This window comes from Pseudophryne corroboree, chromosome 5 (assembly GCF_028390025.1).
Source record: "Pseudophryne corroboree isolate aPseCor3 chromosome 5, aPseCor3.hap2, whole genome shotgun sequence".
NCBI lineage: Eukaryota > Metazoa > Chordata > Amphibia > Anura > Myobatrachidae > Pseudophryne > Pseudophryne corroboree.
In genome coordinates, this window is record NC_086448.1 from 689,058,690 (window position 1) to 689,130,778 (window position 72,089).

The window sequence follows — 72,089 nt, forward strand, 5'->3', positions numbered from 1 at the left end:
GTTAAGCGAATTAAGGGCTGCATCCACAAGTCCCACATGCCTAGCGGAATCGCTCCGTGTTAGCTCCTTCTTCAATGCCTCCAGCTTCTTCTGCAAAAGCCTGATGAGGGGAATGACCTGACTCAGGCTGGCAGTGTCTGAACTGACTTCACGTGTGGCAAGTTCAAAGGGCATCAGAACCTTGCACAACGTTGAAATCATTCTCCACTGCACTTGAGACAGGTGCATTCCATCTCCTATATCGTGCTCAATTGTATAGGCTTGAATGGCCTTTTGCTGCTCCTCCAACCTCTGAAGCATATAGAGGGTTGAATTCCACCGCGTTACCACTTCTTGCTTCAGATGATGGCAGGGCAGGTTCAGTAGTTTTTGGTGGTGCTCCAGTCTTCTGTACGTGGTGCCTGTACGCCGAAAGTGTCCCGCAATTTTTCTGGCCACCGACAGCATCTCTTGCACGCCCCTGTCGTTTTTTAAAAAATTCTGCACCACCAAATTCAAGGTATGTGCAAAACATGGGACGTGCTGGAATTTGCCCATATTTAATGCACACACAATATTGCTGGCGTTGTCCGATGCCACAAATCCACAGGAGAGTCCAATTGGGGTAAGCCATTCCGCGATGATCTTCCTCAGTTGCCGTAAGAGGTTTTCAGCTGTGTGCGTATTCTGGAAAGCGGTGATACAAAGCGTAGCCTGCCTAGGAAAGAGTTGGCGTTTGCGAGATGCTGCTACTGGTGCCGCCGCTGCTGTTCTTGCGGCGGGAGTCCATACATCTACCCAGTGGGCTGTCACAGTCATATAGTCCTGACCCTGCCCTGCTCCACTTGTCCACATGTCCGTGGTTAAGTGGACATTGGGTACAACTGCATTTTTTAGGACACTGGTGAGTCTTTTTCTGACGTCCGTGTACATTCTCGGTATCGCCTGCCTAGAGAAGTGGAACCTAGATGGTATTTGGTAACGGGGGCACACTGCCTCAATAAATTGTCTAGTTCCCTGTGAACTAACGGCGGATACCGGACGCACGTCTAACACCAACATAGTTGTCAAGGCCTCAGTTATCCGCTTTGCAGTAGGATGACTGCTGTGATATTTCATCTTCCTCGCAAAGGACTGTTGAACAGTCAATTGCTTACTGGAAGTAGTACAAGTGGGCTTACGACTTCCCCTCTGGGATGACCATCGACTCCCAGCGGCAACAACAGCAGCGCCAGCAGCAGTAGGCGTTACACGCAAGGATGCATCGGAGGAATCCCAGGCAGGAAAGGACTCGTCAGACTTGCCAGTGACATGGCCTGCAGGACTATTGGCATTCCTGGGGAAGGAGGAAATTGACACTGAGGGAGTTGGTGGGGTGGTTTGCGTGAGCTTGGTTACAAGAGGAAGGGATTTACTGGTCAGTGGACTGCTTCCGCTGTCACCCAAAGTTTTTGAACTTGTCACTGACTTATTATGAATGCGCTGCAGGTGACGTATAAGGGAGGATGTTCCGAGGTGGTTAACGTCCTTACCCCTACTTATTACAGCTTGACAAAGGGAACACACGGCTTGACACCTGTTGTCCGCATTTCTGGTGAAATACCTCCACACCGAAGAGCTGATTTTTTTGGTATTTTCACCTGGCATGTCAACGGCCATATTCCTCCCACGGACAACAGGTGTCTCCCCGGGTGCCTGACTTAAACAAACCACCTCACCATCAGAATCCTCCTTGTCAATTTCCTCCCCAGCGCCAGCAACACCCATATCCTCCTCATCCTGGTGTACTTCAACACTGACATCTTCAATCTGACTATCAGGAACTGGACTGCGGGTGCTCCTTCCAGCACTTGCAGGGGGCATGCAAATAGTGGAAGGCGCATGCTCTTCACGTCCAGTGTTGGGAAGGTCAGGCATCGCAAACGACACAATTGGACTCTCCTTGTGGATTTGGGATTTCAAAGAACGCACAGTTCTTTGCGGTGCTTTTGCCAGCTTGAGTCTTTTCAGTTTTCTAGCGAGAGGCTGAGTGCTTCCATCCTCATGTGAAGCTGAACCACTAGCCATGAACATAGGCCAGGGCCTCAGCCGTTCCTTGCCACTCCGTGTGGTAAATGGCATATTGGCAAGTTTACGCTTCTCCTCCGACAATTTTATTTTAGGTTTTGGAGTCCTTTTTTTTCTGATATTTGGTGTTTTGGATTTGACATGCTCTGTACTATGACATTGGGCATCGGCCTTGGCAGACGACGTTGCTGGCATTTCATCGTCTCGGCCATGACTAGTGGCAGCAGCTTCAGCACGAGGTGGAAGTGGATCTTGATCTTTCCCTAATTTTGGAACCTCAACTTTTTTGTTCTCCATATTTTATAGGCAGAACTAAAAGGCACCTCAGGTAAACAATGGAGATGGATGGATTGGATAGTTTACTAGTATACAATTATGGACGGACTGCCACGGTTAGGTGGTATAAAAAAACCACGGTTAGGTGGTATATATTATAATAATAATACAATTATGGATGGACGGACTGCCTGCCGACTGCCGACACAGAGGTAGCCACAGCCGTGAACTACCGCACTGTACACTGGTTGATAAAGAGATAGTAGTATACTCGTAACAACTAGTATGACACTATGACGACGGTATAAAGAATGGAAAAAAAACCGCGGTTAGGTGGTATATATTATAATAATAATACAATTATGGATGGACGGACTGCCTGCCGACTGCCGACACAGAGGTAGCCACAGCCGTGAACTACCGCACTGTACACTGGTTGATAAAGAGATAGTAGTATACTCGTAACAACTAGTATGACACTATGACGACGGTATAAAGAATGGAAAAAAAACCACGGTTAGGTGGTATATATTATAATAATAATACAATTATGGATGGACGGACTGCCTGCCGACTGCCGACACAGAGGTAGCCACAGCCGTGAACTACCGCACTGTACACTGGTTGATAAAGAGATAGTAGTATACTCGTAACAACTAGTATGACACTATGACGACGGTATAAAGAATGGAAAAAAAACCACGGTTAGGTGGTATATATTATAATAATAATACAATTATGGATGGACGGACTGCCTGCCGACTGCCGACACAGAGGTAGCCACAGCCGTGAACTACCGCACTGTACACTGGTTGATAAAGAGATAGTAGTATACTCGTAACAACTAGTATGACACTATGACGACGGTATAAAGAATGGAAAAAAAACCACGGTTAGGTGGTATATATTATAATAATAATACAATTATGGATGGACGGACTGCCTGCCGACTGCCGACACAGAGGTAGCCACAGCCGTGAACTACCGCACTGTACACTGGTTGATAAAGAGATAGTAGTATACTCGTAACAACTAGTATGACACTATGACGACGGTATAAAGAATGGAAAAAAAACCACGGTTAGGTGGTATATATTATAATAATAATACAATTATGGATGGACGGACTGCCTGCCGACTGCCGACACAGAGGTAGCCACAGCCGTGAACTACCGCACTGTACACTGGTTGATAAAGAGATAGTAGTATACTCGTAACAACTAGTATGACACTATGACGACGGTATAAAGAATGGAAAAAAAACCACGGTTAGGTGGTATATATTATAATAATAATACAATTATGGATGGACGGACTGCCTGCCGACTGCCGACACAGAGGTAGCCACAGCCGTGAACTACCGCACTGTACACTGGTTGATAAAGAGATAGTAGTATACTCGTAACAACTAGTATGACACTATGACGACGGTATAAAGAATGGAAAAAAAACCACGGTTAGGTGGTATATATTATAATAATAATACAATTATGGATGGACGGACTGCCTGCCGACTGCCGACACAGAGGTAGCCACAGCCGTGAACTACCGCACTGTACACTGGTTGATAAAGAGATAGTAGTATACTCGTAACAACTAGTATGACACTATGACGACGGTATAAAGAATGGAAAAAAAACCACGGTTAGGTGGTATATATTATAATAATAATACAATTATGGATGGACGGACTGCCTGCCGACTGCCGACACAGAGGTAGCCACAGCCGTGAACTACCGCACTGTACACTGGTTGATAAAGAGATAGTAGTATACTCGTAACAACTAGTATGACACTATGACGACGGTATAAAGAATGGAAAAAAAACCACGGTTAGGTGGTATATATTATAATAATAATACAATTATGGATGGACGGACTGCCTGCCGACTGCCGACACAGAGGTAGCCACAGCCGTGAACTACCGCACTGTACACTGGTTGATAAAGAGATAGTAGTATACTCGTAACAACTAGTATGACACTATGACGACGGTATAAAGAAAGAAAAAAAAATACCACGGTTAGGTGGTATATATTGTAATACAATTATGGATGGACGGACTGCCTGCCGAGTTCCGACTGCCGACACAGAGGTAGCCACAGCCGTGAACTACCGCACTGTACTGTGTCTGCTGCTAATATAGACTGGTTGATAAAGAGATAGTATACAATACATACAACAATGAATATACTACTATACTGGTGGTCAGGCACTGGTCACCACTAGTCACACTGGCAGTGGCACTCCTGCAGCAAAAGTGTGCACTGTTTAATTTTAAATTAATATAATATTATGTACTCCTGGGGGCTCCTGCTATAACAACCTGCAGTGCTCCCCAGTCTCCCCCACAATTATTATAAGCTTTGCCTTTTATACATTGATGTGCAGCACACTGGGCTGAGCTGAGTGCACACAGACTGAGTCACACTGTGTGACTGGCTGCTGCTGTGTATCGTTTTTTTTCAGGCAGAGAACGGATATAGCAGAGAACGGATATATATTAAAATAAATAAAAGTTAACTAACAACAACTGCACTGGTCACTGTGGTAAACTCTGTCTGACTCTGCACAATCTCTCTCTCTCTTCTAATCTAATTTCTAATGGAGAGGACGCCAGCCACGTCCTCTCCCTATCAATCTCAATGCACGTGTGAAAATGGCGGCGACGCGCGGCTCCTTATATAGAATCCGAGTCTCGCGAGAATCCGACAGCGTCATGATGACGTTCGGGCGCGCTCGGGTTAACCGAGCAAGGCGGGAGGATCCGAGTCTGCTCGGACCCGTGAAAAAAACATGAAGTTCGTGCGGGTTCGGTTTCAGAGAAACCGAACCCGCTCATCTCTAGTGCCGCACACTTGTGTCGCTTAGCTTAGTCATACAGCCACCTCGGCGCAACTTTTAGGCCTAAAAACAATATTGTGAGGTGTTCAGAATAGACTGGAAATGAGTAGAAATTAATGTTATTGAGGTTAATAATACCGTAGGATCAAAATTACCCCCAAATTCTGTGATTTTAGCCAAAACCAAAAACACGAAAGGGTAGTTTTGGCAAAACCAAGCCAAAACCAAAACACAAAAGTGGAATTAGAACCAAAACACAAAACACGAAAAGTGCCAGCTGCACATCTCTAAGAAATTAATGATAGTGAGCGTAATAATACTGTAGGAACAAAAAAGCCCCAAATTATGTTATTTTAGCTGTTTTATCAATCTTTGAAAAAAAAAAAACAAATACAGATACGAAACCAAAACACGTGAGAGCAGTTTTGGTAAACGCAAAACACATAGTTAATACAGATCCAAAACCAAAAACACCGGGGTCGGCACACATCGCTAATCAGGGGCGGATTGGGAGCCTGGAAGACCATGCCATAACCTGGTTGGCCGGTCTGCTACCTCCTCAGTGGGCTGCATTCCCCCTCCTCCGAGCCGGCTGCCCCGATCGGAGTTCAGCTTCAATTGGACAACATTTGGAAACAACCCCCTGCGCCCAACCTGTGCAGCTGCTGAGTCCGTGTATCTCCGTGAGCTAAGCACCGAGTGAGCAGCACTTCCTTGAACTACAAGCCCTGCCCCCTGCATGACGTCATGCAAGGGGTAATGCCAGCACTTGGCACTGCTGCATGATGTGAATGACAGGCTACAGAGGCAGGAAGAGAGCCGGGGGTTCTGTAATAGAGAAATAAGAGTAAGACAATGCAAGAAACATGCAGTACAGTAAGGTATGAGGATGAGGGAGAGTAAAGAGAGGAATGTGGGTCAAGAATGAGAAGAAAAGGTAAGGCAGAGACAGCATAGAAAAGTAAGTGATTGAGAGAGGAAAAGTGAGTAAGAAACTCTATATGAGAGATTAGAAAGGACATTTACAGTATGTTTTGAGAGAAATAAGAAAGGAAAATGTGAGATATGATGGAGAAAAAAAGGAAGACTTAAGAAATGGGACTAAAGGGAAAGGTGAAGCTTTAAAGAGTGTGCAGTGTAATATGGAGGGATGAGGACCTGCGTGCAGTGTGATATGGAGGGATGGGGACCTGCGTGCTGTGTGATATGGAAGAGGCGACGGGGACCTGCGTGCTGTGTGATCAGTGGCGTCATGAGGTGGGTGCGGGGGGTGCGGCCCGCACCCTGGTGTCACCCTTCAATAGGGTGACACCAAAACGAGCCACACACTCACATGCAGGCACCCCTATCCCCTGACGTGACAAAGCCTGGTCCACTTCCCGGCTGCGACCACAGCCCCTCCTCGAACACACCCCCTCCTCCTAGGCCACGCCTCCTAAAGCCCGACACTCTCACCTGTCAGTGAGATAGATCAGCAGGCAGCAGCCACAGAGCCGTGCAGGCAGTGCACTGGCCGCCCCTCCCCTCTCCTGTAGATTCCACTCTCTCCTCACTCGGGGCCTGACACTCACAACTCCGCCCCCCCAGACTATACTACATGAGGAAGGAGCTGCTGCATGATGCCAGGTAATTTCTATAAATGCTCCACGATGAGCAGAATCGATTTATGGTGTGTGTGTGTGTGTGTGTGTGTGTGTGTGTGTGTGTGTGTGTGTGTGTGTCTGTGTGTGTCTGTATGGGGTGAATGTGTTAATGGGCATTGGATATACAAGTTGTTGGGTTACTGAGTGCTGGGGGGGGAGCAAATTGGGGATGTGTGAGTGTAGTATGGGTGCCACTGTGTGACTGTAGTATGGGTGCTGTTTAGTATGGGTACTGCTGTGTGACATAGTATGGGTGCTGTGTAGTATGGTTGCTACTGTGTGAGCGTAGTATAGGTGCTACTGTGTGACTGTAGTATGGGTGCTGTGTAGTATGGGTGCTGCTGTGTGAGCATAGTATGGGTGCTGCTGTGTGACGTAGAATGGGTGCTGTGTAGTGTGGGTGCTGCTGTGTGACGTAGTATGGGTGCTGCTGTGTGAGCGTAGTATGGGTGCTGTGTGAGCGTAGTATGGGTGCTGTGTGACGTAGTATGGTTGCTGCTGTGTGACGTAGTATGGGTGCTACTGTGTGAGTGTAGTATGGGTGCTGTGTGACGTAGTATGGGTGCTACTGTGTGAGCGTAGTATGGGTGCTGTGTGACGTAGTATGGGTGCTGCTGTGTGAGCATAGTGTGGGTGCTGTGTAGTATGGGTGCTGTTTAGTATGGGTGCTGTGTGACGTAGTATGGGTGCTGCTGTGTGACATAGTATGGGTGCTGTGTAGTATGGGTGCTGCTGTGTGACGTAGTATGGGTGCTGTGTAGTATGGGTGCTACTGTGTGAGCATAGTATGGGTGTTGTGTGACGTAGTATGGGTGCTGCTGTGTGAGCGTAGTATGGGTGCTACTGTGTGAGTGTAGTATGGGTGCTGTGTGATGTAGTATGGGTGCTGCTGTGTGAGCGTAGTATGGGTGCTGTGTAGTATGGGTGCTGTGTGAGCGTAGTATGGGTGCTGTGTAGTATGGGTGCTGCTGTGTGAGCGTAGTATGGGTGCTGTGTAGTATGGGTGCTGTGTGAGCGTAGTATGGGTCCTGCTGTGTGAGCGTAGTATGGGTGCTGCTGTGTGAGCGTAGTATGGGTGGTACTGTGTGAGTGTAGTATGGGTGCTACTGTGTGAGCATAGTATGGGTGCTGTGTGACGTAGTATGGGTGCTGCTGTGTGACATAGTATGGGTGCTGTGTGAGCGTAGTATGGGTGCTGTGTGACGTATGGGTGATGCTGTTTGAGCGTATTAAAGGTGCTGTGTGACGTAGTAGGGGTGTTGCAGTGTGACATAGTATGGGTGCTGTGTGAGCGTAGTATGAGTGCTGTGTGAGCGTAGTATGGGTGCTGCTGTGTGACATAGTATGGGTGCTGTGTAGCATGGGTGCTGTGTGAGCGTAGTATGGGTGCTGCTGTGTGAGCGTAGTATGGGTGCTACGTTGTGAGGGTAGTATGGGTGCTGTGTGACGTAGTATGGGTGCTGCTGTGTGACATAGTATGGGTGCTGTGTGACGTATGGGTGCTGCTGTGTGAGCGTAGTATGGGTGCTGTGTGACGTAGTAGGTGTGCTGCTGTGTGACATAGTATGGGTGCTGTGTGAGCGTAGTATGAGTGCTGTGTGAGCATAGTATGGGTGCTGCTGTGTGACACAGTATGGGTGCTGTGTAGCATGGGTGCTGTGTGAGCGTAGTATGGGTGCTGCTGTGTGAGCGTAGTATGGGTGCTACGTTGTGAGGGTAGTATGGGTGCTGTGTGATGTAGTATGGGTGCTGCTGTGTGGCATAGTATGGGTGCTGTGTGACGTATGGGTGCTGCTGTGTGAGCGTAGTATGGGTGCTGTGTGACGTAGTAGGTGTGCTGCTGTGTGACATAGTATGGGTGCTGTGTGAGCGTAGTATGAGTGCTGTGTGAGCGTAGTATGAGTGCTATGTGAGCGTAGTATGGGTGGCTGCGTGACATAGTATGGGTGCTGTGTCAGCGTAGTATGGGTGTTGCTTTCTCTATCAGGACGGGGGCCTCCCATCACAGGGCAAGGCCGTCCGCATGCCGGGTCCGCCTTCCCCGCTGATATGCGAGCGCATTGCTATACAGAGATGCGCTCGCATTTTGAGGTTAGCCCTCTGCCTCCACAGCCTAAATGTGAATGCAGTCGCCGGGCCGCCATCTTTTGGATCGCAGTGGCTGTGTGTGCCGTCATCCAGCTGCCGCAGTCCGCCCCACAAATGGTCCGGAAACGTCTTCGTTGTCCGGACCACACCCCTCAAAAGGTGCGTCGACGCCCCATCACCACCCCCTGCCAGGATTCCGTGTGGTGTGATAAGGGAGGAGGTCCATGGGGGGGACACCATGGGATAAATTTACTAAGGTGGGAGATTTTTTAGAACTGGTGATGTTGCCCATAGCAACCAATCAGATTATATCTACTATCTGCTAGAAGCAGCTAGATAAATGGTAAGTAGAATCTGATTGGTTGCCATGGGCAACATCACCAGTTCTAAAAATCTCCCACCTTAGTAAATTTACCCCCATGAGTTACTACACCGGGTGACACCAACCCTAGTGAAGCCTCTGGGTGTGATATGGAGGGACAGGGACATGCGTGCAGTGTGATATGGAGGAGGATTGGGGACCTGCGTGCGGTGTGATATGAAGGAGGATTGGGGACCTAAGTGCAGTGTGATATAAAGGAGGAATGGGGACCAGCATGTGGTGTGATATGGAGGGATGGGGACCTAAGTGCAGTGAGATATGGAGTAGAGATGAGCGGGTTCGGTTCCTCGGAATCCGAACCCGCCCAAACTTCATTTTTTTTTACACGGGTCCGAGCGACTCGGATCTTCCCGCCTTGCTCGGTTAACCCGAGCGCGCCCGAACGTCATCATCACGCTGTCGGATTCTCGCGAGGCTCGGATTCTATCGCGAGACTCGGATTCTATATAAGGAGCCGCGCGTCGCCGCCATTTTCACACGTGCATTGAGATTCATAGGGAGAGGACGTGGCTGGCGTCCTCTCCGTTTATAGAGATTCGAGAAGAGAGTGAGACAGAGAGAGACACAGTAGTAATTTTGGGGAGCATTAGGAGGAGTACTACTACTACTAGTACTTGCTGAAGTGATAGAGATAGTGTGACTGTATTATCTGACTTGTGGGGGAGACACTGACAGTGGGGAGCAGTTAGAGTCTGAGAGCAGGACTCAGGACTCAGGAGTACATATAACGTACAGTGCACACTTTTGCTGCCAGAGTGCCACACTGCCATTGTTTGTGACCACACTGACCACCAGTATAATATATATTGTGATTGTCTGCTTAGGACTCAGGAGTACTACTTGCAAGTTGCTGATAGTGTGACCAGTGACCTGACCACCAGTTTAATAATCACCACCAGTTTATGAGTTTAATATATATATATATATATATATATAATTGTATATAATATATATATAATATTGTATACCACCTAGCACCTACCCGTGTTTTTTTTTTTTTTCTTTCTTCTTTATACATACTACTATAGTAGCTTACTGTAGCAGTCTGCGGTGCTGCTGAGCTGACAGTGTCCAGCAGGTCCGTCATCAGTCATTACATAATAAATATATATACCTGTCCGGCTGCAGTACTAGTGATATTATATAATTATATATATATATATATATATATATATATATATATATTGATTTCATCTCATTATCATCCAGTCTATATTATCAGCAGACACAGTACGTTAGTCCACGGCTGTAGCTACCTCTGTGTCGGCACTCGGCAGTCCATCCATAATTGTATACCACCTACCCGTGGTTTTTTTTTTTCTTTCTTCTTTATACATACTACTATAGTAGCTTACTGTAGCAGTCTGCGGTGCTGCTGAGCTGACAGTGTCCAGCAGGTCCGTCATCAGTCATTACATAATAAATATATATACCTGTCCGGCTGCAGTACTAGTGATATTATATATACATATATATTGATTTCATCTCATTATCATCCAGTCTATATTATCAGCAGACACAGTACGTTAGTCCACGGCTGTAGCTACCTCTGTGTCGGCACTCGGCAGTCCATCCATAATTGTATACCACCTACCCGTGGTTTTTTTTTTTCTTTCTTCTTTATACATACTACTATAGTAGCTTACTGTAGCAGTCTGCGGTGCTGCTGAGCTGACAGTGTCCAGCAGGTCCGTCATCAGTCATTACATAATAAATATATATACCTGTCCGGCTGCAGTACTAGTGATATTATATATACATATATATTGATTTCATCTCATTATCATCCAGTCTATATTATCAGCAGACACAGTACGTTAGTCCACGGCTGTAGCTACCTCTGTGTCGGCACTCGGCAGTCCATCCATAATTGTATAACACCTACCCGTGGTTTTTTTTTTTTCTTTCTTCTTTATACATACTACTATAGTAGCTTACTGTAGCAGTCTGCGGTGCTGCTGAGCTGACAGTGTCCAGCAGGTCCGTCATCAGTCATTACATAATAAATATATATACCTGTCCGGCTGCAGTACTAGTGATATTATATATACATATATATTGATTTCATCTCATTATCATCCAGTCTATATTATCAGCAGACACAGTACGGTAGTCCACGGCTGTAGCTACCTCTGTCTCGGCAGTCGCTCGTCCATCCATAATTGTATACCACCTACCCGTGGTTTTTTTTTTTCTTTCTTCCTTATACATACTACTATAGTAGCTTACTGTAGCAGTCTGCGGTGCTGCTGAGCTGACAGTGTCCAGCAGGTCCGTCATCAGTCATTACATAATAAATATATATACCTGTCCGGCTGCAGTACTAGTGATATTATATATATATATATATATATATTGATTTCATCTCATTATCATCCAGTCTATATTAGCAGCAGACACAGTACGGTAGTCCACGGCTGTAGCTACCTCTGTGTCGGCAGTCGCTCGTCCATCCATAATTGTATACCACCTACCCGTGGTTTTTTCTTTTCTTTCTTCTTTATACATACTACTATAGTAGCTTACTGTAGCAGTCTGCTGTGCTGCTGAGCTGACAGTGTCCAGCAGGTCTGTCATCAGTCATTACATAATAAATATATCTACCTGTCCGGCTGCAGTACTAGTGTGATATTATATATATATATATATATTGATTTCATCTCATTATCATCCAGTCTATATTAGCAGCAGACACAGTACGGTAGTCCACGGCTGTAGCTACCTCTGTGTCGGCAGTCGCTCGTCCATCCATAATTGTATACCACCTACCCGTGGTTTTTTTTTTTCTTTCTTCTTTATACATACTACTATAGTAGCTTACTGTAGCAGTCTGCGGTGCTGCTGAGCTGACAGTGTCCAGCAGGTCCGTCATCAGTCATTACATAATAAATATATCTACCTGTCCGGCTGCAGTACTAGTGTGATATTATATATATATATATATATATATATATTGATTTCATCTCATTATCATCCAGTCTATATTAGCAGCAGACACAGTACGGTAGTCCACGGCTGTAGCTACCTCTGTGTCGGCAGTCGCTCGTCCATCCATAATTGTATACCACCTACCCGTGGTTTTTTTTTTTTTTTCTTCTTTATACATACTACTATAGTAGCTTACTGTAGCAGTCTGCGGTGCTGCTGAGTTGACAGTGTCCAGCAGGTCCGTCATCAGTCATTACATAATAAATATATCTACCTGTCCGGCTGCAGTACTAGTGTGATATTATATATATATATATATATTGATTTCATCTAATTATCATCCAGTCTATATTAGCAGCAGACACAGTACGGTAGTCCACGGCTGTAGCTACCTCTGTGTCGGCAGTCGCTCGTCCATCCATAATTGTATACCACCTACCCGTGGTTTTTTTTTTTTCTTTCTTCTTTATACATACTACTATAGTAGCTTACTGTAGCAGTCTGCGGTGCTGCTGAGCTGACAGTGTCCAGCAGGTCCGTCATCAGTCATTACATAATAAATATATCTACCTGTCCGGCTGCAGTACTAGTGTGATATTATATATATATATATATATTGATTTCATCTCATTATCATCCAGTCTATATTAGCAGCAGACACAGTACGGTAGTCCACGGCTGTAGCTACCTCTGTGTCGGCAGTCGCTCGTCCATCCATAAGTATACTAGTATCCATCCATCTCCATTGTTTACCTGAGGTGCCTTTTAGTTGTGCCTATTAAAATATGGAGAACAAAAATGTTGAGGTTCCAAAATTAGGGAAATATCAAGATCCACTTCCACCTCGTGCTGAAGCTGCTGCCACTAGTCATGGCCGAGACGATGAAATGCCAGCAACGTCGTCTGCCAAGGCCGATGCCCAATGTCATAGTACAGAGCATGTAAAATCCAAAACACCAAATATCAGTAAAAAAAGGACTCCAAAATCTAAAATAAAATTGTCGGAGGAGAAGCGTAAACTTGCCAATATGCCATTTACCACACGGAGTGGCAAGGAACGGCTGAGGCCCTGGCCTATGTTCATGGCTAGTGGTTCAGCTTCACATGAGGATGGAAGCACTCAGCCTCTCGCTAGAAAAATGAAAAGACTCAAGCTGGCAAAAGCACCGCAAAGAACTGTGCGTTCTTCGAAATCCCAAATCCACAAGGAGAGTCCAATTGTGTCGGTTGCGATGCCTGACCTTCCCAACACTGGACGTGAAGAGCATGCGCCTTCCACCATTTGCACGCCCCCTGCAAGTGCTGGAAGGAGCACCCGCAGTCCAGTTCCTGATAGTCAGATTGAAGATGTCAGTGTTGAAGTACACCAGGATGAGGAGGATATGGGTGTTGCTGGCGCTGGGGAGGAAATTGACAAGGAGGATTCTGATGGTGAGGTGGTTTGTTTAAGTCAGGCACCCGGGGAGACACCTGTTGTCCGTGGGAGGAATATGGCCGTTGACATGCCTGGTGAAAATACCAAAAAAATCAGCTCTTCGGTGTGGAAGTATTTCAACAGAAATGCGGACAACATTTGTCAAGCCGTGTGTTGCCTTTGTCAAGCTGTAATAAGTAGGGGTAAGGACGTTAACCACCTCGGAACATCCTCCCCTATACGTCACCTGCAGCGCATTCATAATAAGTCAGTGACAAGTTCAAAAACTTTGGGTGACAGCGGAAGCAGTCCACTGACCAGTAAATCCCTTCCTCTTGTAACCAAGCTCACGCAAACCACCCCACCAACTCCCTCAGTGTCAATTTCCTCCTTCCCCAGGAATGCCAATAGTCCTGCAGGCCATGTCACTGGCAATTCTGACGATTCCTCTCCTGCCTGGGATTCCTCCGATGCATCCTTGCGTGTAACGCCTACTGCTGCTGGCGCTGCTGTTGTTGCTGCTGGGAGTCGATGGTCATCCCAAAGGGGAAATCGTAAGACCACTTTCACTACTTCCACCAAGCAATTGACTGTCCAACAGTCCTTTGCGAGGAAGATGAAATATCACAGCAGTCATCCTGCTGCAAAGCGGATAACTGAGGCCTTGGCATCCTGGGTGGTGAGAAACGTGGTTCCGGTATCCATCATTACTGCAGAGCCAACTAGAGACTTGTTGGAGGTACTGTGTCCCCGGTACCAAATACCATCTAGGTTCCATTTCTCTAGGCAGGCGATACCGAAAATGTACACAGACCTCAGAAAAAGAGTCACCAGTGTCCTAAAAAATGCAGCTGTACCCAATGTCCACTTAACCACGGACATGTGGACAAGTGGAGCAGGGCAGGGTCAGGACTATATGACTGTGACAGCCCACTGGGTAGATGTATGGACTCCCGCCGCAAGAACAGCAGCGGCGGCACCAGTAGCAGCATCTCGCAAACGCCAACTCTTTCCTAGGCAGGCTACGCTTTGTATCACCGGTTTCCAGAATACGCACACAGCTGAAAACCTCTTACGGCAACTGAGGAAGATCATCGCGGAATGGCTTACCCCAATTGGACTCTCCTGTGGATTTGTGGCATCGGACAACGCCAGCAATATTGTGTGTGCATTAAATATGGGCAAATTCCAGCACGTCCCATGTTTTGCACATACCTTGAATTTGGTGGTGCAGAATTTTTTTAAAAACGACAGGGGCATGCAAGAGATGCTGTCGGTGGCCAGAAGAATTGCGGGACACTTTCGGCGTACAGGCACCACGTACAGAAGACTGGAGCAACACCAAAAACGCCTGAACCTGCCCTGCCATCATCTGAAGCAAGAAGTGGTAACGAGGTGGAATTCAACCCTATATATGCTTCAGAGGTTGGAGGAGCAACAAAAGGCCATTCAAGCCTATACAATTCAGCACGATATAGGAGGTGGAATGCACCTGACTCAAGCGCAGTGGAGAATGATTTCAACGTTGTGCAAGGTTCTGCTGCCCTTTGAACTTGCCACACGTGAAGTCAGTTCAGACACTGCCAGCCTGAGTCAGGTCATTCCCCTCATCAGGCTTTTGCAGAAGAAGCTGGAGACATTGAAGGAGGAGCTAACACGGAGCGATTCCGCTAGGCATGTGGGACTTGTGGATGGAGCCCTTAATTCGCTTAACAAGGATTCACGGGTGGTCAATCTGTTGAAATCAGAGCACTACATTTTGGCCACCGTGCTCGATCCTAGATTTAAAACCTACCTTGGATCTCTCTTTCCGGCAGACACAAGTCTGCTGGGGTTCAAAGACCTGCTGGTGAGAAAATTGTCAAGTCAAGCAGAACGCGACCTGTCAACATCTCCTCCTTCACATTCTCCCGCAACTGGGGGTGCGAGGAAAAGGCTCAGAATTCCGAGCCCACCCGCTGGCGGTGATGCAGGGCAGTCTGGAGCGACTGCTGATGCTGACATCTGGTCCGGACTGAAGGACCTGTCAACGATTACGGACATGTCGTCTACTGTCACTGCATATGATTCTCTCCCCATTGAAAGAATGGTGGAGGATTATATGAGTGACCGCATCCAAGTAGGCACGTCACACAGTCCGTACTTATACTGGCAGGAAAAAGAGGCAATTTGGAGGCCCTTGCACAAACTGGCTTTATTCTACCTAAGTTGCCCTCCCACAAGTGTGTACTCCGAAAGAGTGTTTAGTGCCGCCGCTCACCTTGTCAGCAATCGGCGTACGAGGTTACTTCCAGAAAATGTGGAGAAGATGATGTTCATTAAAATGAATTATAATCAATTCCTCCGTGGAGACATTGACCAGCAGCAATTGCCTCCACAAAGTACACAGGGAGCTGAGATGGTGGATTCCAGTGGGGACGAATTGATAATCTGTGAGGAGGGGGATGTACACGGTGATATATCGGAGGAGGATGATGAGGTGGACATCTTGCCTCTGTAGAGCCAGTTTGTGCAAGGAGAGATTAATTGCTTCTTTTTTGGTGGGGGTCCAAACCAACCCGTCATTTCAGTCACAGACGTGTGGCAGACCCTGTCACTGAAATGATGGGTTGGTTAAAGTGTGCATGTCCTGTTTATACAACATAAGGGTGGGAGAGAGGGCCCAAGGACAATTCCATCTTGCACCTCTTTTTTCTTTAATTTTTCTTTGCGTCATGTGCAGTTTGGGGAGTGTTTTTTGGAAGGGCCATCCTGCGTGACACTGCAGTGCCACTCCTAGATGGGCCCGGTGTTTGTGTCGGCCACTAGGGTCGCTTATCTTACTCACACAGCTACCTCATTGCGCCTCTTTTTTTCTTTGCGTCATGTGCTGTTTGGGGAGTGTTTTTTGGAAGGGCCATCCTGCGTGACACTGCAGTGCCACTCCTAGATGGGCCAGGTGTTTGTGTCGGCCACTAGGGTCGCTTATCTTACTCACACAGCTACCTCATTGCGCCTCTTTTTTTCTTTGCGTCATGTGCTGTTTGGGGAGTGTTTTTTGGAAGGGACATCCTGCGTGACACTGCAGTGCCACTCCTAGATGGGCCCGGTGTTTGTGTCGGCCACTAGGGTCGCTTATCTTACTCACACAGCTACCTTATTGCGCCTTTTTTTCTTTGCGTCATGTGCTGTTTGGGGAGGGTTTTTTGGAAGGGACATCCTGCGTGACACTGCAGTGCCACTCCTAGATGGGCCCGGTGTTTGTGTCGGCCACTAGGGTCGCTTATCTTACTCACACAGCTACCTCATTGCGCCTCTTTTTTTCTTTGCGTCATGTGCTGTTTGGGGAGGGTTTTTTGGAAGGGACATCCTGCGTGACACTGCAGTGCCACTCCTAGATGGGCCAGGTGTTTGTGTCGGCCACTAGGGTCGCTTATCTTACTCACACAGCTACCTCATTGCGCCTCTTTTTTTCTTTGCGTCATGTGCAGTTTGGGGAGTGTTTTTTGGAAGGGCCATCCTGCGTGACACTGCAGTGCCACTCCTAGATGGGCCCGGTGTTTGTGTCGGCCACTAGGGTCGCTTATCTTACTCACACAGCTACCTCATTGCGCCTCTTTTTTTCTTTGCGTCATGTGCTGTTTGGGGAGTGTTTTTTGGAAGGGCCATCCTGCGTGACACTGCAGTGCCACTCCTAGATGGGCCAGGTGTTTGTGTCGGCCACTAGGGTCGCTTATCTTACTCACACAGCTACCTCATTGCGCCTCTTTTTTTCTTTGTGTCATGTGCTGTTTGGGGAGTGTTTTTTGGAAGGGACATCCTGCGTGACACTGCAGTGCCACTCCTAGATGGGCCCGGTGTTTGTGTCGGCCACTAGGGTCGCTTATCTTACTCACACAGCTACCTCATTGCGCCTCTTTTTTTCTTTGCGTCATGTGCTGTTTGGGGAGGGTTTTTTGGAAGGGACATCCTGCGTGACACTGCAGTGCCACTCCTAGATGGGCCCGGTGTTTGTGTCGGCCACTAGGGTCGCTTATCTTACTCACACAGCTACCTTATTGCGCCTCTTTTTTTCTTTGCGTCATGTGCTGTTTGGGGAGGGTTTTTTGGAAGGGACATCCTGCGTGACACTGCAGTGCCACTCCTAGATGGGCCCGGTGTTTGTGTCGGCCACTAGGGTCGCTTATCTTACTCACACAGCTACCTCATTGCGCCTCTTTTTTTCTTTGCGTCATGTGCTGTTTGGGGAGGGTTTTTTGGAAGGGACATCCTGCGTGACACTGCAGTGCCACTCCTATATGGGCCAGGTGTTTGTGTCGGCCACTAGGGTCGCTTATCTTACTCACACAGCTACCTCATTGCGCCTCTTTTTTTCTTTGCGTCATGTGCTGTTTGGGGAGGGTTTTTTGGAAGGGCCATCCTGCGTGACACTGCAGTGCCACTCCTAGATGGGCCCGGTGTTTGTGTCGGCCACTAGGGTCGCTTATCTTACTCACACAGCTACCTCATTGCGCCTCTTTTTTTCTTTGCATCATGTGCTGTTTGGGGAGTGTTTTTTGGAAGGGACATCCTGCGTGACACTGCAGTGCCACTCCTAGATGGGCCCGGTGTTTGTGTCGGCCACTAGGGTCGCTTATCTTACTCACACAGCTACCTCATTGCGCCTCTTTTTTTCTTTGCGTCATGTGCTGTTTGGGGAGGGTTTTTTGGAAGGGACATCCTGCGTGACACTGCAGTGCCACTCCTAGATGGGCCCGGTGTTTGTGTCGGCCACTAGGGTCGCTTATCTTACTCACACAGCTACCTCATTGCGCCTCTTTTTTTCTTTGCGTCATGTGCTGTTTGGGGAGGGTTTTTTGGAAGGGACATCCTGCGTGACACTGCAGTGCCACTCCTAGATGGGCCAGGTGTTTGTGTCGGCCACTAGGGTCGCTTATCTTACTCACACAGCTACCTCATTGCGCCTCTTTTTTTCTTTGCGTCATGTGCAGTTTGGGGAGTGTTTTTTGGAAGGGCCATCCTGCGTGACACTGCAGTGCCACTCCTAGATGGGCCAGGTGTTTGTGTCGGCCACTAGGGTCGCTTATCTTACTCACACAGCTACCTCATTGCGCCTCTTTTTTTCTTTGCGTCATGTGCTGTTTGGGGAGGGTTTTTTGGAAGGGCCATCCTGCGTGACACTGCAGTGCCACTCCTAGATGGGCCAGGTGTTTGTGTCGGCCACTAGGGTCGCTTATCTTACTCACACAGCTACCTCATTGCGCCTCTTTTTTTCTTTGCGTCATGTGCTGTTTGGGGAGTGTTTTTTGGAAGGGACATCCTGCGTGACACTGCAGTGCCACTCCTAGATGGGCCAGGTGTTTGTGTCGGCCACTAGGGTCGCTTATCTTACTCACACAGCTACCTCATTGCGCCTCTTTTTTTCTTTGCGTCATGTGCTGTTTGGGGAGTGTTTTTTGGAAGGGACATCCTGCGTGACACTGCAGTGCCACTCCTAGATGGGCCCGGTGTTTGTGTCGGCCACTAGGGTCGCTTATCTTACTCACACAGCTACCTCATTGCGCCTCTTTTTTTCTTTGCGTCATGTGCTGTTTGGGGAGGGTTTTTTGGAAGGGACATCCTGCGTGACACTGCAGTGCCACTCCTAGATGGGCCCGGTGTTTGTGTCGGCCACTAGGGTCGCTTATCTTACTCACACAGCTACCTTATTGCGCCTCTTTTTTTCTTTGCGTCATGTGCTGTTTGGGGAGGGTTTTTTGGAAGGGACATCCTGCGTGACACTGCAGTGCCACTCCTAGATGGGCCCGGTGTTTGTGTCGGCCACTAGGGTTGCTTATCTTACTCACACAGCTACCTCATTGCGCCTCTTTTTTTCTTTGCGTCATGTGCTGTTTGGGGAGGGTTTTTTGGAAGGGACATCCTGCGTGACACTGCAGTGCCACTCCTAGATGGGCCAGGTGTTTGTGTCGGCCACTAGGGTCGCTTATCTTACTCACACAGCTACCTCATTGCGCCTCTTTTTTTCTTTGCGTCATGTGCTGTTTGGGGAGGGTTTTTTGGAAGGGCCATCCTGCGTGACACTGCAGTGCCACTCCTAGATGGGCCCGGTGTTTGTGTCGGCCACTAGGGTCGCTTATCTTACTCACACAGCTACCTCATTGCGCCTCTTTTTTTCTTTGCGTCATGTGCTGTTTGGGGAGTGTTTTTTGGAAGGGACATCCTGCGTGACACTGCAGTGCCACTCCTAGATGGGCCCGGTGTTTGTGTCGGCCACTAGGGTCGCTTATCTTACTCACACAGCTACCTCATTGCGCCTCTTTTTTTCTTTGCGTCATGTGCTGTTTGGGGAGGGTTTTTTGGAAGGGACATCCTGCGTGACACTGCAGTGCCACTCCTAGATGGGCCCGGTGTTTGTGTCGGCCACTAGGGTCGCTTATCTTACTCACACAGCTACCTCATTGCGCCTCTTTTTTTCTTTGCGTCATGTGCTGTTTGGGGAGGGTTTTTTGGAAGGGACATCCTGCGTGACACTGCAGTGCCACTCCTAGATGGGCCCGGTGTTTGTGTCGGCCACTAGGGTCGCTTATCTTACTCACACAGCTACCTCATTGCGCCTCTTTTTTTCTTTGCGTCATGTGCTGTTTGGGGGGGGTTTTTTGGAAGGGACATCCTGCGTGACACTGCAGTGCCACTCCTAGATGGGCCAGGTGTTTGTGTCGGCCACTAGGGTCGCTTATCTTACTCACACAGCTACCTCATTGCGCCTCTTTTTTTCTTTGCGTCATGTGCTGTTTGGGGAGGGTTTTTTGGAAGGGCCATCCTGTGTGACACTGCAGTGCCACTCCTAGATGGGCCAGGTGTTTGTGTCGGCCACTAGGGTCGCTTATCTTACTCACACAGCTACCTCATTGCGCCTCTTTTTTTCTTTGCGTCATGTGCTGTTTGGGGAGGGTTTTTTGGAAGGGCCATCCTGCGTGACACTGCAGTGCCACTCCTAGATGGGCCAGGTGTTTGTGTCGGCCACTAGGGTCGCTTAGCTTAGTCATCCAGCGACCTCGGTGCAAATTTTAGGACTAAAAATAATATTGTGAGGTATTCAGAATAGACTGAAAATGAGTGGAAATTATGGTTATTGAGGTTAATAATACTATGGGATCAAAATAACCCCCAAATTCTATGATTTAAGCTGTTTTTTAGTGTTTTTTGAAAAAAAAACCCCGAATCCAAAACACACCCGAATCCGACAAAAAAAATTCGGTGAGGTTTTGCCAAAACGCGGTCGAACCCAAAACACTGCCGCGGAACCGAACCCAAAACCAAAACACAAAACCCGAAAAATTTCAAGTGCACATCTCTAATATGGAGGAGGGATGGGGACCTGCATGCTGTCTTATATGGAGGAGGAATGGGGGCCTGCATGCGGTGTGATATGAACGAGGAACGAGGACCGGCGTGCGGTGTGATATGGAGGAGGAATGGGGACCGGTATGTGGTGTGATATAGAGGAGGAACGGGGACCTGCGTGCAGTGTGATATGGAGGAGGAATGGGGACCGGCATGTGGTGTGATATAGAAGGATGGGGACCTGCGTGTAGTGTTATATGGAGCAGGATTGGGGACTGGTGTGCGGTGTGATATGAACGAGGAACGGGGACCGGCGTGCGGTGTGATATGGAGGGATGGGGACCTGCGTGCGGTATGATATAGAGGAGGAACGGGGACCTGCGTGCAGTGTGATATGGAGGAGGAACGGGGACCGGTATGTGGTGTGATATAGAGGTATGGGGACCTACGTGTAGTGTTATATGGAGGAGGAATGGGGACTGGTGTGCGGTGTGATATGGAGTAATGGAGGCCTGCGTGCACTATGATATGGAGGAGGGACGGGGACCTGCATGCGGTGTGATATGAAGGAGGAACTGGGACCTGTGTGCAGTGTGATATGGAGGAGGGACAGGGCCAGCGTGCGGTGTGATATGGAGCGATGGGGACCTGCGTGCGGTGTGAAATAGTGAGAGTATGTGGTATGAGAGCGTGAAAAGAAATAAAATTATGGAAACTAAAAATAAAGAGAGAAGTGGAAAAAGTAAAGGATGGAGAGTAAAGATAATGAGAATAATATAAATATGAAAAAATAAAGGAGTGAGTCAGTATACTGTATAATAAGCAAGTGGAACAAGAGTAAGTTAGTGTAGGGCATGACTAATGGAAAAAGAAGAAAGAGGAAAAAAAGTGAAGGTGAGAGAATGTAACAAAAAATAGTGTGGGAGCAGCGGCGGTGGCACAAGTAAGTCTGTGCAGCTGCCGCTGTGAAGGAGCCTAAGGAATTTAATAAGACTAAGTAAGACCAACATCGACTCCAACGGGAAACTGCATTCGGCATGTGCATACACATCTTTGTTGAAAGAATCAGGGGGAAAGGGCACCAATGTTCTTTATTTACAGTACATGATACAGTTATATATACAGTAATATACTGCAGCACGTTTGGTGTGATGTTCCCCATAAAGTCACTCCAGCTGCTTACTACTAACATATATTTGCCAGACAGAATTTTTCATTTCTATCTTTGCTAATTGCTATTTTCTATCTGTTGTGCCTGTGTACGTTTTGTAATGGGTGAGATCAGCAGATAGAAGGGGAATGACATTATTTAAATACAATATTATTTAAATATACAGCATTATGGGCCTGATCTGAAGGTGTGTACACACGGTGAGATTCGGACTTATCCGATTCTCACTGTGCGACGGGGGGCCGGGTCGGCACTTAGCCAGTATCGCAAGCACATAATGAGTGTGCTTGCGATCCTGCTTCTGTGCGATTTTGGTTAAGTGTCAATCCTGACTATCTCTTCTATAGAGATAGTCAGGATTGACTTGCCTGCACAGCCTATTTTTTCGGCCGATGCCGACCGCGCGGGGCCGCGCATGGTATCGGCATCGGATCGGGATCGCAAGGTGACTGTCACCTTGCGATCTGCACTATCTTTTCTTCCAATTCTGACTATATAGTCAGAATCGGAAGAAAATATCTTACCGTGTGTACATACCTTTAGTCTGACCAGGGTTGATGTGGGACGCAGGAGAGGGTCTTTTTCATCTAAGTTGCACTGCAGATAAATCCTGATGATGGTCGTACAGAGCTCAGTACACACACACACGCGCACACACACACACACACACACACACACACACACATACACACACACACACACAAAGAAGTGCATTAGAAATGTGTTGGGCATTCCTGTGTTGTTACGGGTGGTTGTCTAATCAGACTGATGTAGCATAGAATTTTTCGGACATGTAGCTGAAGTGGTTGTGTATAGAAACGCTGAATCACTCACATTGGAGTACTCACATACTCAGATGGATCATCTGCACCTAGCAGATGGTGCGGCTGATAGTGCACCAAGATGTATTGCATACCTCCCAACTGTCCCGCTTTGAGCGGGACAGTCCCGCTATTCGGACCCTGTCCCGCTGTCCCACCCGCGGGCAGCAGTGTCCCACGGGCGGGGGGGCAGTTGGGAGAGCATTTGATCGCCCGCAGCCGGTGATCACTGAAAACATGCTGTGCGCACGAGCATAGTATGACCTGATTGCTGCGCTGCGAAAAACTGCGGCGAGCGTTCAGGTCAGAATGACCCCGTGTCCTGTCTGCTTGTGGAGATGAGCAAGTAACTGGTAACTGTGTGCAGCCTTGTCAGGTAGCGTTTCTACCATATTGTTAATATTATTTATTATCATTATTATTATTTTATTTTTATCATTATGATGTACTATTCACAACAAATGTCCATCATATTTAATATAAAATGAAACTTTTAAAGCTAATTTATAGTAATTCATTTATTAACTGCTTGTTAAGTTATTTCTATGAATAAATGTTTAGCTGAGAGATTCCTATTGTGCAGTGAGGTAATAGTTAGACTTTGAGTGATTTAAATACTAGTTAAACTGACTGCATTGTTTGTCACTGCTCCTCCCATGTAATGTACTTTACCCTCCCAGACTGTTACACCCCCAGCATAAATCCCATTGCTCAATCACTTCAGAGAGAGGAAAGATCTGATACTATAATTCTAGCTGTTTCTGAACCTCTGGAGCCTGTCATGGGGTTATGCACTAACAAAGGGCATGATGGCTGGATATACCCCACTGCCCTCCTCTGCATATATGGATTTTTTACCTACATGAGACCTTCGGAACCGTTTCTGACTCCTTATCTAACAGGACCTGTACACAATCTAACACTTGAGCAGGTATGAAATAGCTAAAACTATCAAAGCACATATGCTGGGAACAGGCTCCTTCAGTCTGTCTGACAAATGGGGATTGGTCCGGTGTTCCGGAATTTGGTCCGGTGTTCCGGAATTTGGTCTGGTCCGGCTTTCACCGAATCCCTGACAAATGTTTGTGGCTAACATCCCATCTCCAGGGACTTACTGAAACTCAAGGTTTGCCCATTTACAGAAACAGGCAGAAGCATCCTCTGGGTGTAGGGAACATGCTGTACTGGATGTATTTCCCCTGTATGATATGTGTTTCAGAATCACTGTTATTATATTACTATGTGATTCATCGCGCCCTACGGGCGCTCTTCACACCGTCGTAAGGGGCTACGCCCCCGTAATCTCTACTGAAAAGTGAAGGTGTAGTAGATGTATAGTTTGTATTGGTGGAATAGGAGGTTTGTTCGTTGGTAGTTGTAGTATGACAAAAGGGGATGTGATGGTGAATGGGGTGCAGGGTCTTGTGAGTGGGTGAAGAGTGTCTGCAGGGGAGGCTGTACAGAATATGGCTGTAAATGGCATGCTGTGGGTGTTGTAAAGGTAGGGGCATTGTGTGTGTGTGTGGTTGAGTGAGGTGGAGTTGTGTTTACGTGTGGCTGTGGGACTGAGATGCAGGTTGTGACTGCTTGTGGTGAGGGATGGTGGTGAAGGGTGTGCGTGTGTTTGTCTGTGTGGTTATAGAATGGGACATGTGAATGGGGTAGTGATTGTAGAGGTGCAGTGTAAAAAGGTATATGTAGCGGTAGTCAGTGGTGGTGGTTGTCCTGTGTGGAGAATGTCAATGTGGGAGTCTGAAGGGAGATTGTGTGTGTGTGTGTGTGTGTGTGTGTGTGTGTGTGTGTGTGTGTGTGTGTGTGTGTGTGTGTCTGTGGTTGGTTTGACATGGGGTTGTTGGGCATGGGCAAGGGGGTGCATAGGTGCTGTACTTGTGTAAAGGTGGGTGGATGAGGGGTAGGGGCATAGTAGTTGTGAGTTTCGGAGTGTGGTGGGTTGTGGTAGGGTTTGTGCAGGGTGAAGATAGCTGTGTGGTTGTTGGAGTGGTGGTAGGGCGTGTTAAGTTGATGGTGTGTAGTGTGGTTTTAAGTGTGTGTGTAGCCCATGTGTAGGGTAGACGCGTAGTGTTGCGGGGTATCATTGGTTGTGATGGATCGACATAATCCCTGTTGAGGGTCACAGTTTGTAGGTAGTAGGTGTTGTATTTATTGCATGCTGGATTGTGGATGAAGGTGAAGGAACAATGTATGTTGTTTAGTTTATTGTGGAAGGGGTACATGGATTGTGCGTGCTGTATAGAAAATGGGGTGTGGTGGGGGGGGCTGGGCTGAGTGTGGTTGGACGTTGTATGTAGTCTGGGCAGGGTATGAGTTGGGCTAGGGGTGAGAGGTGGTTGAGGGGTTAGTAGGTGTAGTAGTTGGTGGAGTTGTATGTGTGTGTTGTAGTGTGAGTTTGTTGGAAGGTGGCATGGCTGTGGGTGTTCTGCATAGGGTGCTTTGTGTAGGGTATTGTGGTGTGTGGATGGGAGGTTGGGGTGTGTGTGGGGGGGGGGAGTAGGAATTGGCATGTGGGTGCTTGTTTGCGAGACGGGTCCAGTTGTGGGCTAATTGCTGTGGTGATGGTTTGACAGAATCCATGGGCTGTTTAGAGAGGGAGGTGGGTGTGTAATAGGGGTAGAGTGGTGTTGTGCAGGATTGTAGAGGGTGTGGAAGGGAATGTGGGTGCTGGAGTGTTATTTTGGAGAGGTAAGTGGTTGTGTGTGTGGGTGAAGAAAAAGTTTTGGGTAGTGATGTATGGTGCTTGCGGAATAGGGTGCGGGTGGGTGGGTGCCTCTATATGTATTGGTGTAGGGGTGAGGGTGGTGACAGGACGTTCAATGTGTGATGGAGTTGTGGTTGTGGGTGTTAGGGGGATGGAGTTGGAGGTGTGCATGGGTGGAGTGTGTTGATATGTGATGGATGGGTGGAGGGTGGTGGGTTTGTTTTTCTTGGGGGGTAGGGGTGTGGCCATTAGGTGAATTTTTTGGGTGGGGAGAAGCTGGATGGGTGTTGTATTTGTGGTGTGTGAGTGGCAGGTATGGAGTTATGGTGGGTGTGGGATGGCCTTACGGTGTGTGGGGTGTGTAGAAGAGGGGTGTGGGTGGGTGTGAGTGTGTCTGTAAGAAAGTGTGTTGGGTGTGTGTGTGATTTGTGTATGTAATTGTGGCACACCTCCCAACATTGCACTGCAGTGAAGAGGGACACTTTAGTTATGTGCGTGTGCAGCGCGTGCGGCCATGGTTGAAAGGGGGCGTGGGCTATTCAAAAGTGGTGTGGCTTTGTGTTGGTGCAGAGATTGCTGATCCCGGCCCACATTTTTCGTCACTGAGGGGGCATGTGGAGCGCTCTGTGAGCTGCTGATATGCCCCCTCTGCTCTGTCTCCATTTAATAGAAGCTGTGCGCTTGCGCACAGCGTCGATTCAACACTGCTGCATTAGACAGAGCAGTGATTGACAGGTCGCTCCCAAGGGCCCCCCCAACGCGGGACACTGGTGTCCGCGGGTGGGACAGACCCAAAATAAGGGGACTGTGCTGCGAAAATGGGGACAGGTGGCAGGTATGTGTGGTTGCGGGTGACAGGGCTGTTGGCAGTCCTGGCCCCAGCAGCAGCTGTAAAAAGAAATGGCTCCCCTCGCAGCAGTATCCACCCCCACCCCCACCCAGGCAACAACTAAACAGGCACACAATAATACATGGGAACCCCCCCCCCAATATCAGCCATCCCCCTCCCCCAATATCAGTCATCCCTCCCATAATATAAGCCATCCCCCTTCCCCCAAAATATCTGCCATCCCGTTCTCTCACCCCCCCCCCCCCCCCCCCAATATCAGCCATCCTCCCAAGGTGGGGGGGGGGGGGCCGCGCTGCTGCTGCCTCGTAAGCCACAGATCTTATTGTGTGGCTTAGTAGTTGGTGGCTGGGTGGGGGTGCGGGTGGATGGTGGTGGGAGGGTGTTGCTTAAAATTTGCGCTGGGGGATGCGGGAGTGGCGAGAGCCCTGTCGGCCACACTCAGACAGTTGCGGGTGACGGGCGTGTGGAAGTGCAGGGGGAGCGGGCGTTGTAGTGAGGAAGACTGGCGGTACAGTGTCGCCCGGCTGCTTGAGAGAGTGTGTGCAGCGGTAGTGGGGAGGGGGGGAGCGGCGTGTGCGGGCCTGTCACCCGCAGCCAGACAGTTGCGGGTGATGGGCGTGTGGAAGTACAGAGGGAGCTGGCGTTGTAGTGAGGGAGATAGTTTGTGCTGCGGTAGTGGGGAGGGAGGGAGCGCTCTGTGCGGGCGGTGTGTGGACGGCATTTTGCAGTGAGTGTGCATCCGGATGCGTCTGATGGATGGTAGGAAGGGTTAGCGGTGGCCTCGGTTGCGGCTGTATGTCCTGGCGTGGTGGGGAAGGTGTGTGCAGATGAGGGGAGGGGTAGTGTGGGGTGCGCCTGGCTAGGTGGCCATGCTTACCTGGCAGTGTGGGGCGTCTGTGCACTGGGAATGGTGGGTGGAATCTCTGGCTGGTGCTCCCTTCTGCTAGTGGTGTGCCGACACTGGGACAGGCCAGGAGCTGCTAAGTCTGCCCAGGTCTGTGACTCCACCCAGCGTTAGAAATGCAGGCACAGAGTCACAGGGCTAATATATAGGAGATATCACCATGTTCAAGGCTTTTTCCACTGTCTGTATAAGCTTCTAGTTTACAAACATAGTTTATAAAATAATGCTTTTCACATAGCAGGGTCACTCAACACCTTTTGTAATTTGTAACTCTCATCTCTCCACTTGCACTGTAGTCATCATAGTATGTGTGTGTGTGTGTGTGTGTGTGTGTGTGTGTGTGTGTGTGTGTGTGTGTGTGTGTGTGTGTATGGGGGTGTGTGTGTGTGGGAGGGGGGGGGGGCGGTGTGAAAGGTTAAGCCATCACAGTCTTCTCACATCCAAGATGAATAATTATAAATAATCTTAATACCTTCCTTAATTGCATAATCCATTCTCACATGTAAACCACACCGTTCAGGTCTATCTAGTTTTAATTTTCTGATGCTGTACTTGGCCTAATTCACAGAACATATTGTCGATCCAGGGGTTCCCAGACTGTTTTAATCCTAGCACCATAGAGCACCGGCAGTTGTTTTTTTCAGTGTATCTTTAGGCCACAAATTTCTTATTGAAAAATTCTGCAAAAATAAGTAAATTAAGTAAACAGCACATACATGTCATCCTTAGGTTCAGTTATGTGGGGGTAGACAGGTTGTACTTATGTCTGTCTGTCCACATATTTTATGATTGCCAGCCACAGCTCCGGTTTTACCTATCACATGGACCATAAATAATTAGATTTGGTCCTGGACCACAAACCATGGCAACCCGACAAGTGCCCTGCGTCACCCAGTTTGGAAACCAGTGGATTAATCAGTATTATATAATGTTACAGATATATACTGCAATAAGTATATACAGTAAACAATAAACACTTCCTTTAATTGAAGTTATTCTATTTACATTACAAGTAATACTGTATAATATTTCTTTATGTGTAGCATTGTCCAGCAGTACTTGTTATTTATGTGTAGATCAGCAGATTCAATGGAGGTTATATGTTACAAGTAGTATGCAATATAATTGCGGGATATTACTGTACAGCAGGTTAATTTACGAGAGCAATGAAGATAGCAAATGTTCAGCTACTTCAGAGATAAAGGCACATACTTACACAGTGAAATAATAATGTGTAATTTGCTAAACTGGGCAATATATTTTAAAAGCAACAATAAAAACATTTGCACTTAGAGGTGTGCTTAGTCATGTACGTTACTGTTGATATACTATATAGATGTTGTTTAAATGCACAAAAAGGACATTGGCCTGTTTATAAGGTTAACTTGTTTCCCTTACTCCCGCCTTTATCATATGACATCATCTGTCATGATTGGGTCAAGGAGGTTGGATCCGCCCATCTGTTCTGTGATGTGCAAGCAATTGTATTAGACATACTCGGGGGAGACTTTAAAAAAATTAAAAAAATGTGGGTGCAGCACAATTGTCAGACAGAGTTTACACAGAACATATATAGGTGTATGCCATACTTGGCTGATGTCAGTGAGACTCCTGAATTTCAGGAAGCTCTCTATGGACTCTAAGAATAGACCAGCCTCCAAGATACCACCTACTTTCCCAGTAAAGGGGTGTTATGATGCAATTTACTCCAAATATCATCATTGTACAACAGGGGCCAGATACCATTTTGACCCAATTCACAACATCTATCCAGACCTCTCCTTCATAGGGCTAGATTTTAGAATGCGGGGGTCCTAGGTGGAAGAGACCCTCAAGACCAAGTACAACAACTGTGGTACTAATTAAGGGGCCCATTTATCAATGATTGATAAAACACATTGTGAGTGATAAAACTCGTTGCGTATCCACAATGGTGTTCCAGCCAATCAGTTCCAACTGTCATATTTCAAACACTTGACAGTTAGGAGCTGATTGACTGGGGCACAATTTATCATACACAACCAGTTTTATCATTCACAACAAGTTTTATCACTTGTTGATAAATGAGCCCTTTAGTCACCTGTGCTCAAGTATGGCTATCCTTAAATACTGGACTGTTAGCGTGCCTTGAGGACCGTGGTTGGAAATCCCTGATCTAAGGCTTAGTACATCTCCGATGAATGTAACAATATCAGTTCTGATTATAGTTATGAATATATGTATATTTATAATCATCATGTTTTGATAATTATATCGGAGAGTCAAGTCAAGAAACAATAATTTATTTATACAGAGAGCCATTTGATTTAATCCCTTCCATTGGTACTATTATTAATTTTAATAACTTTTGTTTCTTTCTTTATATCACTCACTCTCTTCTTACTATTTCTACATTATTTTGCTGCAAATTTCTATATAGACTGTTGCAGCATGCCAGACGTGGACCGACTTCTGAGGTTGCTGGGAAATGTAGTCCAAGTAGTGATGCTCTATGCACATGGCAACCGTTCACTGTTCTTTCTGCATTTTTGCCACCCGATATGATACAATGCAGAAGTTGGCGACATAGTGGCAGGAGGGTTCCCCTTGAGTACTCTAGTGGTGTGAGGGTCCCTAGGCTGTAGCCTACTTTGCCTGCCCTTAAATCCAGCCCTGTCCCTTCAGGATCTCCCAGAGGGGTCATTCAGAAAACATGTAAATAAGTGTTATGCCTCTGTACCACATTTGCGGACGATATTCTTAGAAAGGATGTGATAACATTTTAATGTACAATCATCACTTTGAGAATCAAATTGCTTATTATGGCGAGATGCAGCAATGGAAAAAACGCGTCCAAGCCTCCAAAAATACAGTTTCCTGAGGTATGGCTGCGTACCGCATATGCACCAAGCCCCGGAATGTGATAGATTCCGGGGCTTGGATGTCATATAATAGCCTATGGGCTTCTATTGCTCAACCCCTTCTGAGAGGGATCCAACTGGATGGTTTGGAAATGGCACTCAATGATTATTACCTGAACATCTAAGCAAAACAGGTCCAATGAGATTATAGGAGAGTCTGTTAACTATCCTACTGCTGATATATGTCTTGTCCATGTATCCCTTCTGCAGGTGACAAACTCTGTCTTTCCAGTATGGACATACAGTTATCTGGCAATTCTGTTCCCAGTGTTCCTGCTCACAGACTATTTAAGATACAAACCAGTCATAATCCTACAGGGTCTGAGCTATGTCATCGCATGGGTCCTGTTGCTTTTTGGCCGCGGCGTTCCTGCCATGCAAGGTCTGGAGTTTGCATACGGCATGGTCACTGCCACTGAGATTGCTTATTATGCCTACATCTATAGTGTGGTTGACACAGAACATTACCAGAAGGTGACCAGCTACTGTCGGAGCATAACTTTGGTGGGTTTCGCTGTTGCCTCTGTGCTTGGCCAGCTCCTGGTCTCCTTGGCTGGAATATCTTACTTCTATCTCAATGTGATTTCCTTAGTGTCTGTCTCAGTTGCCTTTGTGTCATCATGGTTGCTTCCTATGCCAAGAAAGAGCATGTTCTTCCACAAAAAGGTGAAGGGAGACCCTGCAGAAACATCTTCTGGAAAACTCAAATCCTCTAGTAATAAGCCAGGTCTGCAATGTAATGAACAGCAAAGTGCAGCAACTGGGGATGAAACCGACAAGCAAACACATTTCTACCATGTGCTGTGGCTCCTGTGTAAAGACCTGAGAGATTGTTACTCTACCTCAAAGCTCATTTACTGGTCTCTGTGGTGGGCACTTGCTACAGCCGGGTACAACCAAGTGATAAATTATGTTCAGGTGTTATGGGAACACGTGGAACCTGCACAGAACTACACAATATATAATGGAGGAGTGGAAGCCGTGTCTACATTTCTGGGTGAGTAGTTTACAGTCGTTATATCTTTTACAGAAATTAACAATTTATTCCTTTATATTTTCCAATTAACAGAGAACATAGGTCGGGGGTTGCACAATGAACCAATACAGTATATGCTGCAGAACACACTTTACAGATAGCTCCTTCCAGCCTGTCACAAATATCTGCATTCTTACAGTAAGCTCTTTCTACGTATTGTATAGTCACGAATCACAATGTCCTTTCACAACCAGAAATTCTCTGTAGGCCTCTCTACCTGCACACATGCCTCTAATTAGCGATTGTCATCAACCATTAATGGTTCATAACCTTTAATGGTTTCTTCCCAATGGTAAATAGATTTTACCGTCATTAAAGGAGGTCAAATGGTAATAGGTCGAATGCATAGCCGTAGTCCTATTTCAGTTGTGCAAACACAGACCCAAACTATTGATAGTTTAGTGGAAGCGCTTACTGGTATCCATTAGGGATTTAGGTGCAATGGTTGTGTCCATGGCGCTGTTCATAGGCAAATACACAGAGGGTTCCAGTTACCAGGAATCCCACCTTCCCCATAGCTTGGCCAAGTGTGTGTCTGTGGATCATCTGAGTGCTCAATCATTGCACCATAGAGAGACTCTGGTAAGTGTCTTACTCTAATTAATGAGCCTGCATATGTCTGAAGTACTGCATTGCATAAATTGCACTTTGTTTGGGCCAGACTATGGGGGAGATGTACTAAGCCTTGAAAAGTGATACATTTTACAGTGATAAAGTACCAGCCAATCAGCTCCTAACGGCCATATTACAGGCTGGGTTTGAAAAATGACAGGAGCTGATTGGTTGGGACTTTATCACAGTGCAATTTATCACTTTTCAAGGCTTAGTACATCTGGCCCTATAGCTTGTTACATGCTAATTATGAATCCTTCATAGGTTGATGACATTTGGAAACTCTCCTCCAGAAATCCAGTGTTTAGCCCTGCTGTTAGCAAACCACATAGTACTATGCTGTTATCTCTGTTGGGCCAGTCCGTACATTTCCTGATGTTTTACTGGACATAGCTGAGTTAATACAATGGGGGTAATTCAGACATGATTGCAATAGCAAATTTGTTAGCTAATGGGCAAAACCATGGGTCTAATTCAGACCTGATCGTAGTTGTGCTAAATTTAGCACATCCAGTCACACAGACATGGGTGGAAACGCCCAGCACAGGGCTTGTCCGCCCCGCATGTCAGGCCCGACCCCCACGCACAAGTACAAAAGCATCACACAGCGGCAAAGCTGTTGTACTTGAAGAGTAGCTCCCTGGCACCGCAGCTCCTGCGTGCTGGGAGGGAGCTACCCGTCGCTGTGTTGGTCACAGCGGCTGCATGTGATGTCATGCAGCCGCCGTGGCCCGTCCCTGCAAGTTCCAGGCACGCCTGCGTTGCCTGGGCCATGCCCTCTAAAACGGCGGCCAAGCACCGCCAGCCCGCCCCCTCCCGCCCAGTGACCGCCTCTGCCTGTCAATTAGGCAGAGGCGATCGCATGGCTGAGACAGCCGTCGGCTGTCTGGCATGCGCCAGCGCACTGCGGCGCTTGCACAGTTTAGACCTGATCGGCTGCTGTGCGAAAACGCACAGCACCGATCAGGTCTGAATTAGGCCCCATGTGCACTGCAGGTGAGGCAGATATAGCATGTGCAGAGAGAGTTAGACTAGGGTGGGTTATATTGTTTCTGTACAGGGTAAATACTGGCTGCTTTATTGTTACACTGCAATTTAGATTTCAGTTTGAACACACCCCACCCAAATCTAACTCTCTGCACATGTTACATCTGCCCCTTCCCCCTGCAGTGCACATGGTTTTGCCCATTAGCTAACAAATTTGCTGCTACGATCAGATCTGAATTACGCCCAATATCTGAATTTTCGTAGACTTAGATTTCATATACACAAAACAGCTAAAGTAAAATTCATACTGTGACAGGAGAACAAATAATAAAACCTCACCCTATATGTTGGGAGAGAAAAATATTTCTTCAAGCAGAAGAAATAACTTTATTTCCCAAGTTAATAATACTGTATAAATACTACACACTTGTTTCTTTACTACTTCACTTGGACATTTAGCAGAGCTCAACAAATAGAATATCAGCAAGAATGTCTTCTTTCTTTATCTTGTTTCCGTATGATAATTTGCCCTTGCCAGTAAAAATAAAAGAGTACTTCCCATTAGAGATGAGCGGGTTCGGTTCCTCGGAATCCGAACCCGCCCGAACTTCATTTTTTTTTACACGGGGCCGAGCGACTCGGATCTTCCCGTATGCTCGGTTAACCCGAGCGCGCCCCGAACGTCATCATCCCGCTGTCTGATTCTCGCGAGGCTCGGATTCTATCGCGAGACTCGGATTCTATATAAGGAGCCGCGCGTCGCCGCCATTTTCACACGTGCATTGAGATTCATAGGGAGAGGACGTGGCTGGCGTCCTCTCCGTTTATAGAGAAGAGAGTGAGACTAGAGTAGAGAGAGACACAGTAGTAATTTTGGGGAGCATTAGGAGGAGTACTACTACTTGCTGAAGTGATAGATAGATAGTGTGACTGTATAATGTATATCTGACTTGTGGGGGAGACACTGACAGTGGGGAGCAGTTAGAGTCTGAGAGCAGGACTCAGGAGTACATATAACGTACAGTGCACACTTTTGCTGCCAGAGTGCCACACTGCCATTGTGACCACACTGACCACCAGTATAATATATATTGTGATTGTCTGCTTAGGAGTACTACTTGCAAGTTGCTGATAGTGTGACCAGTGACCTGACCACCTGTTTAATAATCACCACCAGTTTAATATATATATATATATATATAATTGTATATAATATATATATAATATTGTATACCACCTACCCGTTTTTTTTTTTTCTTTCTTCTTCTTTATACATACTACTATAGTAGCTTACTGTAGCAGTCTGCGGTGCTGCTGAGCTGACAGTGTCCAGCAGGTCTGTCATCAGTCATTACATAATAAATATATCTACCTGTCCGGCTGCAGTACTAGTGTGATATTATATATATATATATATATATATATATATATTGATTTCATCTCATTATCATCCAGTCTATATTAGCAGCAGACACAGTACGGTAGTCCACGGCTGTAGCTACCTCTGTGTCGGCAGTCGCTCGTCCATCCATAATTGTATACCACCTACCCGTGGTTTTTTTTTTTTTTTCTTCTTTATACATACTACTATAGTAGCTTACTGTAGCAGTCTGCGGTGCTGCTGAGCTGACAGTGTCCAGCAGGCCCGTCATCAGTCATTACATAATAAATATATCTACCTGTCCGGCTGCAGTACTAGTGTGATATTATATATATATATATATTGATTTCATCTCATTATCATCCAGTCTATATTAGCAGCAGACACAGTATGGTAGTCCACGGCTGTAGCTACCTCTGTGTCGGCAGTCGCTCGTCCATCCATAATTGTATACCACCTACCCGTGGTTTTTTTTTTTCTTTCTTCTTTATACATACTACTATAGTAGCTTACTGTAGCAGTCTGCGGTGCTGCTGAGCTGACAGTGTCCAGCAGGTCCGTCATCAGTCATTACATAATAAATATATCTACCTGTCCGGCTGCAGTACTAGTGTGATATTATATATATATATATATTGATTTCATCTCATTATCATCCAGTCTATATTAGCAGCAGACACAGTACGGTAGTCCACGGCTGTAGCTACCTCTGTGTCGGCAGTCGCTCGTCCATCCATAATTGTATACCACCTACCCGTGTTTTTTTTTTTCTTTCTTCTTTATACATACTACTATAGTAGCTTACTGTAGCAGTCTGCGGTGCTGCTGAGCTGACAGTGTCCAGCAGGTCCGTCATCAGTCATTACATAATAAATATATCTACCTGTCCGGCTGCAGTACTAGTGTGATATTATATATATATATATTGATTTCATCTCATTATCATCCAGTCTATATTAGCAGCAGACACAGTACGGTAGTCCACGGCTGTAGCTACCTCTGTGTCGGCAGTCGCTCGTCCATCCATAATTGTATACCACCTACCCGTGGTTTTTTTTTTTCTTTCTTCTTTATACATACTACTATAGTAGCTTACTGTAGCAGTCTGCGGTGCTGCTGAGCTGACAGTGTCCCGCAGGTCCGTCATCAGTCATTACATAATAAATATATCTACCTGTCCGGCTGCAGTACTGGGTGGTCTTCTGTTTGCCGGCGGTCGGGCTCCCGGCGCTCAGTATACCGGCGCCGGGAGCCCGACCGCCGGCTTACCGACACTTATTTTCCCTCGTGGGGGTCCACGACCCCCATAGAGGGAGAATAAAATAGTGTGGCGCGCGTAGCGCGCCACCGTGCCCGTAGCGTGGCGAGCGCAGCGAGCCAGCAAGGGGCTCATTTGCGCTCGCCAAGCTGTCGGTAAGCCGGCGGTCGGGCTCCCGGCGCCGGGATGCTGGTCGCCGGGAGCCCGACCGCCGGCCACCCGTAGTGAACCCGCAGTACTAGTGTGATATTATATATATATATATATTGATTTCATCTCATTATCATCCAGTCTATATTAGCAGCAGACACAGTACGGTAGTCCACAGCTGTAGCTACCTCTGTGTCGGCAGTCGCTCGTCCATCCATAATTGTATACCACCTACCCGTGGTTTTTTTTTTTTCTTTCTTCTTTATACATACTACTATAGTAGCTTACTGTAGCAGTCTGCGGTGCTGCTGAGCTGACAGTGTCCAGCAGGTCCGTCATCAGTCATTACATAATAAATATATATACCTGTCCGGCTGCAGTACTAGTGATATTATATATATATATATATTGATTTCATCTCATTATCATCCAGTCTATATTAGCAGCAGACACAGTACGGTAGTCCACGGCTGTAGCTACCTCTGTGTCGGCAGTCGCTCGTCCATCCATAAGTATACTAGTATCCATCCATCTCCATTGTTTACCTGAGGTGCCTTTTAGTTGTGCCTATTAAAATATGGAGAACAAAAATGTTGAGGTTCCAAAATTAGGGAAAGATCAAGATCCACTTCCACCTCGTGCTGAAGCTGCTGCCACTAGTCATGGCCGAGACGATGAAATGCCAGCAACGTCGTCTGCCAAGGCCGATGCCCAATGTCATAGTACAGAGCATGTAAAATCCAAAACACCAAATATCAGTAAAAAAAGGACTCCAAAATCTAAAATAAAATTGTCGGAGGAGAAGCGTAAACTTGCCAATATGCCATTTACCACACGGAGTGGCAAGGAACGGCTGAGGCCCTGGCCTATGTTCATGGCTAGTGGTTCAGCTTCACATGAGGATGGAAGCACTCAGCCTCTCGCTAGAAAAATGAAAAGACTCAAGCTGGCAAAAGCACCGCAAAGAACTGTGCGTTCTTCGAAATCCCAAATCCACAAGGAGAGTCCAATTGTGTCGGTTGCGATGCCTGACCTTCCCAACACTGGACGTGAAGAGCATGCGCCTTCCACCATTTGCACGCCCCCTGCAAGTGCTGGAAGGAGCACCCGCACTCCAGTTCCTGATAGTCAGATTGAAGATGTCAGTGTTGAAGTACACCAGGATGAGGAGGATATGGGTGTTGCTGGCGCTGGGGAGGAAATTGACAAGGAGGATTCTGATGGTGAGGTGGTTTGTTTAAGTCAGGCACCCGGGGAGACACCTGTTGTCCGTGGGAGGAATATGGCCGTTGACATGCCTGGTGAAAATACCAAAAAAATCAGCTCTTCGGTGTGGAAGTATTTCAACAGAAATGCGGACAACATTTGTCAAGCCGTGTGTTGCCTTTGTCAAGCTGTAATAAGTAGGGGTAAGGACGTTAACCACCTCGGAACATCCTCCCTTATACGTCACCTGCAGCGCATTCATAATAAGTCAGTGACAAGTTCAAAAACTTTGGGCGACAGCGGAAGCAGTCCACTGACCAGTAAATCCCTTCCTCTTGTAACCAAGCTCACGCAAACCACCACACCAACTCCCTCAGTGTCAATTTCCTCCTTCCCCAGGAATGCCAATAGTCCTGCAGGCCATGTCACTGGCAATTCTGACGATTCCTCTCCTGCCTGGGATTCCTCTGATGCATCCTTGCGTGTAACGCCTACTGCTGCTGGCGCTGCTGTTGTTGCTGCTGGGAGTCGATGGTCATCCCAGAGGGGAAATCGTAAGACCACTTTTACTACTTCCACCAAGCAATTGACTGTCCAACAGTCCTTTGCGAGGAAGATGAAATATCACAGCAGTCATCCTGCTGCAAAGCGGATAACTGAGGCCTTGGCATCCTGGGTGGTGAGAAACGTGGTTCCGGTATCCATCATTACTGCAGAGCCAACTAGAGACTTGTTGGAGGTACTGTGTCCCCGGTACCAAATACCATCTAGGTTCCATTTCTCTAGGCAGGCGATACCGAAAATGTACACAGACCTCAGAAAAAGAGTCACCAGTGTCCTAAAAAATGCAGCTGTACCCAATGTCCACTTAACCACGGACATGTGGACAAGTGGAGCAGGGCAGGGTCAGGACTATATGACTGTGACAGCCCACTGGGTAGATGTATGGACTCCCGCCGCAAGAACAGCAGCGGCGGCACCAGTAGCAGCATCTCGCAAACGCCAACTCTTTCCTAGGCAGGCTACGCTTTGTATCACCGGTTTCCAGAATACGCACACAGCTGAAAACCTCTTACGGCAACTGAGGAAGATCATCGCGGAATGGCTTACCCCAATTGGACTCTCCTGTGGATTTGTGGCATCGGACAACGCCAGCAATATTGTGTGTGCATTAAATCTGGGCAAATTCCAGCACGTCCCATGTTTTGCACATACCTTGAATTTGGTGGTGCAGAATTTTTTAAAAAACGACAGGGGCGTGCAAGAGATGCTGTCGGTGGCCAGAAGAATTGCGGGACACTTTTGGCGTACAGGCACCACGTACAGAAGACTGGAGCAACACCAAAAACGCCTGAACCTGCCCTGCCATCATCTGAAGCAAGAAGTGGTAACGAGGTGGAATTCAACCCTATATATGTGTTAGGGTCTCCTGCCCTGTGCTGCCACGTCGTCATGGCAACCGGGAGACAAGTGCTAGTGGAGTAACCTGAGCGCAGCTGATACTCCGGTTCGGGTCTTTTGCTGTGCAGTGGTTATAGGCTCTGTGCACGGCAGGGGATCCGGTGCTGGTTTTTGTGCTCACAGTCTGTGAGGTCTGAGTGGGGCGTGGACAGCACCTGCTTTATAAGGCCTCTTTTCAGGGTAAGCAGATGCTGCTGAATCTCTGTTGGTTAGTCAGTTCATGAAAGTTAGCCAGTACTGTGTAGCTTTGTATTTGTTTGTTGCTTACTGCAAATAGGCCTGGGGATTTGGTATTACACTCTGCCAATCCAGACCTAGCAGTAAGACTGGAGTCAGTCGTTTAGCTTGCTGGGGTTCTGTTATTACTCTGTGAACTTAGCAAGTTTGCGGCTGTATTCTAACACTTGCCTGTCTAATCCTGTCTCACTGTGCTAGGTGTCAGGGGTCAGTTTAGTGGCAGTAAGCTTAAACCTGTGCACTGCAAGTGAGAATCAGGATTGTGGAGGCTCTCCTTGTGTCTATCATTCCATCTCTGACCAAGGAGTTTACTGCCACACCCGTTGGTAACCCTTTAGGGTTTTGCTGTTGCCCTTAGCAACAGCATTTCGGGTTCTCTACGTATTAAAACACAACATCTTGCTTTTTACATCTGAGCAGTTCTAATACAAGGGAGATACCCAGTTCCTTAGCCTCTGGGCTTCTCTGTTCACTGTGTGTGTATTTTGTTACCCTATCACCTTCTGTGTACGTTATGTCATATTCCCCAGTTTGTCTGTGAGTCCATTTGTTTTGCATAACAGTTCAAACACCAGTACATTCCTGCAGACACTGGAGTGCATAACATATTCAGCAGCCTAATACTCCTGTTGAAATTTTGTGGGAATATGGAGCATACCCCTCAAAATACGTTGCAACAGGTGGTCGATCAGGTGCAGGTCCTGACTCGACAATTTAATGATTTGTCCATTAAAATGCACACCTCCCAGGCTGCTGGCGGAGCTCCCGCAGCAGCAGCACCTGCAGGGGTTAAGGAGCCGAAAGTAAATCTCCCGGATCGTTTTTCTGGAGATCGCTCGCAGTTCTTTTGTTTCAAGGAGAGCTGCAAGCTATACTTCCGGCTTAGGCCTCAGTCTTCTGGGTCGGAGATTCAGCGGGTGGGCATAGTGATTTCCTTGCTACAAGGAGACCCACAGGTCTGGGCATATGGGTTGCAGCCTGACTGTCCGTCGCTTAAAAGTGTTGATGCTTTTTTTACGGCACTGGGCATGTTGTATGATGACCCTGACAAGACGGCCTCAGCCGAGGCTCAGATTTCGATCCTTAAGCAAGGGCGAAGGCCAGTTGAGGTTTACTGTACGGAGTTTCGGAGGTTGGCCCATGATACCCAGTGGAATGACCCAGCCCTGAGACACCAGTACCGAAGAGGTCTTTCTAACCAGATAAAGGACCAACTGGTACAATATCCCTTGCCTGATAGCTTGGATCAGCTCATGCAGTTATCCATCCGGGTGGATAGACGGCTGAGAGAGCGTAGGCTTGAAAGGGAGACTGAGATTTCCTTCCTTCCCAAGGGAACCTCAGACTCTGAGGAATTTTCTGAGGAGCCTATGCAGATTGGGGCTACCCGCCTCTCCTCGCGTGAGAAGACGCGGAGGAGACATCAGGGGTTGTGTTTGTACTGTGGGAATAAAGGTCATGTGGTAGTATCATGCCCAGAAAAGCCGGAAAACTTCAGGGCCTGAGGGTGATGGGAAATATCCTGTCAGGCCAGAAGTCAGAATTTCCCAAGAAGACTTTTATCATTCCGGTGACCTTGAAGATCCTCGGTCAAACTGTCAAGACTGAGGCCTTTGTGGACAGTGGGGCCGACGGGGTTTTTATGGACCGCCAATTCGCCCTAAAACACTCTGTTCCCTTAGTACCCTTGGCATCGGAAATTGAGATTTCTGGGTTAAACGGGGAACCATTATCCCAAGGTAAAATTACCTCTTGCACTAGCCAGATTTCTTTGTTTATTGGAGCCACACACTCTGAAAAATTGTCCTTTTATGTGACTGTCTGTACTTTTGCCCCATTGGTGTTGGGGTTACCCTGGTTAAGGGCCCACAATCCTCAATTTGACTGGGTCTCTGGGGAGATTCTTAGTTGGGGTACTGATTGTTTCAGGAGTTGCTTGAGCCTTCCAGTCAGGCTCTCGCAGCTAAGTTTGCCAGGATTGCCAGGGTGTTATGCAGATTTTGCGGACGTGTTCTCCAAAAAAGTTGCAGAGGTACTACCTCCCCATCGCCCCTATGACTGTGCCATTGATTTGTTGCCAAATGCTAAGCTTCCCAAGAGCAGGTTGTACTCCCTGTCACGTCCTGAGACTCAGGCTATGGCAGAGTACATTCAGGAGAACTTGGCTAAGGGATTTATCAGACCTTCACAGTCTCCAGTTGGGTCGGGGTTCTTCTTCGTGGGTAAAAAGGACGGTTCGTTGCGACCCTGCATCGACTTCAGGGAATTGAACCGTATCACGATTAAAAACTCATACCCACTGCCTCTCATTTCGGTCTTGTTTGACCAGCTTCGTACTGCCACCATTTTTTCTAAGATTGACCTACGCGGTGCGTACAATCTAATCCGAATAAGAGAGGGGGATGAATGGAAGACTGCCTTTAATACCCACTCAGGGCATTATGAATATTTGGTGATGCCTTTTGGGCTCTGTAATGCCCCGGCAGTCTTCCAGGATTTCATGAATGATGTGCTCAGGGAATATTTGGATAGATTCTTAGTTGTATACTTAGATGACATCCTAATCTTCTCCCATTCCCTGGAGGAACATCGGAAGCATGTACGCTTAGTCCTCCAGAAACTCAGAGACCACCGGCTTGGGGCGAAGCTGGAGAAGTGCGAATTTGAAGTTCAGCAAATCGCATTTCTAGGATATATTATCTCCCCAGAAGGTTTCCAAATGGAGGGTTCCAAGGTACAGGCAGTCCTGGATTGGGTGCAGCCCACTAGTTTGAAGGCGCTTCAGCGTTTCCTGGGCTTTGCGAATTTTTATAGACGATTTATCGCTGGATTTTCGTCTATAGTGGCGCCCTTGGTGGCACTCACTAAGAAAGGGGCGGATGTTGCTCACTGGTCTTGTGAGGCTAAAGCGGCTTTTGCCCGTCTCAAAAGGGCATTTGTTTCGGTCAAGGTGCTGCGACACCCAGATCCAGAGCGTCCTTTTGTGGTGGAGGTGGATGCCTCTGAGATGGGTATTGGGGCAGTGCTTTCTCAGATGGGAGTGTCTGATAATCGCCTTCATCCCTGTGCTTACTTTTCCCGTAAATTTTCGCCTGCCGAGATGAATTATGACGTGGGTAACCGGGAATTGTTGGCTATTAAGGATGCACTCGAGGAGTGGACACACTGGCTTGAGGGGGCTAAGTTTGTGGTCTCAATTCTCACTGACCGTAAGAATCTGGCATATTTAGAGTCAGCGAAGCGTCTCAATGCCAGGCAGGCACGATGGGCTTTGTTTTTTGCTCGCTTTAATTTTTTGATAACATATCGCCCTGGGTCAAAAAACATCAAGGCTGATGCGCTCTCGCGGAGTTTTGCTCCAATCCAGGAGACCACCGAGGAGCCATTGCCCATTGTTTCCCCATCATGTATTAAAGTGGGCATTACCCAGGACCTCTTATCATTAGTCCTTAGAGCACAGGAGCAGGCTCCTCCAGACCTTCCGGTAGGTCTTTTGTTTGTGCCTCCTAGGTTAAGACAGCGAGTGTTCCTGGAATTCCATGCCAAGAAGTCGGCAGGTCACCCGGGTATTGCCAGAACTCGGGAGTTGCTATCTAGGGCGGTGTGGTGGCCCTCGGTGGCTAAGGATGTGGATCAGTGGGTTCGGGCATGTGACATCTGTGCCCGAAATAAGACTCCTAGAGGGGTTCCTGTTGGCCCATTACATCCACTCTCTATCCCATCTAAGCCATGGACCCACATTTCAATGGATTTTGTGGTGGACTTGCCCAAATCCTCGGGGATGACAGCCATCTGGGTTGCCGTTGACAGGTTTTCGAAGATGGCGCACTTCGTTCCACTGGTTGGGCTGCCATCAGCCAGACGCCTGTCTGAATTATTTATGCTGCATGTTGTGCGTCTCCACGGGTTGCCACTTGATGTGGTCTCTGACCGCGGATCCCAGTTTGTGGCCAAATTTTGGAGGGCATTTTGTTCCGATCTCCAGATTTCTGTCAGCTTGTCGTCAGGCTACCATCCGCAGTCTAATGGGCAGACTGAAAGGGTGAACCAGTCCTTGGAGCAGTTCCTCAGGTGTTATGTCTCCAAGTGTCAGACTGACTGGGTTGCTCATCTGTCCATGGCGGAGTTTGCCTATAACAACGCGGCTCACTCTGCTACAGGGATCTCTCCCTTCCTTTGTGTGTATGGGCATCATCCTAAGGCCAATTCTTTTGACCCCCTGGACTCCACGCCTGGTGGTTCCTCTGTGGTTTCGGTCCTTAGAGGTATTTGGCGGAAAGTGAAGAAAGCCCTTGTGTCTGTGTCATTAGTGACCAAAAGGGTTTTTGATAAGCGGAAAAGACCCTGCAGCTTCAAATTAGGAGACTTCGTCTGGTTGTCTACCAAGAATTTGAAGTTGAGACAGCCATCTCATAAGTTAGGGCCCCGGTTCATCGGCCCTTATAAGATCACCAGGGTTATCAATCCGGTGGCATTTCAGTTAGATCTGCCCCGTTCTTTGGGTATCAATAAAACATTTCATTGTTCCCTTTTAAAACGGGCGATTAGTAATCCTTCTTCCAGTGGAAGACCTTCCCCTCTTCTGATACGTGGCCAGAGGGAGTTTGTTGTTGAAAGGATTCTTGACTCCAAGGTGGTTCGGGGTCGGCTGTCATTTTTGGTGCACTGGAAGGGGTATGGCCCGGAGGAGCGGTCGTGGGTGCGCAGTTGTGATCTTCATGCCCCCAGACTGATACGCTCTTTCTTCTCGCAGTTCCCCGATAAACCCGGTGGTAGGGGTTCTTTGACCCCTCGTCAGAGGGGGGGTACTGTTAGGGTCTCCTGCCCTGTGCTGCCACGTCGTCATGGCAACCGGGAGACAAGTGCTAGTGGAGTAACCTGAGCGCAGCTGATACTCCGGTTCGGGTCTTTTGCTGTGCAGTGGTTATAGGCTCTGTGCACGGCAGGGGATCCGGTGCTGGTTTTTGTGCTCACAGTCTGTGAGGTCTGAGTGGGGCGTGGACAGCACCTGCTTTATAAGGCCTCTTTTCAGGGTAAGCAGATGCTGCTGAATCTCTGTTGGTTAGTCAGTTCATGAAAGTTAGCCAGTACTGTGTAGCTTTGTATTTGTTTGTTGCTTACTGCAAATAGGCCTGGGGATTTGGTATTACACTCTGCCAATCCAGACCTAGCAGTAAGACTGGAGTCAGTCGTTTAGCTTGCTGGGGTTCTGTTATTACTCTGTGAACTTAGCAAGTTTGCGGCTGTATTCTAACACTTGCCTGTCTAATCCTGTCTCACTGTGCTAGGTGTCAGGGGTCAGTTTAGTGGCAGTAAGCTTAAACCTGTGCACTGCAAGTGAGAATCAGGATTGTGGAGGCTCTCCTTGTGTCTATCATTCCATCTCTGACCAAGGAGTTTACTGCCACACCCGTTGGTAACCCTTTAGGGTTTTGCTGTTGCCCTTAGCAACAGCATTTCGGGTTCTCTACGTATTAAAACACAACATCTTGCTTTTTACATCTGAGCAGTTCTAATACAAGGGAGATACCCAGTTCCTTAGCCTCTGGGCTTCTCTGTTCACTGTGTGTGTATTTTGTTACCCTATCACCTTCTGTGTACGTTATGTCATATTCCCCAGTTTGTCTGTGAGTCCATTTGTTTTGCATAACAGTTCAAACACCAGTACATTCCTGCAGACACTGGAGTGCATAACAATATGCTTCAGAGGTTGGAGGAGCAGCAAAAGGCCATTCAAGCCTATACAATTCAGCACGATATAGGAGGTGGAATGCACCTGTCTCAAGCGCAGTGGAGAATGATTTCAACGTTGTGCAAGGTTCTGCTGCCCTTTGAACTTGCCACACGTGAAGTCAGTTCAGACACTGCCAGCCTGAGTCAGGTCATTCCCCTCATCAGGCTTTTGCAGAAGAAGCTGGAGACATTGAAGGAGGAGCTAACACGGAGCGATTCCGCTAGGCATGTGGGACTTGTGGATGGAGCCCTTAATTCGCTTAACAAGGATTCACGGGTGGTCAATCTGTTGAAATCAGAGCACTACATTTTGGCCACCGTGCTCGATCCTAGATTTAAAACCTACCTTGGATCTCTCTTTCCGGCAGACACAAGTCTGCTGGGGTTCAAAGACCTGCTGGTGAGAAAATTGTCAAGTCAAGCAGAACGCGACCTGTCAACATCTCCTCCTTCACATTCTCCCGCAACTGGGGGTGCGAGGAAAAGGCTCAGAATTCCGAGCCCACCCGCTGGCGGTGATGCAGGGCAGTCTGGAGCGACTGCTGATGCTGACATCTGGTCCGGACTGAAGGACCTGTCAACGATTACGGACATGTCGTCTACTGTCACTGCATATGATTGTCTCCCCATTGAAAGAATGGTGGAGGATTATATGAGTGACCGCATCCAAGTAGGCACGTCACACAGTCCGTACTTATACTGGCAGGAAAAAGAGGCAATTTGGAGGCCCTTGCACAAACTGGCTTTATTCTACCTAAGTTGCCCTCCCACAAGTGTGTACTCCGAAAGAGTGTTTAGTGCCGCCGCTCACCTTGTCAGCAATCGGCGTACGAGGTTACTTCCAGAAAATGTAGAGAAGATGATGTTCATTAAAATGAATTATAATCAATTCCTCCGTGGAGACATTGACCAGCAGCAATTGCCTCCACAAAGTACACAGGGAGCTGAGATGGTGGATTCCAGTGGGGACGAATTGATAATCTGTGAGGAGGGGGATGTACACGGTGATATATCGGAGGATGATGATGAGGTGGACATCTTGCCTCTGTAGAGCCAGTTTGTGCAAGGAGAGATTAATTGCTTCTTTTTTGGTGGGGGTACAAACCAACCCGTCATTTCAGTCACAGTCGTGTGGCAGACCCTGTCACTGAAATGATGGGTTGGTTAAAGTGTGCATGTCCTGTTTATACAACATAAGGGTGGGTGGGAGGGCCCAAGGACAATTCCATCTTGCACCTCTCTTTTCTTTAATTTTTCTTTGCGTCATGTGCTGTTTGGGGAGTGTTTTTTGGAAGGGCCATCCTGCGTGACACTGCAGTGCCACTCCTAGATGGGCCAGGTGTTTGTGTCAACCACTAGGGTCGCTTATCTTACTCACACAGCTACCTCATTGCGCCTCTTTTTTTCTTTGCGTCATGTGCTGTTTGGGGAGTGTTTTTTGGAAGGGCCATCCTGCGTGACACTGCAGTGCCACTCCTAGATGGGCACGGTGTTTGTGTCGGCCACTAGGGTCGCTTATCTTACTCACACAGCTACCTCATTGCGCCTCTTTTTTTCTTTGCGTCATGTGCTGTTTGGGGAGTGTTTTTTGGAAGGGCCATCCTGCGTGACACTGCAGTGCCACTCCTAGATGGGCCAGGTGTTTGTGTCGGCCACTAGGGTCGCTTATCTTACTCACACAGCTACCTCATTGCGCCTCTTTTTTTCTTTGCATCATGTGCTGTTTGGGGAGTGTTTTTTGGAAGGGCCATCCTGCGTGACACTGCAGTGCCACTCCTAGATGGGCCCGGTGTTTGTGTCGGACACTAGGGTCGCTTATCTTACTCACACAGCTACCTCATTGCGCCTCTTTTTTTCTTTGCGTCATGTGCTGTTTGGGGAGTGTTTTTTGGAAGGGCCATCCTGCGTGACACTGCAGTGCCACTCCTAGATGGGCCCGGTGTTTGTGTCGGCCACTAGGGTCGCTTATCTTACTCACACAGCTACCTCATTGCGCCTCTTTTTTTCTTTGCGTCATGTGCTGTTTGGGGAGTGTTTTTTGGAAGGGCCATCCTGCGTGACACTGCAGTGCCACTCCTAGATGGGCCAGGTGTTTGTGTCGGCCACTAGAGTCGCTTAGCTTACTCACACAGCTACCTCATTGCGCCTCTTTTTTTCTTTGCGTCATGTGCTGTTTGGGGAGTGTTTTTTGGAAGGGCCATCCTGCGTGACACTGCAGTGCCACTCCTAGATGGGCCCGGTGTTTGTGTCGGCCACTAGGGTCGCTTATCTTACTCACACAGCTACCTCATTGCGCCTCTTTTTTTCTTTGCGTCATGTGCTGTTTGGGGAGTGTTTTTTGGAAGGGCCATCCTGCGTGACACTGCAGTGCCACTCCTAGATGGGCCCGGTGTTTGTGTCGGCCACTAGGGTCGCTTTGCTTAGTCATCCAGCGACCTCGGTGCAAATTTTAGGACTAAAAATAATATTGTGAGGTGTGAGGTATTCAGAATAGACTGAAAATGAGTGGAAATTATGTTTTTTGAGGTTAATAATACTTTGGGATCAAAATGACCCCCAAATTCTATGATTTAAGCTGTTTTTTAGTGTTTTTTGAAAAAAACACCCGAATCCAAAACACACCCGAATCTGACAAAAAAAATTCGGTGAGGTTTTGCCAAAACGCGGTCGAACCCAAAACACGGCCGCGGAACCGAACCCAAAACCAAAACACAAAACCCGAAAAATTTCAAGTGCACATCTCTACTTCCCATTGGCTGCTTTGAAGTTCTTCTGAAACCAATTATTTGGTGTGATAAGCATGCAGTACTGTAGTATGGTGGCTTGTATAAAGACTAGAGATGTACACTGGACTATTTTTGCTGGTTTTGGTCCTAATTTGTCTTTTGGTTTTGGATTTTGTTTTGGATTTCGGCCATGACTGGTTTAGGATTTTTTTAAAAAACTGACCAAAAAACCTAAAATCACATAATCTGGCCCTTTTTTGCTTCTAGAGTATTATTAACCAAAATAACATTCATTTTCACTCATTTCTGCTCAATTTTGACCACCTCACAGCTCACAATAGTGTTTTCATCCGCTTTAGGCCAAAGGCTGCAGCGAGCTGGCTGGTTACTAAGCAACAGAGCAGCGCAACAAACACATTGTCAGTTTATAGCACATCTAAGAAACTTTGCCACACAGCAGTGACAGAAATTAAAAGTGGTGCATAACTGTAATATAGTAACATAGTTTCTGAGGTTGAAAAAGACAATTTGTCCATCAAGTTCAACCTATATGTGGTCTCCTACGCTGTATTATTTTTAGGACTAATTTTATCCATTGCTCATGTCGGCCGTTGTGTTTGTTCCTTATTTCTCATTTTTAATAACTATAGTGCGTGACTACACACCATTACCCTGTATATCCTTATCCATTAGGAATTTATCTAGCCCATTCTTAAAAGTGTTGACTGAGTCCGCCATTACTACTCTCTCAGGCAGGGAGCTCCAAATACGTATTGTCCTTACTGTGAAAAAACCTTTTCACCTCTGTGTGCGAAATCTCCTCTAACCTAAGCGGGTGTCCACGTGTCCCCTGTGTTGATAATACCAAAAACAGATCCCCGCAAGCTCTGTGTATTGTCCCCTTATATATTTGTAAATGTTGATCATATTCCCTCTTTTCCAGTGTGAACATGCCTAGCCTTGCAAGCCTTTCCTCATATTCCAGCGTCTCTATCCCCCTAATTAGTTTGATTGCTCGCCTCTGAACCTTTTCTAGTTCCGGGATAGCCTTTTTGTAGTATGGTGGCCCAAAATTGTGCACAGTATTCAAGATGTTGCCTCACTAGGGATTTATATAATGGGAGTATAACACTCTTATCCCTTGCATCAATTCCCCGCTTTATACATGCTAATACCTTGTTAGCCTTCTTTGCTGCAATCCTACTTTGGGTACTGCTGCTTAGGTTGCTATCTATGTGAACACCTAAGTCTTTTTCCAGTACAGAATCCCCTAATTTTACCCCATTTATTTTGTAGGTTTTATTTTTGCTCTTGCTACCAAAGTACATTACCTTACACTTACAGTATCTGTATTGAAGCTCATTCTCCATTTTGCTGCCCATGCTTCCTTAACTAAGTCGTTCTGATGAGACTCAGCATCCCCCACCAAATTTATAACCTTACACAATTTGGTATTGTCTGCAAAAATTGACACCATGCTCTTTAGATCTACTGCTAGATCGTTAATAGTGGTCCAAGTACAGACCCTTGTGGCACACCACTTAGTACTTCAGTCCAATTTGAAAGAGTTCCATTTACCACAATGATGCTGCTCCCTATTATCTAACCAATTTCTTGTAACTTATAGATAAGTCTCATGTGCGGTACTATATCGAAAGCTTTAGCAAAGTCTAAAAAGATCACATCCACCTCCTTATCCTGATCAAGGTTCGCACTAACTGTTTCATAAAAGTCTAGTAAGTTTGTTTGACATGATCTATCCTTCACAAATCCATGTTGGTTCCTATTACTAACCTTATTGGCTTCAAGGAACTTCTGTATACTATCCCTTAGAATACCTTCCAGTACTTTCCCCACTATAGATGTAAGACTAACTGGTCTATAAATACCCAGTTCAGCTTTACTTCCCTTTTTGAATATCGGCACTACTTCCACCATATGCCAGTCTTTGGGAACCATGCCTGATGTAAGTGAGTCATTGAAGATCAAAAATAGAGTGAAGCTCCATGAGAACCCTTCGGTGAATTCTGTCGGGACCAGGTTGACTTATTAATCTTAATTTTTTTAATCAGTCACAGACTACCTCCTCACTTAAATAAGCACTTAGCAGTGGGACATTATCTTTGTTGAGATTGTGTGTTAATCCCTGCATCTGGTCCTCTCTTGTGAAGACTGATGAGAAAAACTCATTTAATTTGTCCCTTATGTCATTATCGTTTTTGATTAAGACTCCCAGCTTGTCCTTTAAAGGGACTATACTCTCCTTCTTTAATCTTTTGCTGTTGATATATTTAAAAAAATGTTGGAGGTTTGACTTGCTTTCCTTTGCTACTAGCTTTTCAGTTTCTACTTTAGCCGCTCTTATTTCTTTTTTGCATATTTTGTTACAATCCTTATAGTGCTGGAATGACTCTGCATTCCCATCTAATTTGTATTTTTTGAATGCTCGACTTTTTTGCCCATTAGTTCCTTAATCTATTTGTTAAGCCACATTGGTTTGGAATTTTTAGTCCTTTGTTTTGCTGCCCATGTGAATAAATTTGCGAGTATTATTAACAAGCAGTGATTTTAATACCTCCCATTTCTCCGTAGTATTTTTCCTTAAAACAAAATATCCCATTCAATATCCCTTAAAGCTTCCCTCATCATGTCAATGTTAGCTTTGCTAAAGTCTAGAGTCCTAGTTGAGACAATATATGACTGCTTATGAAAACTGATATTGAATGTGACCATATTGTGGTCGCTGTACCCCATGGGCTCCCCTGCTATAATATTTGATATTATTTCCCATTGTTATTTAATACCAGGTCTAATATTGCATTGTACCTAGTTGAAGTAAGTAGTTATAATTTAGTGTGTTTAAAAACATATTACCCTTAGCAGTATCACATGAATCGTTTGTCCAATTTATCTCCAGATAGTTAAAATCTCTCATCATTATTACGTCTCCTACTCCTCCTGCTTTTACAATTTGCTTCAGTAACATTTCCTCATCAGACACATTGATACCAGGCGGCTTGTAGCATAGCCCCAATACTATCTTTTTTGTTCCCTTTCCCCCGCATGCAATTTCTAACCATAACGTCTCAACAGTATTTACAGTCCCCTCGTGAATATCTTCCCATATATCAGGTTTTAAAAACAGCATTACATAAAGACATACCCCTCCACCCCGTTTATTTAATCTGTCTCTCTTGAACAGCATATAACCCTCTAGATTGACTGTCCAATCATGAGATTCGTCTCACCAAGTTTCAGTAATGCCTATAATATCATACTGTTTGCTTGCTGCAAGGACTTCTAGTTCCCCCTTTTTACCTTTAAGGCTTCTAGCGTTTACATACATACGTTTAAGATAAGTATTTCCTCTAGTGCTAGGGACATAATTTTCTACATTCAGTAATGATGACCCATAATCGTCGTTAGTTAGTGTTTTGTCAATACCTTTTGTAATACCCTTGTTAGTACCCATGTTAATACCGTTGCCCTTGCCGGCTGCTCTGTCCCTCCCCCCTTCTCCACCCCCATCCCCACTATTCTCACTGCATGACCTGTAGTTTGTAGCTAAACCCTCCCCCCCATGCACCTAGTTTAAAAACTCCTCTAACCTTCTAACCATCCTTCCCCCCAGTACTGCTTCCTCCTACTCATTCAGGTGCAATCCATCGTGTCACCTGACTGAGTAGTCCGCCCAGTGTTCGAAGACACAAACCCCTCTTTCCTACACCAGTCTCTAAGCCGCACATTTACCTCCCTAATATCCCTCTGCCTCCCTGGGCTAGCGCGTGGCACGGGTAATATTTTGGAGAATATTACCTTAGATGTCCTTGCCTTTAGTTTCTGGCCTAGGTCCCTATAATCTTTATTAAGGACATCCCACCTACCACTAACTTTATCGTTGGTGCCAACGTGCACCTAGACCGCCGGGTCTTTCCCAGCCCCTCCCAACATTATTTCTACCTTGTCCGCGATGTGCCGTACCCGGGCACCCAGGAGACAACAGACTGTACGGTGATCACGGTCCCGCTAGCAGATTGCCCTATCTGTCTTCCTGATAATAGAATCCCTCACCACCACAATCTGACTAGGTACCTCGCTTTCTTTTGTCCCATCTGTGCCGAAGGGACCGCTCCTCCGGTTGCTAGAGGGAAGAGTCTCCTTCAGCTCCATCATTTCCTCACTACCATCCTCTGAATCTTCATCCAGTCGGGCAAATTTATTGGGGTTTGGTAGTATAGAGATGTCGTGCCTCCCCCTCTTTTTCTTCCTTTTAGCTGGCTTCTTGGTTGTCCTCGTCTACCGGTGTGTGTCCCTGCTACTCCTCTACCGTACTGCTATTCACCGCTGCTATTCACAGCTGCTCTGCTAAGCAGGGCAGCGAGTGCAGGAGCCTCCCAACTGCCACCCCACCACGGGACTCTTCTGCCCACTGGTGGGACAGCGGGACAGTCCCAAAAAAACGGAACTGTCTTACAAAAATTGGCATTTGCTGCGCTATATAAGAAACTGTTAATAAATAAATAAATAAATGAAAATCGGGACAGTTGGGAGGTATGTATTATAATAAGAACTTGGGTGGAGGTAGACTGTAGCAGTTTACAGTGAAGTTGGTACATTTTTTCCAATGACTAACATGCCGAAATGTGGGAGTCTGTAAACTGCCACCTTATCTATTTCCCCATGTTGTACTAGTTTACGTATATATCCCTATGTTATAACATACCAGCTTACCTACTTCCTTATGTTATGACTAGAGATATGCACAGACCCCCGTGTTTTGGTTTTGGTTCTAATTCATCACTGTGTTTTGGTTTTGATTTTGGCAAAACCACCCTCAAGTGTTTTGGTTCGGATTTGGATTTTGCCTTGGTTTAATATAGTGAAAAAAATATATAATCATTGCTAACAATAGATAAAAGAAGCAAACATCATGTTATTTTTGCAATCCAAAAACTGAAATTCGAATTTAAAATCCGAATTCCAAACCGCAGGAAGATTTGAACAAGAACTCCCCGATCCGGATCCACAAAATTCGGATTTATGTAGAACTGAACTGCACATCTCTAGTTATAATATACCAGCTTACCTATATACACGTTATAACATAGCATCTTACCTATTTCCTCATGCTGTAACATACGAGCTTACCTATTTCCCCATGGTGGTCATTCCGAGTTGATCGCACGTAGCAACTTTTTGCTGCTCGTGCGATCAACTTGACGCTGCCTATGGGGGAGTGTATTTTAGCATAGCAGGGCTGCGATCGCTTGTGCAGCCCTGCTATGCTAAAAAAGTTTTGTGCAGAACAAGACCCACCCTGCACCTACTTATCCATTGCAACGGACCTAGCGATGAAGGTCCCGTCTGTGACGTCAGACATCCGCTTCCCAAACGCCTGGACACGCCTGCGTTCGTCTTACCACGCCCAGGAAACGGTGAGTAGACGCCCTGATCCTCCTTCCCGTTGTCAATTTTCTTGCGATCGGGCCTGCGATCGCATTCTTCGGTCCTGGCGTCGTTGCCCGGCAACTTCCGTCGCTGGGTAATGACGCGTGTGTGCAATGCGGGCGCTGCGCAGACGCAGTTCCGACCCGTTCGCATTGCAGCGAAGAACCGCTGCGTGCAAACGGGTCGGAATGACCCCCCATGTTATAACATACCAGTTTACCTGTTTCCCCATGTTATAAAGTACCAGCTTACCTTTATGGGCATGTTATAACATACAGTACAAGCGTAACCTATTTCTCCATGTTATAACAAAAAATCTTATCTATTTCCCCATGTTATACCAGACCAGCTACCTGATTTCTCTATGTTATAAGGTACCAACTTACCTGTATACCCATGTTATAATATATTAGCTTACCTATTTCCCCATGTTATAAGGTACCATCTTAACTATATGCCCATCTTATAACATACCAGTTTCCCTATGTTATAAGGTACCATTTTACCTCTGTGCCCATGTTATAATAATCCAGCTTTCATCTTTCCCCATAATATAAGGTACCAGTTTACCTATATCTCCATGTTATAACGTACCAACTTCCCGATTTCACCATATATAAGGTAGCATCTTACCTACAGGTATATGCCCATGTTATAACATATCTTAGCTATGTCCTCATTTTATAGCATATCTTATTACCTATTTCTCCATGTTATAAGGTACCAGTTTACCTATTTACTTATGTTATAAGCTGCCTATTTACCTGTGTTACAGGATGCCGCTTACCTATTTCCTATGTTATTATAGCTGTTTGTGGTGGTAGGGCTGTTCAGTAACACAAGGTACGTTATCATCTTGCTGCAGGTGCTCTCTCCTCTTTATCGGTTGGCTATGTGAAAGTGAATTGGGAGTTATCTGGTGAACTAGCACTCGCCATCTTTTCTGCTGTCAATGCTGGTGCTCTGTTTCTTATGGACTATAGCTTCAACATCTGGATGTGTTATGCTGGGTATCTGATATTCAAAGCCTCCTATATGCTTCTCATCACTATCGCCACGTGAGTATGGCCCTTATAGACTCACGCAATATACATTTCTTTTTAAACCTTTTGACAACGAGTGTAGGAGGAAATGTGCACCAAAAATGCCTAAATTCATTGTGGGCAGGCCTACTTCCTTATGCAGAACCATTGCTGAGGCTTTCAAATATCATGGGATATCATGGGCTACTGTACCTTTTACCATCCTGCAGGAGGACTTGTCTTATATGACATCGTGTTGTTCTGTTCTAGAGTCACAAGGTGACATTTGTAGCAGATTTACAAATATTACAGTTACATCTACAGAAGTCACAATAATTGCCCATAATGTTCCACTACCACATTGATGAGGAAATGATGGGGACATGATGACTAGAATAGAATTGAATCGCAATGTGAAAATGGGGAGTGATGAAAATGGGGGAGGTGCCACAAAGCCATATCCCTTCCCATAAGGCTATGTCCCTTTTCGTAGCGCATGCGGGTTGGGCTACTTTAAGTGGCAAACGCAGGATTTCTAGAGGGGGGTTTCCAAATGCAATCCACAATCTCTACTCTGCAGAAAATTGGAGCAAATGCGGGTCAGGGAGAGTGGTAAAAGAACCTAGTAACGACCCTGGATATTAATGTAAATAAATGTTGAGTATCCCTTACCCAAAATTCAAAATCACACATTTTTGGTTCCGCATCTGAGATAATGACACATATATATGTATATTATATTATATTATATTATATATCTATATATCTACAAACAGAAAATTCAGCACTCACCATAGCAAGCACACTTATCCTCACTACATCAATAAACAAATGATGGGGGTTTAGTTAGTAAATTGGCTATGCCTACTTGGTTTAATGTGCACCTGCCAAATACCCTATGTAGACTCAATTATCCTTAACCTGTGTCAGCTGTTCCTTAGTAATTTATCAGCCAGTGTCAGGTGACTAGTGTACCTATAAGGTATTTGGCAGGTGCACATTAAACCAAGGAGGCATATTTGCAGTTATATTATGTGTGAAACAGTTGCCAGGTTTTAAGACTCTGTGATAGTGTAGGACCTGCAAGAAGGTGGGGTACCTTGGCAATCGGTTTGCAGGCTTCTGTGCATTGGCCAATTCACTAACTAAACCCCCATCATTTGTTTATTGATGTAGTGAGGATAAGTGAGCTTGCTATGGTGAGTGCTAAATTTTCTGTTTGTATTTATTTAAGTATGTGGTCATGGGCTACATGCACCCCACCCTATGAGTGGTGAGTGCAGTCATGTACCCAGCTTCTGGGGTAGCGAGTGCTGTGGTTTTATATCTGTTTGTATATAATATATCTATATATACACATAATATATAATATATATGTCATTATCTCAGTAGGGAACCCAAAAATGTGGGATTTTGCTGTATTGGTCTTTTTATACACTAGAGTTAATATTTAACACAATATAGATGATCTATAGTGTAGGCTGTATCAAACATTGAAATAATAAATACACAAACATAAAAGAACCAGTACTGCACTTTCTAAGCACACATTCTCCCACCTCGTGGTAAGGATCCTCTCTCTTCTTCCTGGTAGCTACTCGCTGTTCTAGTGCACTGATTGAAGATTCAGATCCACACACAGCAAACTTGGCAGAAGATGCTGCTACTACTGGGCATGTGCAGCAGCTCTGCTGTTCCATTAAACTGTATGACGTGATGGCATCTATAGTAATTGTTTTATATACTGTTGCTATTGTTGTCATAATTGAGCCACTGGTCAAGAGGAGGGGGGTTTCTGGGCAACTGGAAACCCCCCCATGCGTTTGCCTATGACTTTGGCACATTTCTCACCAATTCCGGTGACACACAAAAGGCGTTTTAGTGGATAAAAAGGAATCGTCAGATCTTCCTATGCCAATGTTAGGGGAAGCTGCTTGACATCCCCAAACCAGGAAATTTGGGGAGAGGATGGCCATCCCCGAACCCAGGAAACTTGGGGAGAGGATGGCCCCAAAGACATACTTACCTACTTTTGAAAAAGCAATTCAGGGAGATGTGACAGTAACACCTATCAGTGCGGACGTGTACTGCTACATCTGAGGGGCGTGTCATAATATCTTACATCCAAATGTAAATGTGCCCCAAAGTTAGTAAGATCTACTTCTTGAAGAAAATACACTGATATTTTGAAAGATTTGTTTGTGTATTGTGTTTTACCAGAGTTTCCATAAACTGTAAGTGGCCACGAGAAACCTTATTTAAAATGCATATAGCCACAGGAATCATAGTGCTTTATAACCAATGCAGGAAAATGGCACTAATGAGACCATTTCAATGTATGTATCTCTGATTTCTTTATTTCCCCAATAATGTAACAGCTGCATACTGGGGATAGATGTAATCAGGGAGATTGCTGGTCTAATCAGGGAGTCAGGGAAATTGCTACTATTTCAGGGAGTCTCCTGCAGAATGAGGGAGGGTAGGCAACTATGCCCAACGGGTCACACCACAAAATCCCTACCAAAACCTGACACCACACACAACAAAAAAGACTGAAAAAATTGGCAAGTGCCAGATGCTTCGTGCTGTGTGTAGAAAGTGCCTTTAGCATGTAGTGAAACTTTATCTCCCCATATTTAATCTTCTCAGTAGATCCACAACCTGCATTGTTTTAAAGATCTGTGGGCAGGATGAAGCCGTTGTGTAAGCAAGAGGATGCAGAGTAAATATTTGTATAAGTACTACAGAGCAGCATGTGCACATTGTTTGGGCACTGTCAGCAGAAAGTTTCCCTGGCTATTGTTAAATTAAGTTGCTTATATGGTACAAGGCATTTTCCTGCTGTAATTGGCTTCTTTTGCACAATGTTTACAGATTGTTTATTCACAGTTTAGTAGTTGCAAACACCAAGACAATTGCAGTAGGTGAGATGGTACAAGATTCTGTGTTTCCTGCAGTTTAGCATAAAGTACTGGGCTTCAAGCTTTAACATACTGTATATACACTATATGATCAAATATGGCAGTGGATGTCTTGCCAAATAGACATATTGATACCTTGGAACATTGATAATAAACATTCATGCATTGGCCAGGTTCATGTCTGTAAGCAAAGCATAAAATCAAGCAATAGGGCAAAACTATGCTGCATTGTAAGTGGGGCATATGTACAGTATCATGTGTAACATGAATCAGACCCCATTGTCAGTGGCCTGGTGCATTATCCATAGATTTTACTAAAGCGTCAGATGCTACTATATGCATCACACTCTACTGTTAATCAAAAGCCAGTGTTCAGGTATTGGAACCAGGACCATCTGCGAGATTGGGGGGGATTGGGAAATGCGTGGACACCACTACATGGGAATAGACTCACACACAGTGGCCACACACGGTATGATGTGTACCAACGATGTGACGGCGGGTTCGTGGGCAAACTTATCGGGCCGACCCTACCCACGGGGCAATCCAGTGCCCAACTGCCCAATATGCAATACACTATTCCCAATCACAGTTCACATGGATAGTAAATCAAGCCAAAGTAAAAAAAAAAATTGTGTCGACTATATATATGTCATGTTGACCTTTTGAACCTGTCGAACTTAAGCATTGTCTACCTTTTACTTGTCTACGTATGTACCATGTTGACCTTTTAAACCTGTTGACCTAATCCATGTCGACCTACTGACTGTCTATCTAGACACTGTGGATCTATACATTGGAACCCCAGTATAACATAACAATATTTTGAATATAGTTTCCAGATTGCTGTCAGCCTAAGTATGGAGCGATACGCTCTGATGTTCGGCATGAACACCTTTGTTGCACTGGTTCTTCAGACCATAATGACCATCATTGTAGTGGACAATCGAGGACTAGGCTTGGACATCGTCACTCAGGTAAGAACAGTAATGCTGTATAGAGGGCTTTTTATATAACACTGTTAAATTCAGCAAATGAACAGTAATTGTGTATTAGAATGTACAGAAATGCCCCGTTTAAGTCTGTGCCCTTCAGATGTCTTTTCTCTTAATCTGGCCGGAGGAAATCAAAATGTTAAATACATCTGCACTGTACAGGGAGTTCAAAAAGTCCCTCCACAGTGAGCTTTGCAGATCTCCTATGCAGTTGTGGAAGGCTAGACAGGACAAAGCCAGTGGGGAATCACAGAGCCAGTTTATTGCACCTAAATAAAGTCTTTAAAAACATTTGTTGTCATATTACTTAGCACACACTCTCTGCGGGGAGACTTGCATAGCACAAGTCAATCAGAGGGACTTTTGGAACTCCCTGTATTACTTGATCGAATCAAACTAATCATGCAGATGCTTGTGAAAATAATTTAATTTCTGTTAAATTCCTTAATATAATTTATTCTGTTTTATAGCCCACTGAAATGTCACATTATAGGATTACAGTCAGGGACGCTTTAAGAGAGGAGGCAGCACGTGTCCAGCCTCCTCTGTTTGGGCCCTCTCCTTTCTGCTGGGAGCGTTGTAGAGTCTGAGCACTAGAGGGTTCAATTATTGATCAATGGCGCGTGGCCATTTTCCCATTGATTTCTCTACTGCGCATGTGCAGACCTCCGTAAAAATGTCCGCTGCACCATGTTCACAGGGGTTTTAATAATGCCATGACGTCGGCGCGGGACTCCGGAGTGGTGAGTATTAAAAAGATGGGTGCAGTGTGTGCGGCGTCGGGCCTCCTGGACACCACACACACTGCCCCCATTATAGATATGACAGTGATTACAGAACCTAATACTTGTTGGGTAGATGAATATTTTCCTTCAAAAATAAATAATTAGACTGAATCTTTTTGATGATATAACCGGTAAAATGGCTTTGGAAATAGCCTTCCTTTACATCAGAATTACTGACTCTTCTGCTGTTGAAGAACTATACATATCCCATCATTGGGTGGTTTTCAGTTTGCCGGCTGTCGGGATCCCGGCGCACAGTATACCGGTGCCGGAATCCCGACAGGCAGCATACCGACACCTTTTTCTCCCTCTTGGTGGTCCACGACCCCCCTGGAGGGAGAATAGGTAGCGTGGCAAGCGCAGCGAGCCCGCAAGGGGCTCATTTGCACTTGCCCAGCTGTCGGTATGCCGGCGGTCGGGATTCCAGCGCCGGTATACTGCCCAGTGGTATGCTGGTCGCCGGGAGCCCGGCCGCTGGCATACCCTACTACACCCCCCCATCATCTGTGGGGCTGATTTATCAATGAGTTTTAAAACTTGTTGCATATGATAAATGGTGCTCCAACCAATAAGCGCCAAACTGTCATTTTAGGAGCTGATTTAAAACTTGTTGATAAATCAGCTCCTGAATTAAAAAAAAAAAATTCAGCAGCTTTTAGGACATCACATAATTTCACCTGAAGCTGAAAAGCCACCACAGCATTTAAAAGCTTCTAATATAAATACTACACCTCAAATGAATCCACATATAATATACTATATAATATAATATATATATATAATTGCTATAAAGAACTGTAAAAGCAAAATAATAACACAAGTAATATAATCCATTTCTTTCCTCAGTTTTTGGTCTATGGAAGCTACTATACAGTCATTGCAGGGATTTTCTTTGTGAGGAGCCTGTATATCCTGATATCGTTGCGTTGCAAGCGGCATGAAAACTACCAGGACAGAGACATAAAGGAGGAGACTCATCTGTAGTGAATAATGGCACCATCTCAGAGCTTGTGAATGGCTGTGAATAAGAAGACCACATATAAATATATATATATGTCTGATCTTGCACTCTATATCATACGCACAATGCACAGGATGTAAGATAAAGCCAGAATATGTTTCCTGGGAGATGAGGCAAGATGAAAGCAGAGTTTTTTCCATCAATGGACCTTTTTTTGTTACTTTGTTCTATTTACAAACAGTTTTGTAACTCAGCAGTTCCCATAAATAAGTATACAGTGTATATAGTTCAGCAGCTTTAAAATCATCCCACTCTTCAAACCAGACCTACAGTAGCTGGTAGAACAATTTGAAATAAAGGGGATATGGAGAGAGATTCATCTGAAATAACACCTTTGCCCTCCCTCTACAGGTCTCCAGTGTGAATCTTCAGTGATCTGTATATATGTCTCTAAGCAAGCCAAGGGGGAATTTTTTTTTGGCCGAAGACAGATGTTGCTCAATATCCGCAGTTTGGTTTTATCATTTTATGATTAAAATATATTCAAACATTATGGGTGCAATACAGATTTGATTGCAAAGTTGCATCTTAGAAAACCATGTTGTGCTGCAGGTGGGGAGACTTAGAATGTGCAGAGATTTAGAGTTGGGAGTGGTGTGCGTTCTAACTGAGCTCTAAATAGCAAAGTAAAAATAAAGTTGTCCAACATTTGTGGGGTACTGTATATAAAAAAAGCTTCCGGTATTTACTCTGCTTGCCTAAAAAGAAAGGAATTTGCACCTCTTGTATTGTATGGTTTGGTCAGGTACAAGTTCAAGCTACAATTATATAGGAAAAGTGTATATGCTAAAATGCATTGTCAGCAGAGGCGTCATAAGGAGGGTGCGGATGGCACCCAGGTGTCATCCTTCCAGGGGATGACACCAAAATGCCAACACCTCATCAGTGACCGGGAGCCGGGCGTTGCAGTGTGACATTATACTGCAGCACTCGGCTCCTGTCACTGAGAAGGAGCCAGCTGTGCAGCCATAGTCTCTGGGGGTAGTCCCATGAGGCCCATCATTCAGCTTCTGCCCACTATCTGTGAGGCCACGCCCCTTTTCTAGCCATATGTCATGAACGCGCATGCAGGGGGCTCTTGGCTGCACCATGTGTCACCAACCCGGGTGCCACCACTGGCTGTCTTGTCTTGCTGTCACTTAGCAAACAACCTAATGTCAATATGCAATAATGAAATGTATCATGATTGTAAAATAGATTGCTGTTTGGTTTAGCATGTAGGTCATACATGCATACTTTTGAAAAAGCATTTCAGGGAGATTGTGCAAGTAAAACCTATCAGCGCGGACATTAATTGCTACATCTTAGAGGCGTGTCATGAAAATGACTTATATCCAAATGTAAATGAGCCCCAAAGTTAGTAAGTTCTACTTGTTGAAGAAAAGACACTGATATTTTGCAGAATTTGTTTGTGTATTGTGTTTTACAAGAGGTTTCATATGCTGTAAGGAGCCACGAGAAACCTCATTTAAAATGCATGTAGCAAATAGCAATAGGGATCATTGTGCCTTATAATCAATATAGGGAAATGGCACTGATAATCCCATTTAAATGTATATATCTCCGATTTTTTTTTTACCATCTATATAATGGTAGTAATGTGCAATTAGGGAGATTGCTGGACTATTCAGGGAGTCAGGGAGATTGCTACTGTTTCAGGGAGTCTCCTGCAGGATGAGGGAGGGTAGGCAACTATGATGTAGGTTCTGTGATACTGTCGTAAAAGTGCACATCTAAACGTGAGCATTCTGTCCTTTTCATTATTAACAGCTACAGTACTGTCCATGAGCCTTTGGCCCTCATTCCGAGTTGTTCGCTCGCTAGCTGCTTTTAGCAGCAGTACAAACACTAAGCCGCCGCCCTCTGGGAGTGTATCTTAGCTTAGCAGAAGTGCGAACGAAAGGATCGCAGCGCTGCTACAAAAAAAGATTGTGCAGTTTCAGAGTAGCTCGAGACCTACTCCTAGCTAGCGATCACTTCAGACTATTTAGTTCCTGTTTTGACATCACAAACACGCCCTGCGTTCTGCCAGCCACTCCCCCGTTTTCCCAGCCACTCCTGCGTTTTTATCTGGCACGCCTGCGTTTTTACACACACTCCCCAAAAACGGTCAGTTACCACCCAGAAACACCCACTTCCTGTCAATCACTCAACGATCAGAAGTGCGACTGAAAAGCGTCGCTAGACCTTGTGTAAAACTACATCGGAGTTTGTGAATGTACGACGCACGTGCGTACTGAGCACCATACGCATGTGCAGAAGTGCCGATTTTTAGCCTGATCGCTGCGCTGCGAACAACTGCAGCTAGCGATCAACTCGGAATGACCCCCTTTGTTCTGAAAATAAGGATCATTCACTTTTCTGTAGCGGGGTACACTGGGGTTCCACAGGGATAACATCGGGGTGTAGAGTAGGATCTTGATCGGAGGCACCATCAGGCTAAAAGCTTTGACTGTTCCCAAGATCCTCAGCGCCGCCTCCTCTATAACCCCGCCTCCGTGCACAGGAGCTCAGTTTGTAAGTTGGTGCCTGCAGTGCAGGACACTAACATGCAGGACTGCTCCAGCAGCCCTGAAAAGAGCTTTTAAAAGAAGATAGAAGACTCAAGGGCTGCTGCAGAGGCACTCACAGTGCTAGATGTCATTCTGACATCTCAAGGTACAGCTCCATCACCTCCCCCGGCGGCGCTGTATACTCCCGCGCCCTGGTTGCCGGGTACTTACAGCGGTGGGTTTTGGTTCTTCTGGTCAGGCACACACACTCACCGCGGCTCTCCGGGATCGCGTGGCCGCCTCAAGGGTGAGACCCACTGTAAATCGCTATCCGGCGTGCGCTGGCGTGGACACTGTGTTGGTACAGGGATCCCACTTGACCACCAGGGCAAGGGCACAGGTCGGATTCTCTCAAAAATCCATTTGCTAAGGCCCACAGTACCCGGTGGTGAAGTCCAGCAAGGGGATAAGGCTCTGACCTGTAGCCACTCCCCCAGCACCTGGGCGCCATTTATAGTAAATGCATCTCTCTGTCTCCCTCACTCCCTGTCAGCTTTTGGCGCCATCACAACATGCTGAGCTGATTCTGGGACTGCTGGGCAATGTCTCCTCTGTAAAGCCACCTGCATCATCAGCGCTGTGCATTTACAGGACACTTCTGTATTCTACATGTTATTTAGACAGTGTTAATTAAGAACAAGTGCATTACTACTGGGATATTTAGTACAAGTACCCTGTGATATACATCCAGTCTTTACTGTGCATTGTTATATCTATATACCTATATAGCTTTACTTAGTGGTACAGTTGTACTTAGTATTGCTAGTCCAGTGCAGTTTTATTGTTGGTAATAATTTCTGCATTGTATATGTGACTGAGTGTGTGCCAATAGCTGCTGTGTGATCTCTATTTCGTGTATCCCACACATATTGCTATCGCTATATTCTGTACCCTGAGTGGGCTAAGTGCGTTCGGGCTGAAACATACACGCCGGTATTGTAATTAACAGTGTGAGGGGTAGGGTCCTTTCACACTGCACGGCCTCGGCCCGGCTGCCGGGTTGCAGCCGGAAATATCCACTGGAAGGTCCGGCTGCCGGGCCGGGAGCCGTGCCGTCTTTGCAGGCAGTGGACCATGGGGGTCATTCCGAGTTGATCGCTAGCTGCTTTCTTTCGCAGGGCAGCGAACAGGTCAAAAAATGGCAATTCTGCGCATGCGTATGGGGCGCACTTTCACAAAATGCGATGTAGTTTTGCACAAGCTCTAGCAACGCTTTTCAGTCGCACTGCTGATCGTTGAGTGATTGACAGAAAGTGGGTGTTTCTGGGTGGTAACTGACCGTTTTCGGGGAGTGTGTGTAAAAACACAGGCATGCCAGATAAAAACGCAGGAGTGGCTGGGGAAACGGGGGAGTGGCTGGCCGAACGCAGGGCGTGTTTGTGACATCAAAACAAGAACTAAATAGTCTGAAGTGATCGCAAGGTAGGAGTAGGTCTGCAGCTACTCTGAAACTGCACAATTTCTTTTTGGCAGCAATGCTGCGATCCTTTCATTCGCACTTCTGCTAAGCTAAGATACACTCCCAGAGGGCGGCGGCTTAGCGTTTGCACTGCTGCTAAAAGCAGCTAGCAAGCGAACAACTCGGAATGAGGGCCCATGTGTGTGAAGGGGAGCTTTCACACACAACATTTTTTTTCCAAGCCGTGTCTAATGGTGCACATGCGCACAGCATTACACACGGCTCAAAGCAATTATGTGTGAAAGACCCTCCCGGATGGCAAAAAGCCGGACAAAGTTTGTCCGGCTTTTTGCTATCCGGGAGAAACCGGCACGTGTGTTACAGCCCTCAGGGTCCTCATAAATATAGTGTTTCACAGGATATACTACTTTGGTATTTTTCTCTATGTGTTTCAGTCACCATATACCTCTTAAATCCTCAGTTTGTGCTATGCTTGTAGTCACACTATACAGGGGGGTTTTGTCAGGTAATTTGTCTGCTTATATTGTACTGTTACACCCTAAGGTTACGCTGACATATAATGTCTGCTAAACAGGGTGGTCGATCTATTGCTGATCCTGCACCATGCAGTGCTGATGCCACGGATTACTCTGAGGAAAACATTGCAGCTTAGGGTTCAGGTACTGGGGGTTCTATACTCCCTAGTCAGTCTGCAGCAACGGGTGCAAATCATGACCCACCTTGGGCTGTTTTCTCTAATTTACTGACTACGCTAGTAACTAGACTTGCGCCCCCTATTATTTATTAGCAGTTTCTTATATAGCGCAGCATATTCCATTGTACTTTACGGGACCTCCTGTGCCATTACAGCCACATATTGTCCCTGCAGTTAATCCGCCATGGGCAGATACTCTGTCTTCTCAGTTACAGCAATTAAATCAGTCTCTGGCTAAGCAAAATTCTGACTCTCGACCATCTAAGACCAAGGGGTCATCTAAACGGGCCATTACTTCCTCACAATCCACACATGTTTCGGATACCTCATCCGATAAAGATGGCGTTTACACTGATCCTTCAGACACAGATGCTTCTGATGGGAAATCTCTGACACAAGTGGATGTTCCTAACTTCTTGGAGGCTATCAGGCTGATTCTTCAAAGACGAAGAGCCTCCAGCTACCTCTAAGAAACCAGATAAGTTTAAACGTAGAAGATTACTACATTAGTTTTACCTTGGTTGACATTCGTCAGGAATTCAGGATGAAAGTTGCCCTGTCTAAAAAGATGCTAGCCCGTTATCCCCTCGCTGCAGAGTTAAGTAAAAATTGGGAAACACCTCCGCTGGTGGATTCACAAGTCGCACGTCTGGTGGTGTCCTCTGCTCTGTCACTACCGTCTCCTCGCTGAGGGAACCGAAGGATAAGCGTGTGGAGGGTTGCTGGAAGTCCATTTACACTCTTGCTGGAGCTGTACATAGGCCCACTATTGCGGCCTTTTGGGCTGCTAAGGCTGTAGAGGCCTGAGTTCAGGAAGTGGAAGCGGAACTACCGTCTGATTTTCCTGATAGTACTAGACAGTGTATTTCATACATTATTACAGCCTCTAATTATATTCAGGAGGCGGCATCTGATGCGGGTATCCTGGCGGCCAAAGTGTCTACTACGTGTATTCTGGCTCCCCGGATCCTCTGGTTGCGGTCCTGGTCCATAGATCTGGACTCTAAAAAGACCTTGGAGGTGATCCCTTTTAAGGGAAACATTCTTTTTGGTGAAGATCTCAACAAGATTGTTACCGACTTAACTTCAGCAAAGGCTGCATGTCTACCTAGTACTTCTCCTTTGACTCCGAAGCCTAAGAGTACTTCCTTTCGTTCCTTTCGACCTCCAGGTAAAGCAAAGGGTCAGGCGTACCCGAAACAGACTCGCACTTCCAAAAACCTCTAAGCCCAAACCTAAACGTGCCTGGGCCTACCCGTCAGCCTGCTTCCAAAACAGATAAGCCTGCTGCATGACGGGGCAGGCCTCCCCATGGGGGATCCCAGGGTGGGATGCCGACTTCTACGGTTTGCTCAGGTGTGGTTACAGACCACTTTGGACGCCTGGGTAAGGGAAGTCGTCACTCACGGACACGCCATCTCTTTCAAGAAATGTCCCCCTCGCCAGTTTTGCTCACCAAACATCCATTTGGTTCAGGTAAAAGCAAAAACTCTCCATTTGGTGGTGCAATCTCTCCTGGATACAGGAGTAGTAGTACCGGTGCCTCTGGCTCAGAGAGGCAGGGGGCACTATTCCACGCTGTTCCTAGTCCCGAAACCGAATGGGTCCTTTCGGCCTATTCTCAATCTCAAGCCTTTGAACAAATATGTGAATCTTTCCAAATTCCGTATGGAAACGCTTCGCTCTATTGTTCTGGCTTTGGAGCCCAAGGACTATATGGTATCCCTGGACATACAGGATGCTTACCTGCATATTCCTATTGCAGTGTCGCATTAGCAATACCTGCGGTTTACTATTGGCAACCTACATTTTCAATTCCAGGCCTTGCCTTTCGGTCTGACTCCGCCATCAGGGTATCAGGATCCTGCCGTATCTGGATGACTTGTTGATCCTGGCGAACTCTTCAGAGGGCCTCCTATGTCATCTGGAACTGACGGTCCAATTCCTGCAAAGCCCACAGGTGGCTCACCAACTGGAAGAAATCTTCCCTGGTCCCTGCTCAGAGCATGGTGAACCTGGGAGCACTATTGGACACCCACAACCAGCGGTTGTTTTTGTCCCTGGAAAAGATATGATGCTTCCTCTCTCGCCCAAGTGTGTCAATACATTCAGCAATGCAAGTACTAGGCCTAATGGTGTCGGGTTTCAAAATGGTAGAGTACGCTCAATTTCATTCCCGCCCCCTGCAGAGGTTGATACTCTCCCAGTGGGACGGCCTGCCTCACCGGATCAGGACCCACATGATCTCCTTGACTCCGGAGGTCTGCTTGTCACTGAGCAGGTGGCTATAGGACCAGCAACTGAGCAGGGGTCGTCCCTTCTGGATCTCCAACTGGGTACTTCTGACGAAAGATGCCAGTCTATGGAGCTGGGGAGCGGTGTTGGAGCAAGACTCTCTTCAGGGTCGGTGGACCAGGGAGGAATCTCTCCTCCCGATAAACTTTCTGGAATTGCGGGCAGTGTTCAATGCGTTGACACTAGCCCTGCATCTAGTACAGAACCAGCCTGTTCAAGTACATTCAGGCAACGCCACCACGGGGCTGTACATAAATCATCAAGGCGGCACAAAATGCTGCATGGCAATGACGGAAATATCAAAAATCTTTTGTTGGGTGGAGCGCCATCTGCCAGCCATATCGGCAGTGTTCATTCTGGGAGTCCTCAACTGGGAAGCGGACTTCTTTAGTTGCCAGGACGTATACGCCGGAGAGTGGAGTCTTCATCTGGAAGTCTTTCACCTCCTAGTGGACAAGTGGGGCTTACCAGATGTAGACCTGATGGCGAACTTTCGGCTGCTGTACGTGTTCCCTCCGGTGTCACTTCTGCTCACAGTAATAAGGAAGTTCAAGCAAGAAGGAGGTATCCTACTTCTGATCGCTCCAGTGTGACCCAGATGGCATTGGTTCTCAGACCTACAGGGTCTCTCATTAGAGCGTTCTCTTCTGCTTCCGCAACGACCAGACCTCCTTGTTCAGGGCCCCTGTGTCTACCAGGATTTGGCCCGGCTGGCTGTGATGGCGTGGCTCTTGAAGTTTTAGCCCTGAGAGCCAAAGGTTTTTCTGAGGCGGTCATTCAAACTATGTTGAAAGCCCGTAAACCGGCTTCTGCCCGGATTTATCATGGGGTCTGGAATTTTTACTTCACCTGGTGTGCCGCTAAGAATTGTGATGCTTTCAAGTTCAGTACTGCCAATATTTTGGCTTTTCTGCAACAGGGCCTGAACTTAGGCCTTCATCTGGCCTCCCTCAAGGTTCATATTTCTGACTTGTCGGTTTGCTTTCAGAGAAAACTTGTGACTCTTCCTGCTAAACACACATTCACTCAGGGTGTTCTTCGGATTCAACCTCCCTATGTTCCTCCTGTGGCTCCTTGGGATTTGTCGGTTTTTGAACCTCTTGAGTCTGTGGACCTCAAATGGCTTGCGCTTAAGGTCTTGTTTTTACTGGCTATTGCCTCTGCTAGACGGGTTTCAAACTTGGGTGCCTTAACCTGTAGGTCTCCCTTTCTGATTTTTCACCGTGACCGGGCATTTCTTAGAACGCGCCCTGGTTATCTACCTAAGGTGGTTTATTCTTTCCACCTTAACCAAGATATTGTGGTTCCGGGCCTTATCTCTCCTGATTTGTCCTCCAAAGAGCGGCTTTTGAATGTGGTATGGGCTCCCCGTATCTATGTGAAGAGGACAGCCTCCATTAGGACGTCTGATTCTCTCTGTGTACTTTTTGGTTTTCATAAACGTGGCTGGCCTGCGAATAGGCAGACCCTGGTCAGATGGATTAGAATGGTGATTGCACAAGCTTATGTACAGGCTGGTCTTCCAGCTCCTGCTACCATCAAGGCCCATTCTACTCGGTCTGTTGGACCTTCTTGGGCGGCTCGCTGTGGTGCTACCATTGAGCAATTATGCAAGGTGGCTACATGATGCTCAGTGAACACGATCATAAGGTTCTATGCCTTCGATACTTCCGCCTCCCAGGATGCTTCCTTTGGATGCTGAGTTCTTGTGCCCGCTACAGTGTGCCCCCTCCCATGAGGTACTGCTTTAGGACATCCGCAATGTTATCCCTGTATAACCCCAGTGTACCCCGCTGCAGAAAAGGAGATTTATGGTAAGAACTTACCTTTGTTAAATCTCGAGGTACACTGGGTTCCACAGGGGGCCCACCATGACGCACTTAGCTTCTTTGGGTTTGTATGGCATTAGCCGCTGATACCTTCTGTCGTGAGAATGTGGTGTATGTGGCTACTAACGGTAGTCGTCTCTTTTACCTGCTACTGCATTGGACTGGTTAACAAAATTGAGCTCCTGTACACGGAGGCGGGGTTATAGAGAAGTCGGCGCTGAGCATCTTGGGAACAGTCAAAGTTTTTAGCCTGTTGGTGCCTCGGATCAAGATCCTACTCTACATCCCGATGTTATCCCTGTGGAACCCCTGTACCTCGCAGAAAGAGATTTAACAAAGGTAAGTTCTTACCATACATCTCCTTTTTTTAATCGGATTAGGTAGAAAATGTGTCCCTTTCGATAAGGAAATAGGTTTGATGGATGCCTCAGTGTAAAGATTAAGCATTAATATGAGATCAGTATGGATTACCAGTGGGCGGGATACCGACTGTCAAAATCCTGACTGCGGCATCCAGCCCACCAGAATGCCGGCATTGGGGCGATTGCTAAGAGTCCCCTTGCAGGCGCGCTCTGCTCGCCACAGAATCTATTACCAATTAGGCTATTAGCTTTTCTTAGGAAAAGAAGAGTTACTGAATCTGCCCCACAGACAAAAGATTTTAAGGCATTAAAGGGTCTATTTACTAAGCCTTGGCTGGAGATAAAGCGCACGGAGATAAAGTAGCAGCCAATCACCGCCTACCTACCATGTCACAGGCTGGGTTTGAAAAATAACAGTTAGTAGCTGATTGGCTGGTACTTTATCTCTGTGCGCTTTATCTCCATCCAAGGCTTGGTAAATAGACCCCTTAGCCAACATATTGTTCTGAAGGCTGGAGCTGTATTCTATATAGTCAAAAAATCCTTTCCTGTTGTTAAGGGGTATGGGACTCAAGGTCGACACCAATTAGGTAGATACCCATTAGGTCGACACCCATTGGTCGACAGTGGGTAGGTCGACACTAGAAATAAGTCGAGACCGCCATTAGGTCAACATGAACAAAGTCGACATGAAAAAAGGTCAACATGAGTTTTTTATGTATTTTTGGTGTCGTTTTCTCTGTCAAGTGACTTGGAACCCCAATTAGTGCACCGCGTTACCATTCCCAATCGTAGTCCACATGGATCGTAAAGTATGAAAGAGTTAAAAAAAATGTGAAAAACTCATGTCGACCTTTTTGCATGTCGACCTTGTTCATGTCGACCTAATGGCTGTGTGACTGTGACTTTCAGGAAGTCTGCCCAAACCTCCTTGCTGATGTCCCTGGTGAAGCCCTGAACCCCCGTTAGACTCTACGCCCCTGTTCTATATATGCAAATATATATATATATATATATATTTGAAACAACAAAATTCAATTTCTGCGCTGCATGTCCGTGTTTTCCAGAGTCTCTTAGAAATTAATTATTCCAGTGCCGCTCAATCCAGCTCCCAGCCAGGGAGCAAGGGGTATTGGTGCTAGAAACAAATCAGGAGAGCGCACCGGTAAATGTAAAATAATTCACTTTATATAGAAAAAAATAATATCCACATACATTGCAGTTTAAGCTTCCAAGCTCCGTGAAATTCACACGATCAGCACGAAGACTGTGATTGGTCGAAACGCGTTGGGCGTGGCTAACTGCTGAGGACGTTGTGACGTCAGCCGCCGGGTCCAGAGCCGACGAGACAGTTCCAGCTCGATTGAGCATATACCTGCTGATCGTGTGAATTTCACGGAGCTTGGAAGCTTAAACTGCAATGTATGTGGATATTATTTTTTTCTACATAAAGTGAATTATTTTACATTTACCGGTGCGCTCTCCTGATTTGTATATATATATATATATATATATATATATATATATGTGTGTGTGTGTTTATTTATTTGGCACTTACAACTGTAAACATTTGTCGCCATACTCTATTATAATGTAGATACCAGATATCCCAAAAGAGAATAGGCTTCATAAAATATCATCTTTATTGCTCTACGTTTCAGGGAACGTGGACCCTTTTGTCAGGAGTTATTGTGCAACTGAACATAACATGCTTAAAAAGCTTTCCACGCAGGTGCCACACCTGAGATAAGTGGCTAATTACATACATAGGTACATACATACATAGGTAGAATACAAAAAAAATGTATAAGTGCAAAACAAAACCTGGTGCCTAAATAAACACCTGCAGTAATAGAAATAAAAGACAAGACTATATACATAAAAGATACAATGTTGTATACATAGGGGGGTATTCAATGCATGTCGGATCCTCTCCGACGGAGAGGATCCGTTAGTGCAGTATTCAATTTTCTGCAGTTCCGACAGGTTTTGCCCATTTCTCGACAATGCTGATCCGACTAAATTTGAAGTCAGATCAGCATTGTCAAAAATGGGCCAAAATCCTGTAAGAATTGGCCGCAAATTCGACGAAACCCGTGGATCAGCGGCTATATGGGGCCCGCCGGGCAGGTGATGGCACTTGTGTTTTAATTATGTGCTGTCGGAGGTGTATATATATATATATATATGCATTAGATGTTTTATTGTTTGTGAGTCCTGCCCTGAAGACGGGTGTATACCCGAAACGTAGGAAATATAAAGGCATCTTTTAAACCGACATGATCAGTCTGTTGAGTGCCGCCAGATTTCTGGTTAGCTATATATATATATATATACTGTACATATATATAAATATATACACAGACACATACAGTATATAGATATATGTCCAAAGTCAAATTTAGCAAAATACAGGTGCTTGATCATATAATAATCAATAGCAACGAGTATCCAGTAAATCCAGAAGACCAGCACAAAATATTGATGTGTGAACGAAAACTTTATAACATGAGTCACAACATATATCAACAATGCCATCAGCTCATAAAAAGAGAGTGATAAAAGCATATTATAAGGGGGTGGTAAAAGCAGAAAAACAGATGGGTGAAGGTTAGTGATGAGCGGGTTTGGTTCCTCGGAAACCGAACCCACCCGCACTTCACCCATTTTACACAGGTCCGAGGCATACTCGGATTCTCCCGTATGGCTCGGTTAACCTGAGCGCGCCCGAACGTCATCATCCCGCTGTCGGATTCTCGCAAGATTCGGATTCTATATAAGCAGCCGCGCGTCGCCGCAATTTTCACTCGTGCATTGGAAATGTTAGGGAGAGGACGTGGCTGGCGTCCTCTCCGTTTATTGTTGAATTTGATTGTGCTTTATTGCTTAATTGTGGGGAGGACTGGGGAGCAGCTGTATAATATAGGAGGAGTACAGTGCAGAGTTTTGCAGATCAGTGACCACCAGTTTTATCCGTTCTCTGCCTGAAAAAAATGCTCCTTATCTGTGCTCAGTGTGCTGCATATATCTGTGCTCACACTGCTTAATTGTGGGGACTGGGGAGCAGCTGTATTATATAGCAGGAGTACAGTGCAGAGTTTTGCTGACAGTGACCACCAGTATACGTTGTCTGCCTGAAAAACACTCCATATCTGTGCTCAGTGTGCTGCTTTATTGTAGGGACTGGGGACCACCAGTATAATATTATATAGGAGGAGTACAGTGCAGAGTTTTGCTGACCAGTGACCACCAGTATACGTTGTCTGCCTGAAAAACACTCCATATCTGTGCTGCATTGTCGACAGTATATAGTAGGAGTACAGTGCATAATTTTGCTGACCACCAGTATTTAATATATAGGAGTACGGTACAGAAGGCCACTGCTGTACCTACCTCTGTGTCGTCAAGTACACTATCCATCCATCCCTGTGGTGCATTTCAGTTTTGCACAGTTTGCTGACCACCAGTATATAATATATATAGCAGTACGGTACAGTAGGCCACTGCTGTACCTACCTCTGTGTCGTCAAGTATACTATCCATTCATACCTGTGGTGCATTTCAGTTTTGCACAGTTTGCTGACCACCAGTATATAATATATAGCATTACGGTACAGTAGGCCACTGCTGTACCTACCTCTGTGTCGTCAAG

General features: G+C 46.2%; 1 protein-coding gene across 2 annotated transcripts; it reads left to right on the top strand.

Moving 5' to 3' along the window:
- Positions 1 to 23,671: 23,671 nt before the first annotated feature.
- On the top strand, positions 23,672 to 59,952 carry SLC19A3 (solute carrier family 19 member 3). Of its 2 annotated transcripts, none has more exons than XM_063923791.1 (5): positions 23,672 to 23,867; positions 30,517 to 31,303; positions 53,407 to 53,599; positions 57,320 to 57,461; positions 59,111 to 59,952. In XM_063923791.1, exons 1-5 carry the CDS (start codon positions 23,718 to 23,720, stop codon positions 59,246 to 59,248), a joined length of 1,410 nt encoding a protein of 469 aa, XP_063779861.1. In that variant the 5' UTR covers positions 23,672 to 23,717; the 3' UTR covers positions 59,249 to 59,952. The 2 variants fall into 2 exon arrangements, with proteins under 2 accessions (XP_063779861.1, XP_063779862.1); XM_063923792.1 differs by lacking the exon at positions 23,672 to 23,867 and adding an exon at positions 27,350 to 27,496.
- Positions 59,953 to 72,089: the final 12,137 nt, after the last annotated feature.

What these genes read in the sequence shown, in the direction of transcription:
- SLC19A3 (XM_063923791.1), top strand. Translation starts at nt 23,718, where the DNA reads ATGGGGTTATGCACTAACAAAGGGCATGATGGCTGGATATACCCCACT. An exon ending in AGCCGTGTCTACATTTCTGG is followed by an intron (nt 31,304 to 53,406) that starts GTGAGTAGTTTA and finishes ATCTTGCTGCAG; the next exon opens with GTGCTCTCTCCTCTTTATCG. An exon ending in GCTTGGACATCGTCACTCAG is followed by an intron (nt 57,462 to 59,110) that starts GTAAGAACAGTA and finishes TTCTTTCCTCAG; the next exon opens with TTTTTGGTCTATGGAAGCTA.